The following is a 58,212-nucleotide window of genomic DNA, read 5'->3' on the forward strand; positions in this document are numbered from 1 at the left end:
ATAACAGAGCATGGCATAGGGACAGGTCCTTCGGCCCACAATATCTGCTTCGACCATGATGCCAAATTAGAATTATATCTGCCTGCCTGTGGTCTATACCTCTCCCTTCTCTGCCTGTTCACGTGGCTGTACAAATGCCTGTTAAATATTGCTATCAATTCTGCTTCTACCATATCCTCTAGCAGCACGCTCCAGGCACCTATCACTCTCTGTAAAAACACATTCCTCGTAAATCCCCTTTAAACTTCTCCCCTCTCATCTTAAAGCTATGCCATTCTGCATTTGATATTTCCAACCTTTGATAAATACTCTGGCTATCCATCCTGTCTATGCTTCTCATAATTTTATATACTTCTGTCAGGTCACCCCTCAACCACTGACCTTCTAGAGAAAACATACTAAATGTGTCCAAACTCTCCTTTTAGCTACTACCCTCGTCTAATCCAAGCCACATCTTGATGAACCTCTTCAAGGTGCAAGGCAACCAAATTCAAGTACAGTTTCTTGCCACTTCAAGCAGGGTGCAAGGCCATCACATTCAGGTGCAGTTTCATACCATTTCAAGCAGGGTGCAAGGCCACTAAAGACAGCGAGTCGTGACCTCTCCCTCCTCCATCTTGCAGAGACCGAGCCATGCCCACACTTCTGGGTTTTATAGTCCCTCCCCCTCCCACCAGAAGGGGCGTGGCCTTCATGGCATGATTGACAGGAGAGAGAATCTCAACGTTTTTTAAACACTAATAACTCTTTTATTTTTCATCGATGGGAAAAATCCTTGGCACCTATTGAGAGGAGGGGAACTCCGAGTAGGATGGCCAAAAATCTCAGTCGTACAAGGTAGCGTTTTTTCTAAAATCAATGCAAAGCGCAAACAGGAAGTGGTCAAGATTAGACGTAGAAACATAGAAACATAGAAAATAGGTGCAGGAGTAGGCCATTCGGCCCTTTGAGCCTGCACCGCCATTCAATATGATCATGGCTGATCATCCAACTCAGTATCCTGTACCTGCCTTCTCTCCATACCCCCTGATCCCTTTAGCCACAAGGGCCACATCTAACTCCCTCTTAAATATAGCCAATGAACTGGCCTCAACTACCTTCTGTGGCAGAGAATTCCAGAGATTCACCACTCTCTGTGTGAAAAATGTTTTCCTCATCTCGGTCCTAAAATATTTCCCCCTTATCCTTAAACTGTGACCCCTTGTTCTGGACTTCCCCAACATCGGGAACAATCTTTCTGCATCTAGCCTGTCCAACCCCTTAAGAATTTTGTAAGTTTCTATAAGATCCCCCCTCAATCTTCTAAATTCTAGCGAGTCCAAGCCGAGTTTATCCAGTCTTTCTTCATATGAAAGGCCTGACATCCCAGGAATCACTGGTATTAGACTTTGAATTATATAGAGGGCAAGGCAACTTTAATTAGGCAAGGCAACTTTAATTAGGTAAGGCAACTTTATTTAGTCAAGGCAACTTTAATTAGGCAACACAGCTTTAGCATTTCCAAACCAAAGGCAACACAGCTTTAGCATTTCCAAACCAAAGGCAACACAGCTTTAGCATTTCCAAACCAAAGGCAACACAGCTTTATTATTTACTATAAACTATATTTTCAAACCACATTAAGGGCACTGACAGGTCAGTAAAACCACTCACAGATTAGTATACATGTGTTCAGTGTTATTCACAGCTCTGACTGAGAGACGTGACCCTCTCGCTCCCCCATCTTACAGGGACTGACTGAGGCACTCAATACTTCCCGGTTTTATAGTCCCTCTGGAAGGGGCGTGGCCCTCAGGAGAGAGAATCTCAACATTTTTTAAACACTAATAACTCTTTTATTTTTTATCGATGGGAAAAATCCTCTTGTCCTGCGCAGCAGAAGGGGACTCTGAGTAAGATGGCCAAAAATCACAGCTGTAAGTGGCAGTGTTTTTTCTAAACTCAATATACAGAACAACAGGAAGTGGTCAAGATCACACTTTTAGTAATATAGATATTATGACTAATGACAAATGAAATAATTAATACCCATGTAGTAGATAATAGTTGGAGGAAAACATATAGCCAAGGACGAAGTCTATTTTCGTAGTTGTATCCAACAAAAAATAAAAGTTGTTTACTGCACAGTATAACTGTCGGCTAATTCTGCTGTAAAGTCAGAGAACTGATGAGCAGTTAACAGCCGCCATCTCTCCATGATATCATGCTCTTGAAGCAAACCTCAAAGTCTCAATTTTTCCTTTAATTTCCCTCTAAGTCAATTTCCTTCACATGCACACATACGTGCCCATAAAAAAAATTAATGATAGTGCAATAATAACTAATAGTCTATGAGTTTCAGAGCTTAATGGAGGTTGTAGTGTTTAATATCATGTCATGTCATTAAAACCTCCTTCTTTCATCTCCGCAACATCACCAAACTCAGACCATCTCTCCCACCGCCCGCTGCTGAAAGACTCATCCATGCCTTCATCTCCTCCCGACTGGACTATTGCAACTCACTTCACCTTGGCATCTGCTCCACCTACATCAACCGACTCCAACTGGTCCAGAACGCAGCCGCCCGACTCATCACCCACACCAAATCCTGCATCACATCACTCCAGTCCTCAAACAACTTCACTGGCTTCCCATCTCCCACCGGATCACCTACAAAATCCTGATCCTCACCTACAAAGCCCTCCACCATCTGGCCCCCCCATATTTCACTGACCTCCTCTCCCCCTACCAATCCTCACGGTCCCTCAGATCCACATCAGCCGGTCTCCTCTCCATCCACAAGTCCAACCTCCGCAGTTTTGGGGACAGAGCCTTCTCCAGGGCAGCTCCCAGGCTCTGGAACTCCCTCCCCCAACTGATCCGCAATTCCGTGTCCCTCACCATCTTCCAGTCCCGCCTCAAGACCCATGTCTTCACCTCTGCCTATCCTTGGCCCCACATCCCCCTCCCTTTTCATCTGTGCATTAATTGCCTCATATTGTGTTTTGTATTGAATTCTGTCTTTACTTTGTGTACTAGTCATGTCTCTACTATTTATTTCATTCCCCTTACATGTTTTTCCTCTACCTGCTAAATTTTTGTAAGGTGTCCTTGAGACTCTTGAAAGGCGCCCATAAATAAAATGTATTATTATTATTATTATTAATAGCCTGATGACTGTCGGGAAGAAGCTGTTCTTGAACCTGGACGTTACAGTTTTCAGGCTCCTGTACTTTCTTCCCGATGGCAGGGGTGGAATGTGGCCAATGGTGGTGTGGGTCTCTGATGATGCTGGCTGACTTTTTGAGGCAGCGTCTCCAATAAATCTACTTGTGTTCCCACTTTTAGGGATTATGGACTTGCACCCCGAGATCCATCTGTACATCAAAGGGTCATGTCATTTAAGTGTTTAATTGTCATATGCACTGAAACAATGAAATTCTTCCTTGCAGCAGCAAAACAGCTCTAACTACAGAAGTGAATAATAAAATAAACATTAAAAAGTTAAATTAAAAAAAAATGATTGCATCCCCCAATGAGTTACTGTGGCAGTAGCAGTCTGTAGTTGATCCAGGTTGTTGCTATGAGTTAATGTGCGCCATAACCATCCCCTCAAAGCACTTCATCACCACGGGCGTTAGTGCCACCAGTTGGTGGTCAATGTATACTTTCCTCTCACATTTGACCTCCCAAATAGCAACATCTCACACTTGTCCAGATTAATCTCCATCTGCCATTTCTCTGCCCATATTTACACCTGCTCTATATCATAGAAACATAGAAAATAGGTGCAGGAGGAGGCCATTCGGCCTTTCGAGCCAGCACTGCCATTCATTGTGATCATGGCTGATCGTCCCCTATCAATAACCCGTGCCTGCCTTCTCCCCATATCCCTGGACTCCACTAGCCCCTAGAGCTAATCTAACTCTCTCTTAAATCCATCCAGTGATTTGGCCTCCACTGCCCTCTGTGGCAGGGAATTCCATATATTCACAACTCTCTGGGTGAAAACGTTTTTTCTCACCTCAGTCTTAAATGACCTCCCCTTTATTCTAAGACTGTGGCCCCTGGTTCTGGACTCGCCCAACATTGGGAACATTTTTCCTGCATCTAGCTTGTCCAGTCCTTTTATAATTGTATATGTTTCTATAAGATCCCCCTCATCCTTCTAAACTCCAGTGAATATAAGCCTAGTCTTTTCAATCTTTCTTCCGAGCTCTCTAAAGTCACGCTGAATTATTTGACAACCTTCCTCACCATCAACAACTCTGCCAATTTTTGTGTTGGCTGCAAATTTACAAACCTGAAGAAGGATCCCGACCCGAAACGTCATCTCCATTTACTCCAGAGATGCTGCCTGACCCACTGAGTTACTAGAGCATTTTATATCTATCCTTACTAATCATCCACATCATTCCATCAAGATCCCAGCACTGATCCTTGTGGAACACTGCTGGTCACAGACGTCCACCACAACCCTCTGTCTTCTATGGCCAAGCCAATTTTGAAACCTATCTATCAAGTCTTCACGGATCCCCTGCGCTTTAATCTTCTGCATTAACCTCCCATATTATTCCTCGCTGAAAGCTTTTCTCAGCTTGGATACAGTATCCACTGCCCTATCCTCATCAATTATCTTCATCACCTAAAAAAAATGGATCTACCCCGCATAAAGTCACACGGAATATTCCTAATGTCTATGCTTTTCCAGATACAAGTTGATCCTATCCCAAGAAATATTTGCCAGTAATTTCCCTACCACTGACATTAGGCCTATAATTTCCTACTTGGTCTTTACTGTCCTTACGATACGATAGAATTTTATTTATCCCAGGAGGGAAATTGATCTGCCAACAGTCATAAAACACAAGATACATGAAATTAAAGTGACGAGTGGAAAGGATTGGGGATGTGCAAAGAATGGGGAGGAGGGGAGTCAGTCTACCCAACGACAGAAGACATGTATCTTGTGTTTTATGACTGTTGGCAGATCAAATATTCTATCGTGTCGTATTGTAAGAAGGACAGTAAAGACAAAGTAAGCAATTATAGGCCTTAATGCAGTGGTAGGGAAATTATTGGAGATTTCTTGGGATAGAATCTACTCGCGTCTGGAACAGACTTAAACAGAGGAATAACATTGGCTAAGTGTAGGAAGGAACTGATGATGCTGATTTACACCGAAGATAGGCAGATATTGCTGGAGTAACTCAAGGGGACAGGCAGCATCTCTGGATAGAATTAATGTGCGACCTTTCGGGTCGAGACCCTTCTTAAGAAGTCTCGACCCAAAACATTACCCATTAGGGTGGGCGGCGCGACTCACGTCGCAGTGGCCTCTGCAGTCTGTCTGTCGTTTTTTTTATTTTTTGTCTCATTGTATGTAGTTTTTATTTTTTTTTAAACTGGGTATGTGTGTGGGGGGCGGGGGGGTGGGAGGTGAAACTTTTAAAAATCTTTCCCCTGCACGGAGAACCCGACCTTTTCCCTGTCGGGTCTCCGTTGTCGTTGGGTCCGAGCACCGTGAAGCGGCCTCCAACCGGAACGACCTGGGGCTCCAGTCGCGGAGCCTGCGGACTTACCCACCATCGTGGAGCTGGCCAAGTTCGAAGCGGGTGGAGCTGTGGGGGCGCGCGGCTGCGGCCCGACCCAGGAGATTCGGGGGCTCCAGCCGCCGGCCCAGTGGACGGTGACACCGGGAGCCCGCGGGGTCCCTGCTGGGAGACCGCTTTTCGGGGTTTCCGCAACGGCGACTTCTCCCGCCCGAGTTGCGGGGTTGAGGATGCCCTGGAGCGGGGCCTTACATCGCCCGGCGCGGCTTTAAATGGCCGCGGGACTTGTTAGCGCACGCCGGGGGCTCCAACACCAAGACCCGGAGCGCGGCCTTGCATCACCCGGCGCGGCTTTATAATTGCCGCAGGACTTATTTACCATCGCCCGCCGGGGGCTTTGACTCTGACATCGGGAGGAGAACGAGGAGTGCAGGGGAGAGATAAGACTTTGCCTTCCATCACAGTGAGGAGGAGATTCACTGTGATGGATGTTCGTGTAAATTGTGTTGTCTTGGTTCTTCTTCTTGTTTGTATGACTGCAGAAACCAAATTTTGTTTGAACCTCTGGGTTCAAATGACAACAAATAAATTGTGTTCCTTCTCTCCAGAGATGCTACCTGAACCACTGAGTTGTTCCAGCATTTTGTGTATATCTTCGGTGTAAACCAGCATCTGCAGTTCATTGTGTAGGAAGGAACTAGAGAAGGCACTGAAGGTCTCGACCCGAAACGTCACCTATTCCCTTTCTCCAGAGATGCTGCCTGACCGGCTTTTTGTGTCTATCTGCATTTCCTTCCTACAGATCGATGAGATATACTCATTTAATACTTCCCCGCCTCCTCTGACTCCATATATACTCACTCTTGTGTCCTACTTTCTCCTTCGTTCCTTTCTTCTTAATGTATGTATAAATTGCATTGGGCTTCTCTTTAATCCTATTCACCAAGGACAAACAGTGCACTGGACTTGTTAGCCCTCCTGATTCCCTGTTAAATTCTCTCCTCTGCTTATTTTAACTTTCCTCAAAGTCCCTGTGTGATTTGGTCAGGCTTGTTCATGCAGATATCTTTGTTGGTTGAGGGGGCATTTCTGAGTGCATGGTCCTCCCGACACTGGGAGTGCTGCAGACGCGGCGGATCCTCACTCACCCACCCCAGGCCGGGGCCTCTGGTAGGAGCTTGTGCGGCGGAGAGGCGGCGGGGAGCCGGTAAGGAGCAGCCCCTTGAGCCGGGGCCGCTGCTGTGTGTGTGTGTGGGGTGGGGGTCACCAGCCAGCCGGCCGCAGCCACTGTACAGAGACCTGGGTCACTCCAGCATTGTGTGTGTCTCTCAGACTTCACTACACCATCCCAGCACAGATCCTGGCCGTAACTGCTGTGGTTAACACCACTGGCTGCTGTGGTGTGATTATTAGCAGGGGCTTGCAATCTACTCATTTTCCTACGTTGCATCATTGACAAAACAAGTAATTTGTTGGCTATAACTTGCTTCAGAATATCTGCCGATGTGAAAACAGCTATAAATCTGTCATACAGTACTGGACAGCACAAGAAGAGGCCCTTCGGCCCACAATTTCTGCCTCAAACATGATGCCAAGTTAAACTAATCTCAGGTGTCTGCACATGATCTATTTCCCTGCATGCACAGTCATGTGCCCAGCTAAAGGTCTCTTAAACCACATTATTTTATCTTCATCACCACCTCTGGCAGCGTGTCCTAGTCACCCACCACTCTGGGGAAGAAAAATTTGTCCTGCAAATCTCCTTTAAATATTGCCACTCTTACCTGAAAGCAATGCCCTCTAGTCTTTAACATTTACACCTTGGAAAACAGGTCTGACTGAATACTGTACAGTTGGACAAAATATTTAGGAAGGAACTGCAGATGCTAGTTTAAACCAAAGATAGACGCAAAAAGCTGAAGTAACTCAGCAGGTCAGGCAGCATCTCTGGAGAAAAGGAATAGGCGACGTTTCAGGTTGAGACTTCATGTATAATCTGAAGAAAGGTCTCGACCCAAAACATCACCTATTCCTTTTCTCAAGAGATGCTGTCTGATCCGCTGAGTTACTCCAGCTTTTTGTATCCATCAACAGTTGGAGTTCTAATTACAATTAGAGTAAACATGATTAGTCTTTGTGCAGAATTGTGTGAAAACATCTTGTTTTATGTATACCTTCAATCTACAAGTTAAACTTATTGCCTGAGGATTCATTAATAGCCGATCAGATTTAATCAGCTTTTTCACACAAAGGGTGGTGGGTGTATGGAACAAGCTGCCAGAGGAGGTAGTTGAGGCATGGACTATCCTAAAGTTTAAGAAACAGTTAGACAGGTACATGGATAGGACAGGTTTGGAGGGATAAGGACCAAATGCGGGCAGATGGGACTAGTGTAGCTGGGACATGTTGGCAGGTGTGGGCGTTGGGCTGAAGGGCCCGTTTCCACACTACCACTCTGTGACATTGTTTTTTAATTTGTTTATGAGATTATAGAGCATGCTTTGTCCTCAATTCTCTAGTTGCTCTATGTTACATTAAATAGGCAGGATATTACCAAGTTCATGGAGAATAAACACATTTTTGTCATTTAGTGACAACATTTTAGATATTGCAAAGCTTTATCTGTTCTAAAGTAAAGTGCCAATTAATTGATACCTCAGTAACTATTGGTGTCATGAAATAAAACATGTTTCCTTTTGCACAGAAATGGAGCAACCACATGTCCGCCTTTGGGTAAAATATGAAACCTTTGTGATTGGAGTCTTGCAAATCCCACCTCCCTCAAAATTCAGCATGCACTACCTTCGAAAGATGGCGACTTACGTTCGAACAAAGGGAGATGGTGGCTATCCCTGCCTTTCCTGGCCTATGTGGAGACATATTGCCTGTGGAAAGTTGCAGCTAGCTGAAAATCTGGCGTGGCTGTATTTTGAAACATTTGACATTCTTCTTGAGAGAACTGCAGAGGAGAGGTTGCAATGGGCTGAAGAGGTATCTCACTGCAAATCTGAAGAAGAAATCGACAAACTGAAAAACAAGGCACGGGTATTTTGTTTGTGATTTCCTAATATTTATTTGGTAGTAGAAATTATAGTCTTGCATTTTTCATCAAAACATAGAACTTTCCATCACAGAATTTCTTGATGAATAAGTAGTCGTAATAAATGCATGACCTGTGGCCTGCTTGTGGATTTCACTAACAATCTGTTGGAACGCCACCTTAAGCTGTACATTCTTTTGGAATCAGTTAATGTTTTTAGAAGTGCACTAAGTTAAACATTACAATGTCCTCCAATTTCTACCATTCTGCTAGGTATCTTCATATACTATAGATGGTAGCCCTGTAAACAGTGGCGGACTGGTCAGGGTGTCAGCTTGCCCGATGGCAAGTGGGCCCCTGATGAATTGGGCCCCCTATATCAAGTGGGCCCCTGATGAAGTGGGCCCCCTTTGTCTCCTGGCAACCAATATTTTTAGACCCAGTCTATCACTGCCTGTAAATATACATTATAGAAACATAGAAACATAGAAATTAGGTGCAGGAGTAGGCCATTCGGCCCTTCGAGCCTGCACCGCCATTCAATATGATCATGGCTGATCATCCAACTCAGTATCCCGTACCTGCCTTCTCTCCATACCCTCTGATCCCCTTAGCCACAAGGGCCACATCTAACTCCCTCTTAAATATAGCCAATGAACTGGCCTCGACTACCCTCTGTGGCAGGGAGTTCCAGAGATTCACCACTCTCTGTGTGAAAAAAGTTCTTCTCATCTCGGTTTTAAAGGATTTCCCCCTTATCCTTAAGCTGTGACCCCTTGTCCTGGACTTCCCCAACATCGGGAGCAATCTTCCTGCATCTAGCCTGTCCAACCCCTTAAGAATTTTGTAAGTTTCTATAAGATCCCCTCTCAATCTCCTAAATTCTAGAGAGTATAAACCAAGTCTATCCAGTCTTTCTTCATAAGACAGTCCTGACATCCCAGGAATCAGTCTGGTGAACCTTCTCTGCACTCCCTCTATGGCAATAATGTCCTTCCTCAGATTTGGAGACCAAAACTGTACGCAATACTCCAGGTGTGGTCTCACCAAGACCCTGTACAACTGCAGTAGAACCTCCCTGCTCCTATACTCAAATCCTTTTGCTATGAAAGCTAACATACCATTCGCTTTCTTCACTGCCTGCTGCACCTGCATGCCCACTTTCAATGACTAGTGTACCATGACACCCAGGTCTCGCTGCATCTCCCCTTTTCCTAGTCGGCCACCATTTAGATAATAGTCTGCTTTCCTGTTTTTGCCACCAAAATGGATAACCTCACATTTATCCACATTATACTGCATCTGCCAAACATTTGCCCACTCACCCAGCCTATCCAAGTCACCTTGCAGTCTCCTAGCATCCTCCTCACAGCTAACACTGCCCCCCAGCTTCGTGTCATCCGCAAACTTGGAGATATTGCCTTCAATTCCCTCATCCAGATCATTAATATATATTGTAAATAGCTGGGGTCCCAGCACTGAGCCTTGCGGTACCCCACTAGTCACTGCCTGCCATTGTGAAAAGGACCCGTTTACTCCTACTTTTTGCTTCCTGTTTGCCAGCCAGTTCTCTATCCACATCAATACTGAACCCCCAATGCCGTGTGCTTTAAGTTTGTAAACTAATCTCTTATGTGGGACCTTGTCGAAAGCCTTCTGGAAGTCCAGATACACCACATCCACTGGTTCTCCCCTATCCACGCTACTAGTTACATCCTCGAAAAATTCTATAAGATTCGTCAGACATGATTTACCGTTTGTAAATCCATGCTGACTTTGTCCAATGATCTCACCACTTTCCAAATGTGCTGCTATACCATCTTTAATAACAGACTCTAGCAGTTTCCCCACTACCGATGTTAGACTAACTGGTCTGTAATTCCCCGTTTTCTCTCTCCCTTATCATATCAAGTTTGTTTAAGAAGGAACTGCAGATGCTGGAAAATCGAAGGTAGACAAAAATGCTGGAGTAACTCAACGGGTGAAGAATGGTCTCGACCCGAAACATTGCCTATTTCCTTCGCTCCATAGATGCTGCCTCACCCGCTGAGTTTCTCCAGCGTTTTTGTCTACCTACCATTATCATATCAAGGATTGTGAAGACTTTTTTGAAACCCCAACTTTTTGTGCAGTTTATAGTAAAAATGTTGCAACATCTGTGACGGAGTTTTGACTCCTACTTAAGCAGAGGATAATTTTGTTTGAATCCTAGTCCTCCAAGTTTGTCTCTGGCAAATAAATGAAAATGTTTGGTACAAATTATTCGTGACAGGGTACGGAAATGACTGTCCTAACTGCTTAAAATGCATTATTTTCAAGCCTTTGGGGTGGCACGGTGGCGCAGTGGTAGAGTTGCTGCCTTACAGCTCTTGCAGCACCAGAGACTCGGGTTCGATCCCCACTACAGGTGCTGTCTGTACAGAGTCTGTATGTTCTCCCTGTGACCACGTGGGTTTTCTCTGAGATCTTCGGTTTCCTTCCACACTCCAAAGACGTACATCGTTGTAGGTTAATTGACTTGGTATAAGTGTAAATTGTCCCTAGTGTGTGTAGGATAGCATTAATGTGCGGGGATTGCTGGTCGGTGTGGACTCGGTGGGCCAAAGGGCCTGTTTCGGCACTGTATCTCTAAACTAAACTATGGAGGAATCATTATAAAGGCTGCATTTTTATCAAAGTTTTAAATATCATATATATTTACATCATGCAAAACCTTTTCTTAGTGAAACCTTGATCAGTGGAAATAAATTTTGGTTAGTTCATACTTATTTTAATGATTGTAAAAATACTTTAGCAGCTTTCCCGTGCAAATTGTTGCTCATGAAGACATAGTTCACGGATTATTCATTACAAAAGTGTGAAAACTCTTTCAAATCTTGGAATTGTTGATTGTTAGGAGAACCAAGTTGTTACATGTTGTTTTGTGCACGTGGAAAGTGAGGGAATATAATATTTTTAGGAGAAATTAAGAATTAGTCTAATTTCGTACTGCGATTTTTGAGATAACAGCAAGAAACGTTGGCACAGCTGGTAGAGCTACTGGCTCTCAGCACCAAAAAAACAGGTTCGATCCTGACCATGGGTGCGATCTTTGTGGAGTTTGCATGTTCTCCTTGTGACCACGTGTGTTCCCTCCCACATCCCAAGGACGTGTGGATTTGTAGGTTAATTGATCTCTGTAAATTGTGTCAGGAGTGAATGAGAAAATGGGGTAACGCAAAAGAAGTATGAACAGGTGATCGATGGTTGTCGTGGACTTGGTGGGCCTGTTCCATACTGTACCTCTAAAAGAAATATTATTCAGAAACACTGAATATTACCTATTGTCTTAATTTCCTGTCATTGTTGAGAAGTTTTCAAAGTACATCCTTTCACAGTAATTAAATGGAGATACAGGAGACTGAAGATGTTGGAGTCTTGATCAAAACATTGAAATGACTTTTTGTATAAAAATTCAAAAATTTTGGACTGAGATTTTTGAAATCTTCACAAAATTATTTAAAATAAAATTGATACCAAAAGCAGAATTGATTATCTTTGGAACAATGGAAGGCAGCCCTGAACTCGTTCAAGTGAGTTTATTGTCATGTGTCCATGTATAGGACAATGAAATTCTTGCTTTGCTTCAGCACACAGAACATAGTAGGCATTTTCTACAAAACAGATAAGTGTGTCCATATACCATAATATAAATATATACACACATGAATAAATAAACTGATAAAGTGCAAATAACAGAAAATGGGTTATTAATAATCAAGAGTTTTGTCCGAGCCAGGTTTAATAGCCTGATGGCTGTGGGGAAGTAGCTATTCCTGAACCTGGTTGTTGCAGTCTTCAGGCTCCTGTACCTTCTACCTGAAGGTAGCAGGGAGATGAGTGTGTGGCAAGGATGGTGTGGGTCTTTGATGATACTGCCAGCCTTTTTGAGGCAGCGACTGCGATAAATCCCCTCGAGGGAAGGAAGGTCAGAGCCGATGATGGACTGGGCAGTGTTTACTACATTTTGTAGTCTTTTCCTCTCCAGGGCGCTCAAATTGCCGAATCAAGCCACGATGCAACCGGTCAGCATGCTCTCTACTGTGCACCTGTAGAAGTTAGAGAGAGTCTTCCTTGACAAACCGACTCCGTAATCTTCTCAGGAAGTAGAGGCGCTGATGAGCTTTCTTGATAATTGCATTAGTGTTCTCGGACCAGGAAAGATCTTCAGAGATGCGCACGCCCAGGAATTTGAAGCTCTTGACCCTTTCAACCATCGACCCGTTGATATAAATGGGGCTGTGGGTCCCCCTCCTACTCCTTCCAAAGTCCACAATCAGTTCCTTGGTTTTGCTGGTGTTGAGGGCCAGGTTATTGCGCTGGCATCATATGAACAGTTGCTCGATCTCTCTTCTATACTCTGACTCATTCCCATCAGTGATACGCCCCACAACAGTGGTGTCGTCAGCGAACTTGATGATGGAGTTCTCACTGTGACTGGCTACGCAGTCATGAGTATAGAGTGAGTACAGCAGGGGGCTGAGCATGCAGCCTTGAGGTGCTCCCGTGCTGATTGTTATCGAGGCTGACACATTTCCACCAATACGAACAGACTGTGATCTGTGACTGAGGAAGTCGAGGATCCAATTGCAGAAGGATGTGTTGAGACCCAGTTCTGCGAGTTTGGTAACCAGCTTGGAGGGGATGATTGTGTTAAATGCCGAGCTGTAATCGATGAATAACAGCCTGACATATGAGTTTTTGTTGTCCAAGTGGTCCAGAGCGGAGTGGAGGGCCAGCGAGATCGCATCCACCGTTGATCTGTTGTGGCGGTAAGCGAACTGCAGTGGGTCCAGGTTTTTGTCGAGGTAGGAGTTGATTTGCTCCATGATCAACCTCTCAAAGCACTTCATCACTTTCCAGTTAGTGCCACTGGTCGATAGTCATTGAGGCACGTCACCTTACTCTTCTTGGGCACTGGTATAATTGATGCCCTTTTAAAGCAGGTGGGGACCTCAGAAGTGAGAGATTGAAAATGAACTAACTGTGTTTCAAAATAATCTATTTAATTACGGGTTAATAACGGGAAAAAAGCTTATACTTAAATTCTGGAAAAACGCCCCTATACCAACAATAAATATGTGGATTTCAAATATGATCGAAACATTACACCTGGAAGATATGAGACTCCTTCGTGCAGGCAAATCAGACCACTTCCAAAAGACGTGGTCTGCATTTATCAACTTACTACAAGTATAAGGTGCAACAGTACTTTGAAAAGAAATGGTTTCAGGATCTGGTAAGGCGGGATGAAAAATACAAAGTTGGTATATCCCTTTCTGCTCGGTCTTCATAATAGGGCTTTTGTTTCTTTTTCTCTTTTTTCTTTCTTACGGCCTATTTCTTAACTTTTTTCTCTAACTCTTTCCTTAATGGGTCTTTCTTTTTGATCACTTTTTCACACTATCACGATTCTTTCTCACTTTCTCTACTTCTTTCTCTTTTTAAAGCTTAAAAAATGAAGTGGTACAATAAACGTAATAAGTTATATTTGGCTTGTATTATTGTAATGTACTTTACTTCTAATAAATAAAATTATTTAAAAAAAAAAACATTGAAATGACTGGAAGAAATAGGCAAGGCAAGCAACATTTGTGGAAGGGAAAAGACAAGTCTTGTCTCTTTTCCAGTCCATTTTCTTCCATGGATGCTGCCTGGCCCACTGAGTTCTCCAGTTTGTTTTGTGCTCATTTTACAGCACTAGCTGTGATACGTAGAACATATTTGATTTAGAATGATGTTCTCAATAAATATCGCAGTTAACCAATTTGGAGTAACTTCAACACATTATATGTTTTGTAAAAGGCTGTACGCTTTAAATATTGTATTCTAAATTTGCATGCAATGTTAATCAATTATGTGATTTAAAAAAATACTAATATAAATTGAACTCTTCACACAGTTATCAGTGGACACACTGCAGTTCCTGCTGTTTCTTTATGTTCAGCAGCTAAACAAAGTTTCTCTTCGTACATCATTGATTGGAGAGGAATGGCCAAGTCCCAGGTCACGATCGCCTGATCTGGATGTAAAATCGAATTCTCAGAGCAAGGTAGGCTTATGTGTTACCATTAAAATGCCTTTCACTCCTGCCAAATGAAAAGAAATGTACTAACAATTATTTGTTTAACTTCAATATGTTGGTTGTGAACTTGAACACTGAATTGTGCCTTTTTTATTGATATTGAACAGAAAATCTAACACGGTAGGCAGGAGGCAAATCTGCATTTTCATTTCTCCATGTCAGTAATAGCAGTGGAGATTAGTGAAGCCCACAGCTAACAATGGCCTGTTTCCTTTATCATAGTTATTTATTTGCATATCTTTCATTCATTTGTTCTATATCTCTCTACATCATCGTCTATATCTCTCGTTTCCCTTTCCCCTGACTCTCAGTCTGAAGATAGGTCTCGACCAGAAACGTCACCCATTCCTTCTCTCCAGAAATGCTGCCTGCCCCCGCTGAGTTACTCCAGCATTATGTGTCTATATTAACTGAATTTCAAGCCAGATGTATACTTCAAATATTAACTGCTGTAGTTGATTTTTGGTTGCAGCCTTTCACACTGTCATCATTTTACTTTGCTGGTAAAAACTGTACTTCTGATTACATCAGTTTGCTGTTTATTCTGGTGGAGATAAACTTTGGATCGAACATATTGTGCAGATTAAAATGTATTTCATCAAATAGCATTTAATAATTTATAATTCTATTGTTAATTATATAAATTAAAGTTTTCAAGAGCAGTTTTTATAAAAAAGAGTTAATTATCCAGAATGACATGTCCCCCACAGTATGATTGGCCTGTTTTCCAGCAGTTCTCAAAATCACTTTTGACCTTTGAAAACCTGATCCCCTGGTTAGTCGGTTCCTCACTGTTATACAGCGTGGAAAAAGTTACCCCTCAGATTCCTATTAAATCTTTTCCCCTTCACTTTAAACCTATGTCCTCTGGTCCTTGATTCACCTTCTCTGGGCAAGAGACTGTGTACATCTACCCGATCTATTCCTCTCATGAGAATTTTTAGCCATACACTCTCTGAGAATTTCTAGCCATCCAGGCTGTTTACTTGATTCCTCTGTATCTGTAGATAGGCTTCTCTTTCTGTTTATTTCCATCAACCCTACACACACTACTTTCACATAATTTGTGTCAGGCCATCTTATGTGTCTGAATTAGTTTGCCCATTTGCCTCCAATATCTTCCTTTTCTGAGGTAGTCTGGTACAGTGTTAGTACAAATTAGTACTCAAGGTGCCTGGACTAAAAAATCCTAAAATCAGAGTTCACGTCCCACCTTTATAGCTGTGGAATTTAAATTCTGTGTTATTTCTGTTAACCTTTGATTACTGTAAAAATCCAACTCATTACAGATGTACTATCATGACAGATATCTTTTATTTCTTCCATTAACTTTGGGACCAAATTAATTTCCATTGCAGCCGGTCACACTGACTATATGTGACTCCAGAAGAACAGACTGACCTTATGAAAAGGCCAAGCAAGTAATTCTGTTGTATCATAACCAGTCCTCATTCTAAAGGGCAGTTATGAATGGGTAATAAAATGCCCACATTACAAAAAAGGAAAACATATCTCGGACATCAGGGTGGATTCTGTTGCAATTGTTATTGTAAAGAACCATCACAGATGCAATGGACCAAATGACAACTTCATATTCTGTAATTCCTATGGTTCTCACGAGTTATACTAAGCTGCTTCAAAACTGATTCAAATACTCCTTTAAAAATAAATTAAATCTTACTGTCTTTGAACTACTGTGTTATAATGATCCCAACTGCACAGTCCTAACTTCTTATGAAAAACACACAAAACTTGCTTGTTGTGGAAGCTTTAAAGGATATGTGATCACTGTTGTGAATTTTCCACCCATTATTATCAAACACTCGTGATATATTTTGTGTCCGAATTAAATGTGTCTTTTAAAAACATTTGATATATCTATGCACTTAGATTTGTAATATACTGCCCTCTTTATAAAGCTGGACTTGCAATCAATTTGGTTTCATTAACACACATAACTTGGATAGAGTGGATGTAGAGAGGATGTTTTCACTAGTGGGTGAGTCTAGGACCAGAGGCCATAGCCTCAATAAAAGGATGTACCTTTAGAAAGGAAATGAGGAGAAACTTCTGTGTTTAGAGGGTGGTGAATCTGTGGAATTCATTGCCACAGGCAGCTGTGGAGCCCAAATCAATGGATATTTTTAAGGCAGAGATTGGTAAACATGTCAGGGATTCTGCGGCATAGGCAGGAGAATGGAGTTGAGAGGGAAAGATAGATCAGCCATGATTGAATGGTGGAGTAAACATGATGGGCCGAATGGCCAAATTCTGCTCCTAGAACTTAGGAACTTACGTATTTACTTTGCTCCAGATTTTTGACCAGCAGAGGGAGCGGAGAAATTGATGGAGTACTGCGTAGGTACACAAGGTTAATTCCCGGGAGTGCGAGACTGTCATATGCTGAGAGAATGGAGCAGCTGGGCTTGTATATTCTGGAATTTAGAAGGATGAGGGGATCTCATTGAAACATATAAGATTATTAAGGGTTTGGACATGCTAGAGGCAGGAAACATGTTCCCGATGGTACACAAAAAAGCTGGAGAAATTCAGCGGGTGCAGCAGCATCTATGGAGCGAAGGAAACCTTCGCTCCATAGATGCTGCTGCACCTGCGGAGTTTCTCCAGCTTTTTTGTGTACCTTCGATTTTCCAGCATCTGCAGTTCCTTCTTAAACATGTTCCCGATGTTGCGGGAGTCCATAACCAGGGGCCACAGTTTAAGAATGAGGAGTAAGTCATTTAGAACGGAGATGAGGAAACACTTTTTCACACAGAGAGTTGTGAGTTTGTGGAATTCTCTGCCTCAGAGGGCAGTGGAGGCCGGTTCTCTGGATACTTTCAAGAGAAAGCTGGATAGGGCTCTTAAAAATAGTGGAGTCAGGGGATATGGGGAGAAGGCAGGAACGGGATACTGATTGTGAATGATCAGCCATGATCACATTGAATGGCAGTGCTGGCTCGAAGGGCCGAATGGCCTACTCCTGCACCTATTGTCTATTGGAAGAGGAATATACTACTTGTGGTAGAATCTGATTAGGGAAGCTATTTTAAAACACCCTTTATTTGCTTTCTCACAAATAATTCGATAGCCGTCTATTCATTCCACACAAAGTGATGCAACAGATTTAGTCGCACAATATCTCATGCATAGTAAAATATTTAAATAAAATAACATACTAGCAGTGAAATGTTCATCAGAAGTTTTTTGTTGTTGTTTTTGTACAATGCAGAATATGGATGACCATAACCATCTGGCATTTATTCTGAGCCACTTGTCAGAGTTGTTGGAGCTTCTGCTTGACCCTGGGCAACTCACCATTTCAGCCCACACAACCCATGACAGCATGATATCTGCAGAAGCCGTTAGAGCCCTGAACTTTCTCTTTGAAGGAAGTATCGGACGGAATGAAGCAATTCATCCTGTGCATGAACTGGCTTTTTGGCAACCAATTCTGGCCACAACTGGCTATTCCAAGCTTTCCAAGATGTTCCATTTCCATAAACTGGAAGCCTGGTTGAGAAGTGTGCTCGGACCCAATCCATTCGGCACTGCAGTCTGTTTCCAAAAGGGAAAGAAGCTAGCGTGGGCACAGCAAGGTAATTCTGTCTGCAGACCTGAAACGTCACCCTTTCCTTCTATCCAGAGATGCTACCTGTCCCACTGAGTTACTCCAGCATTTTGTCTACCTTTGGTAATTCATCAAGACTTGATCATGAAAATAAGAATTTTACACTTATTGAAATTTAAATTTGTATTTTGAATCAAAATCAAAAGATAGTAGGTATGTGACAAGATGCTCTATTTAATTTTTTTTAAAGAATGTATGGGACTGTTGGGAGCTGAAGAGGGAACCATATGTTCCGACTTTTGAAACATGGATGATTCTTTGAGCATTTCCACTACCTCACAAAAATGGCTGATGTGTTTGGTAATTATAACAGAAGTCTTAATCTGCACATTCCTGAAAATCCTTCAGTGTTATGTGAAAGTTGCCAGTGATCATTTACCTCTTTCTGCTATGTCAAAGTCCCCATCCCATCTCTCATCACAACGCACTTTCTTATTTGGAACGCGGAAGCTGAAATGCCGTTCTGAACTGTGTGATCTCTGGTTGTGGGGACAATGTGTGGGAAGAGCAGCACCATGACAGAGAAGATTTACGAGGATGTTGCCGGGGCTAGAGGGTCTGAGCTGTAGGAAGGGGTTGAGTAGGCCAGGACTATTCTTTGGAGCGCAGGAGGATGAGGGGTGATCTTATATTGTATAAAATCATGAGAGGAATCGATCGGGTAGATGCACAGAGACTCTTGCCCAGAATAGGTGAATCAAGGACCAAGCTGTTTTTTTTGTCAATTCTTTATTAGGTTTATGATATACATTCCTCGTGTTAGGCCTAATCTAGCCTTTATAATACATTTTCAGGGTGGAAACTCAAGTTTTACTATCAGGATCTGTTATTAGGGTTCATAGTGTGCTAATGGAGAATGGATTTGACAAATAACCAGGTTTCAGAACAAGTTTAAAAGCAATTAATTTTGAATTTAGCTCACAACTACCTTGCTGTCATGCTTAGACACAAAATGCTGGAGTAGAGATAATGTGTAGGAAGGAACTGCAGATGCTAGTTTAAACCGAAGATAGATACAAAAAGCTGCGGTAACTCAGCGGGACAGGCAGCATTTCTGGAGAGGAGGAATAGGTGACGTATTTGAGTCTGCACAAGGGTCTCAACCCGAAACATCACCTACTCATTCGCTCCAGAGATGCTGCCTGTACCGCTGAGTTGCTCCAGCATTTTATGTCTATCTTCGATTTATCCCTTGCATCTGCAGTTGCTTCCTACACACTTGCTGTCATGCTGGTTTGATATGTTTTCACTTGTATGAAACTGATAGAGCAGCAGCAAGGATACCATATGGTTCCTTTTCTGTCTGTAACCTGGATGGTTTGTAAGTTGGAAATGATTAGAAATGTCCGTGACAGGAGAGCAAGCAAACGCGGGAAGGCCTCACTCACTCGATGAATCAGCAAGTGAACATGCCTGCTCAGCTCGAAGATTGACACAAAATGCTGGAGTATCTCAGCTTGATCTAGTATCTATAGGGGGAGGGTGTTGGGGAGAAAGGCACGCTGAATGCTCTGCTCCCAACTAGCAGAAGATGCCTGGTGCCCACAGCAGCGGGCAAATCCATCCTGCCCGTCTCTCAAACGCTTGCTCGTATGTACGAGCTGTTCATAACTCGGGTATTTGAAATCTAGGAGAATCTGTACAATTTATTTTTAATTTAAATGAGGAGAAAGCTTCCCAAGTGATCATTGGACCATTTTTTATTAAATAAGATCATACTAGTGAGGAAATTTCCATATTTGATCTAGGAATTACTTTATTGCAGGCAATGAATTGAATGAATTGAAATTTCCTAATTATATCTTCCAGTGTATAATATAGCACCATAGGAAAAGGGGAGATGCAACGAGACCTGGGTGTCATGGTACACCAGTCATTGAAATTAGGCATGCAGGTGCAGCAGGCAGTGAAGAAAGTGAATGGTATGTTAGCATTCATAGCAAAAGGATTTGAGTATAGGAGCGGGGAGGTTCTACTGCAGTTGTACATGGCCTTGGTGAGACCACACCTGGAGTATTGTGTACAGTTTTGGTCTCCTAATCTGAGGAAAGACATTCTTGCCATAGAGGGAGTACAGAGAAGGTTCACCAGACTGATTCCTGGGATGGCAGGACTTTCATACGAAGAAAGACTGGATAGACTCGGCTTGTACTCGCTAGAATTTAGAAGATTGAGGGGGGATCTTATAGAAACTTACAAAATTCTTAAGCAGTTGGACAGGCTAGATGCAGGAAGATTGCACCCGATGTTGGAGAAGTCCAGAACAAAGGGTCACAGTTTAAGGATAAGGGGGAAGTCTTTTAGGACCGAGATGAGAAAAACATTTTTCACACAGAGAGTGGTGAATCTGTGGAATTCTCTGCCACAGAAGGTAGTTGAGGCCAGTTCATTGGCTATATTTAAGAGGAAGTTAGATGTGGCACTTGTGGCTAAAGGGATTAGGGGGTATGGAGAGAAGGCAGGTACAGGATACTGAGTTGGATGATCAGCCATGATCATATTGAATGGCGGTGCAGGCTCGAAGGGCCAAATGGCCTACTCCTGCACCTATTTTCTATGTTTCTATAATGATATATTGGTGTGCAACTTTATTCTGTTCCAAAAACATAATCGTCTGGAGAAACTCAGCTGGTCAGGTAGCATTGGTGGAGGAAAATTGACAGACATCTTTATTCTTTTGTTCTGTTGCTCATCAATTAAGAGTTTATTGCAGTCATATTTCTGAACCATATTTTCATAGGTATTCAATTTGCTATTGATTTAATTGACACCTATTTACAGGTCAGATTGACATCTTAAATGGTGCAGTCAACTTTGTCATCTCATGGAGTTAACGTGGGTTTACTACGGCCATCCGATCGCTAACTTGCAACATCCAGACCTTCTGACTGTCTATATGATACTGAGCTACTTTCTCTCTTTCTAAGTTGAAGGTACGACCAAGCGGGCCAAGATTGCATGCAATACGTACACAGCACCTAAAGGCCACAAGGTGGTGATAATGACACAAGTATACAAGCAAACCCTGGCCAAGAGCTCAGAGCAGCTAGTTGGAGCCCATGTTAAAATACATCGCTGCAATGACTGCTTCATATATCTCTTATCTCCTTTAAGGTGAGATTAGTGATGACGAAGTAAAAAGTTTAAGGAACTGACATTTTTTGGAAGCTTTAAAAGGCTGATTCAATTGTTTTTATAAAAAGCAAATACTTGAATGAGATTAGTCTTCAGCCAAACCTATCGCTGCTTAAATGTAGGGAGCTTTATACTTCATATTGTTGAAAAATGTGTGTATTAATATTAAGAACATCTGTACACTCAATACAAAGCATGCAATGTATTTTGAATGTGCTGCCTTGCACAAAAAAACGATGCACTAGAATGTTGCATCATGATGTAGTAAAATTTAGCTCAAGCCAGTTTAAAAAAAAACCTTTGTCCAAATAGTGAGTTACTGCTGATAAGTGATGGCAGGACAAAGCAACATCTGTACATTTCCCCACTGGCACGCACACAAAGAAAGTTTGGACTATTTCCAAGATGGCAGCATTGGCTCTGAACTTGGAGCAAGTTGCTTGCTCGGAATATGGTGCTTGGCAGAAGAGGATTCTGTTCTTTAGTACAGTATAGCCACCAGAAAATGTAGATTGGAATAAGGTGTATAGTTGTGAAGATTTGTTTCTAGTTTTATATATTTCATATGTATATCGATTTCTCGTTGCAGGTCTGTCAGTATTGAGAAGTGCAGAAACACGACTTTTGTTTTTGGCCCTGTCCAAACTACTGTCCACATCCATGGCTGTGACGATGTCAAAGTGATAGTCATCTGCCGCAGGCTTTCAGTCTCGTCGTCATCTTCGTGTACTTTCTACTGTCTCGCAACTACGCGCCCTCTTATAATGTCTGGGAACTCGAGCTTAACATTTGCCCCATACCATACCTATTATCCATTGTTGGAGGACCACATGGCTAGAACAGGCATTGCTACAATTCCCAATTACTGGAATAAGCCAATGTGTGTTGGTGTGGACAACAATGAAATGCCTGTTTATCAGCTGCTGCCTCCGAAGGACTTTTATGTGTTTGTAACTCCATTTGAAATGCAGGGGGACTCGGTGGAGATCCCTGGAGGACTACCACTGCCATATGAAAAGGCTATTAAACATCGGGAGCAGAAAATCCAGAATTGGCAGAAGATTGTTAAGGAAGCAGGACTCAGCAAGTTAGTACATATACTGAAAATATATAATAATAATAATAATAATAAACTTTATTTCGGACTCAAGGTCCAGACAAGGGACAACATTACATTAAAATACATTGCATATTAAAAACATCATAAAGTACATATAACATCTTAGTATATCACTTATAAAAGCATCATAAATTATATATTTTTTTAAAAACAATACATGAATTAAAATCCAGAATAAAAAGAATGTCCTACAATGACAACGATACCAGTGTCTCCACAGCTGGGATTCATATCGTGGAGTGCTAAACCTTATGTTTGACAAGGCCACAATAATTACATTTTTAGAGTCATTTATCCTGCAAATGAATTTATACATATGATTTCTTAGGATGGCTTCTAAAGTACTAACTCCTGCAGCCACAAAGCACTACACCATCTAGGTTTCCTTAGTAGTGTTCTCATGGCATCATTATATGACACCTTTAATCTCTGCAAACTTGCCTTTCCATAGTTCGACCACAGGTGCACAGTGCAGTGTGCAATATGCTCTAAACAGCGACAGCGATATGATTAGTTCCAGAATGAGATAAAAAATAACTCCCATTCCTATTGAAAGCAGTGATTTTCTGAAAACTATATTATGTATCACAGTAGTACTCAAATAAGTTGCCTAAGGTCCATTAAAAAAAATCTAGATAACTCTAAGGACTGTGTTTGCAGAGGCATCAAAAATGGCTAGCATCATGTAGAATTCGACAATCCTCTGATTTATTTTTGTAAATCTCTTTGTAACATTAATGCCAAAATTAAAATTAAACAATTGAGCTGATCCTGATCTGGAAGCAATATCAATGAAGCTCTGTAATTTCAGGCACTCTCCCAGTTTCACTCGCAACTTTTTTTTGTCGCCGCTGGATTGTGAAATGTTCAAAATCATTTGGCGACACTGATATGACGCCGGCAGTCGCCGAAAAAATCGGCAAGTGGGACAGGCCCTTTAGATAGACTCAAATAGCTGGAGTAACTCAGCGGGACAAACAGCATCTCTGGAGAGAAGGAATGGGCAACGTTTCTGGTCGAGATCCTTCTTCAGACTGAGAGTCAGGGGAAAGTGAATGAAAGATATGCAAAAAAGTAACGATGATTAAGGAAACTGGCCATTGTTAGGTGAAATCGAGAAGCTAGTGCAATTTGGGTGGGGGAGGGATAGAGAGAGGGAATTCCGGGGTTACCTGAAGTTAGAGAAATCAATATTCATACCACTGGGCTGCAAGCTGCCCATGTGAAATATGCGATCGGTTCCTCCAATTTGCGTTTGGCCCCACTCTGACAGTGGATGAGACCTAGGACAGAAAGGTCAGTGTGGGAATGGGAAAAATAATTTGTGTTTAGCAACCGGAAGATCAGGTCGGTTCAAGCGGGCTGAGCGAAGGTGTTCAGCGAATCGATCGCCAAGTCTGCATTTGGTCTCGCCGATGTATAAGAGTCCACATCTTGAACAATGGATGTTGTTCACTGGAATAGTGGAATATTCATACCACTGGGTAAGCTACGCAAGTGAAATATAAAATGCTATTAGATTCATGACGAATGTTATTCTCAGATAATTTCTATGTTTTGTGTTAAATTATCTGAAATCTAGTGGTGATTTTGAGTGGTAATATCAGAGCATTGATTCCTATTGCACTGTGTTATAGTGGCAGTAGATACTGTGTATTGTTGAGACCAGTCTGAAGAAGGGTCTCGACCCAAAACGTCACCTATCCGCGTTCTCCAGAGATGCTGCCTAACCTGCTGAGTTGCTTCAGCACTTTGTGTCCTATTGTGTATTAACCGGCACCTGCAGTTCTTTGTTTCTACTACTGAGATGGTTTCTTTTGTTATAGTAATTTCATCCCCACATGGTTATGGAAAAGTAGTGTAGCAAGGAAGTGCAGATGCTGGTTTAAACCGAAGATAGACACAAAAAGCTGGAGTAACTCAGCGGGTTAGACAGCATCTCTGGAGAAAAGGAGTGGATGACGTTTCAGGTCGAGACCCTTCTTCAGACTGAAGATGGTCTAAAGAAGGGTCTCGACCAAAACGTCACCACTTCCTTTTCTCCAGAGATGCTGTCTAACCCGCTGAGTTACTCCAGCTTTTTGTGTCTACCTTCGCGAAGAAAAAGTACATTGAATTCAAGAGTATAGACAGCTATATCCTATCAAGTGTGGCTCATTTGTGGAACCTTTTGTTATTAAGATTTCCCGGGTTGAAAATTCAGAACATTATCACATCTTATATTTTCTCTTATTTTCCAGGGAGCAGCGCAGGTTATTTCAGAACCTGGTGGAGCAGGAATTTTGTGAATGGTTAGATCAGACAGGACATCGTCAGCAGCTGGACAGTCTTATTCCAGCGCCTTCCCCAAAACAGATGGCGTCTTGATTATCCCTGGAATATTGGCTATTACTGAATTAAATCTGCTGTATTACTGTTGTTTCAAACTACATTGTATGTGTTGTGGCTTGGAAATGCATAATTCAGGTATAGTTGAGTTCTGATGCGTGTTCTTGATAAATTGGTTAATTATTAAGGGAAATTAAGCGCACATTTCAGAAACCAGTGCTGTTAACTGTATTTTGAATAGATTATATTAAACTTGTAATTTTTTTTCAATTATGGTATTTAAGATTTTATTGGTTGCAGCATCATGATTTTTGTCATAATTTAATTTATGTTTTCAACAACATTTGTGTTTAGTGTCATCGTTAATATAATGGCACTATTTCCCAAAGCTTTATTTTTTTATTAATGCTTAGGACTAATTGAAATTCACTTCACATTTGAGGAGCTTTGGGAAACAAAAATCCTCTGTACTGTGGACACAGCTTTGGATATAAGGGAAAAAAACATTTATTGAACATGACAACTTGAGTATTTGTATTAGTCTTGTTGAAATATACATATCAATTTTTTCCCTGATCCTTGGTCAGTTTTAGTATTGAAGTCGAGATGGATTGCCTGAAACAGTCTACTTTAAGAGACATTTCCTTCAAAACTCTAGGGTAATATGATGAATCAATATCATTTCTGTCGGGTTGATTTTCGTATTTAAACTAAAATAATTAAAGTTTCCTTCATAATGTGTTTTCACTGTGGCCCTGCTTCTGGCCGTGACGTGAATGGACCTTTGAATCCTCAATAAACTATTTTATAAACAGGAGAGGTGGCCATCTTTTGCATCCCTGCCTGTGTATGTTCACATTTCTGCTGACATTATACTTTGATTTTTCAGGTATTTAAGATCATTTTAATTCTGGTTTCTTCCCCTCACTTGTTTTTCTCTGCCCTCCTCTTAAGTGATCTTTCACAAGTCAACAGGTGTCTATTGACAATGCATTGGCAAACCGGTTGATTCAGTTGAAGCTCAGCGTATTCTTCAACTGACTTCTTCAAGTACTTGTTTGCAACACAGTGGGCGGCACGTGATCAGATGCAGAAGTTGGTGATGATTTAATGAGGGGCTGCTGATACCAATTGTATTGTTTCTGTTGCTGGGATTGGAACTTGGTGCTTGCAAGGTCCACTGAGTTAGCTGACCACATTCTGAACTGTCTCTTCCAAGTAACTTTTTTAATCAGTTTGAAAATCAGAGTTCCTCAACATTTACCTCAAACAAAGCTTGTAACTATTATTTGCAACTGCCTTAAACTGCATTTCTGGCGTTGGTAATGTTTAATAATTATTATTTTTGAGAATGTTTGCTTTGTACTGTACATGTTCAATAACATTCTAGAATGCAAACAAAAGCTAACTAAATGTTTCAGTATTGAACTTAAAGATTTACTTTCTCGATTATTTCAACAAAATGAAAGATATGAACTCTAAACTGTGATGGCGATACTCGCTTTTATCTAACACACAACTGTGTGTTAGATAAAGCAAAGTGTTAGATAAAGCAAACACTTATGAAGGAGGGAGTGTGATTGATGAGAACCAAGTGAAGAAAAGTCCCTGCAGAGACGATTGACAACCCTAAGTAACAATTGCCTTTAGTTTAGTACAATTTAGTTTAGAGATACAGCATGGAAACAGGCTCATCGGCCCACCAGCTCGGCGCCAACCAGCGATCCCCGCACATTAACGCAATCCTACACACTCTAGGGACAATTTTACATTTATACCAAGTCAATTAACCTACAAACCTGTACGTCTTTGGAGCGTGGGAGGAAATTGAGGATCTCGGAGAAAACCAACGGTCAAGGGGAGAACGTACAAACTGCGTACAGACTCTACCACTCTACCGCTACGCCACCGTGCTGTCCTTTATGCAAAGTGTGACTTCGATCAGTGTAAAGTTTTTCCCGAACTTCCATGGACAATTTTATTAATGCTCCCTGAAGCCACACTTAACCCAATGTTGCGCAACATCAGGGTAATCACCTTCCCTTTCAAATGTAGCTCTTTTGACAATTTGGACCAAAGTCCAATGAAAACAGGAGACAAGTCAATAGAAATAACTGCAATTTTAGCAAAGGAACAAGATTAAAGTTTAGAATGATCTTTATATTCATAACAAATGATACTGCAATATGTAGGAAACAAAGGTTTGGATTTTGTGGTCACAATGACTGAACTAAAACTGCCAGCGAGTTCTAAAGCATGTGGGCTTGGTTAATGGAAATCCACAAAATAGACACAAAAAACTGGAGTAACTCAGCGGGACAGGCAGCATCTCTGGCGAGAAAGAATGGGTGACGTTTTGGTTCAAGACTTCCTGTCTTGTAATAAGGGCACATTAATTTCAAGCCTTCTCTGGTAAAAATGGACAAAAATGCCAATATTTATAATGGTCTGAAAAGAGTCATGCTTTGCTGCATGATATCTCCCTATGTTTTTAATGACGGGTGGTAACTATTGCTTAGCAAACTCTCCAACCCTAAAACAAAACTAATCTCAATAGTAGGCAGACATAAAAGGCTGGAGTAACTCAGCGGGTCAGGCAGCGTCGCTGGAGAAAAGGAATATGTGTTTCTGGCCAAGACCCTTCTTCAGACCCGAAATGTCACCCATTCCTTCTCTCTAGAGATGCTGCCTGTCCCGCTGAGTTACTCCAGCATTTCGTGTCTATCTTCGGTTTAAAAAAGCATCTGCAGTTCCTTCCTTCATATGTCCCAGATAGAATAAAAAAATTTTTACTTGTGGCAGCACAACAGAATGTGTAAACACAGTACACTGTAAACAATATAATAAACGAGAAAAAATGTTCAGTGTGTGTATATACACATACTCACAAGTACACTATTGTTTGTTTTGTGTGTGTGCGTGTGTATAGTGTGTGTGTATATATATATATATATATATATATACACACGCATGTACACATACGTACACACAAAAAACAAACAATAGTAGTGTAATAATAATAATAATAGTCTATTGTAGTTCAGAGCGTATTTGTTGTTGTGTTTAATAGCCTGATGGCAGTAGGGAAGAAACTGTTCTTGAACCTGAACGTTACAGTTTTCAGGCTCCTGTACCTTCTTCCCGATGGAAGGGGTAAAATGCGTGTGTGGCCAGGATGGTGTGGGTTTCTGAGGATGCCTTTTTGAGGCAGCGACTCCAATAAATCCCTTCGACGGTGGGGATGACAGAACCCGTAATGGACTGGGCAGTGTTCACAACTTTTTGCAGTCTTTTTCACTCCTGGGCGAATCTAATCTAATCTCAATAGTGATAGTTCAAAATATAAAGGACTTAATAATTAATATTTTACCTGTTATAAAGGTTATGCTATATCAATTTATATTATTATATTGTTATATGGTTATATCGCAGGTATATGGGACTAGGGGAGACTATGTGTTCGGCACGGACTAGAGGGGTCGAGATGGCCTGTTTCCGTGCTGTAATTGTTATATGGTTATATGGTTATTAACCTCGAGCAAGTTACAGCCTTTATTCTGATTCCTTTGAAATTATATAATTTTAAAAAGTAATAAAGCATGTCAAACACAAATTGGAGGAACAGCATCTCACATTTTGTTTGGGCAGCTTACAACCGAGCAGTATGAATATTGATATCTCTAACTGAATGCAACCCCTGCAACCCCCTCTCCCATCCAGCTTGAACGTCGCCTTGTTGAGTCTCATTGTCTGCAACTCATTTTCACCTAGCCCACAGCTAACATTGGCCTGTTTCCTTTATCATTGTTACTTTTTTGTATATCTTTTATTCATTTGTTGTATATATCTCTACATCACCTTCTATATCTCTCGTTTCCCTTTCCCCTGACTGTCAGTCTGAAGAAAGGCCTTGACCCGAAACGCCACCTATTCCTTTTTTTCAGAGATGCTGCCTGTCCCGCTGAGTTGCTCCAGCATTTTGTGTCTATCTTTGGTTTAAACCAACATCTGCAGTTCCTTCCTACACTACTGCATCTTACTTCCTGTTTTTTTCTCTTGAGAATCCTTCAATTTGATTGTTAGGTCATCCGGCTTGTAGACATCATGAGATGGGACTGAACTGAAGTGAAGAATTCCATTGAACTGAAATCTGGCTACAAATGATGTCGGAAAGATAACCTCCAAGGTGCTGTGTGAGTACATTTCTACAAGGTCAGTGACAGGCACATTATCTTCACCAGTGATGTCAATATCAGCACATGTCTTAGTCAATTTTGGTCCCTACTAGAGTCAATCTTCTGCCCTCTTTCCATTTGATGCGTCTCTTTAAGAAAACCTTAGTTACTCCTTTCTCCCTTTAATAAAAAAAGTAAAACAGTTTTGTCTAAATTCTCAGCAATAGTGAGAGGAATTGGGTGATCATTCAAGTTTACGGTGGCGCAGTGGTAGAGATGCTGCCCTACAGCGCCAGCGACCTGGGTCCGGTCCCGGCTACGGGTGCTGTCTGTACGTAGTTTATTAATTCTCCCTGTGACCGCGTGGGTTTTCTCTGGGTGCTCCGGTTTCCTCCGACACTCCAAAGACATACAGGTTTGTAGGTTATTTGACTTTTGTAAGTTGTCCCTCCTGGATAGAAATAGTGGACGGGTGATTGTTGGTCAGCATGGACTCGGTGGGCCGAAGGGCCTGTTTCTAACGCTGTATCTCTAAGCTAAGTTCATGGGTAGCTGAATGGAGAGAGAGAGTTAGGTTATATTTGTTTCAGGCTCAGTCTGGATGTTTAAGAAAAACAATTTCTGAGCACCTACTGAAATTTAAGTTCCCTCGGTAGTATAAATTTTATGCAGAAACAACAAACGAGGGACCGCCTCATGCTTCTTGATGAACTTGGTTAGTGACAAAATATACCTTTTACAGAACGTGTCCAATTTTTCTAAATTCTTTCATGTATTGCGATTTTATTCTATACTTTAATAATTATTTTTCTAGTGACATCTAACATTGATCTTGTACCCCCCTCCCCCCCCCCCTCCCCTCACACACACACACACACACACACACACACGTGAGGCTTCCATCAGGAACTGATTGCAGCAACTGTATATAGGCATATAATTCAGCGGGTCAGGCAGCATCTCTGGAGAGAAGGAGTGGATGATGTTTTGGGCCGAGACCCTTCTGCAGGCTGAGAGTCAGGGTGTTAAACCTGGCTAAATTGGGGCAGCCATGGCATTAACATTGAGTAATGGCTTATGTGCTGCTAGGCCACTTTGGTCAAGTTAAATGTGCCTCTGCAGAACTGAGACAAGCTGCTGAATGCTGCCCACATATTTGTGGCCCAGATAAGTGCTGCAGATGTCTCATTCTTTCTCTGTATTGTATTGCATTGTATTGCATTGTATTCATTTTTTGTTGTTGTCTGTTATGAGATAATGACAATAAATTGAATACAATACAATACAGTGAAAGAATGAGACATCTGCAGAAGTCTTACAATGAAGTGTGAAATGCACAGAGGGATAGAGGGATGAATTGCATAGCGGGATAGGAGCCATTAAACTTGATTAATAACTTGTTGCAAAGTTGTTGTGCCTCCAGGACAGTGTCACCTGCAACATACCACTATCTGGGGAGTGAGGTAACAGAGTATGTGGACCCTTAGGAACGGGCAGAAGACACAGCTCAGGTAGGATGTGTCGCCATTATCTCCATCCAGGTATCTCCCAAGAGACAAGGACCAACAACAAAGAATAAGTGAGACTGTCCAATCCCTTTAATATACTATCTGGGAGAGGCCAAGAAACAAAGGAGGCTGCTCCTCGGTATTCCTACTCCTTTGGAACTAACATTGAGAAAGAAGAAGAAGATACCTACCCTAGTGCCCAACTTTAGCATAACATAACATTTGACACCAGTGAAGGGAAAAGAAAAGAACATGCAACATCCAACGCTTTCTAAAGAAATACAGACAACCTCTGAAGACTATTGGGGCAAGCTCCGATTGAAGAATTGAATTTAGAAATTTGAAAATGAATATTCCTCTGTGGTTCAGGGGCGGGACACCTACTTTGCACCTAAATTTTAGTTATTAAAAATAAATTGATTTAAAAAATGGCTCATGGGATATAGTTTGAAGTTAATTAGAAAATTGATTGTTGACTTGGCACCCTTCTCTTGTCTCACCCATAAGAGGATAATCGAAGATGGGACGGGACTGTTTAGTGACTATCAAGAAAGGGACAGACCCTAGCGGATACCAGAAGTTAAATACCCTGGGAAAGCAAGGTGGTGGTGTGGAATGATGAGATAGACTGAAAGTTTAAATAACGAATTCCCCTCGGAAGGTCAATACTAACCATCCACGAAGTTACTCAGTGGTAAGAGGAGACTAGTTATAAGGAAGAATCCCTATGGTCTGTAATTATGATTCACGCACTAAGTAAAGGACTTGGGGAATGGGTACTTGTGTCAGAGTCAATGTATTTGACTGGTGAATCTAAATTTGTCCAATCCTTGATAGCAAAGCCGCCCCTATTATCAAGGTGTAAAGAAATTGTCCCTAGATTCAGCATTCTTAATTCGATTTATAATAATCTACAACATATGGAAATTAATTCATTCAATTTGAACAGCTGGGAATTCCACGGCAATGGAATGGAATTGTGTTATCGACCACAAGCTGTGGAATGAAAAGGGTGAGATGGACCCCATGACTTATAATATTAAATTGAAGGCTGAGACTGAATTTGGTTGAATTGAAGCATTCACCATGGTTTGCCTTGAATAAGAGTCATGCCTGTAGGGAAATCTGGACTGAACCCAACTGATATTTATAAGAGAAATCATCATCAGATATACATTGAAGAACATCGTGTGAATACAGAGAGAACTGGCTATATATTAGTGTTGATCCTAGTATGGGACAGTATAGATATAGAAAGAGGGCTTGTGACTGACAGAATAGTGATGGTACAGTGGATGAATGTATGGGAAAGCATCAGTGCATGAATGGTAACTTACTTCATCTCAAGTTCTTTTACGAATTATAGGTTCAACTACGGATCAAGTATGAAATGATTAATAACTACGGATCAAATATGGAAGGATGGAAGATGGAGGGGATTCGTGCCCAGGAAAACTCGGGTGAAGACTCATCAGATGGAAATCGTGAAGCTACGCCCACGAAAACTCGGGAAGCTTGATGAGATTCTGGCAAGAGACATCATCATCTTGTTGTTGTTGATGTGATTGATAATGTAATAGTCACCCATGTATATCTGATTATCATAAATGATGGTTTATCATATATGATAAAAGGGAATGTTAATCCTGGCTAAATTGGAGCAGCCATGGCATTAAAATTGAGTAAAGGGCCTGTCCCACTTGGCCGCCATTTGCGCGCCATTTATGCGACCTCCAAAAATGTGGTTGTCGCGTTGTGACGCACGGGTAGCGTGAGGGTAGCGCGGGACGGGCGCATAGAGAGGCGTGGAGGAGTATGCAGTTGCACGTGATATTGCGCGGCGTTCCAGGATTTCGTGCTGCACGAAATCTTCACGCGCCACCGGCGTGGCGTATTGCTTACGCACGCGGATGTACTGCGGTCGCACGCTGACGTCCTGACCTCGTACGTGTAGTGTGTGTGATGCATGATTACATCACTGTGCGTAACCATGCGCCGCCGCGCGCCACCCACACACGGTCGGCCACAATGAGAAAATAATTACGCAGGATGTTTCAAAAGTTAACATCCAGGTAAGGATTGCAGATTATATATCCTAAATTCCCTCCCCCTCCCCCCCACTATTTAGTTTAAACCCACACGTGTAGCACTAGCAAACCTGCCTGCCAGAATGTCGGTCCCCCTCCAGTTAAGGTGTAACCCGTCCTTTTTGATCAGGTCACCCCTACCCCAGAAGAGATCCCAGTGGTCTATAAATCTAAATCCTTGCTCCCTGCACCAGCCCCTCAGCCACACATTCAGATCCCCTATCTCCCTGTTCCTGTCCTCACGGTAGTGGCCATTTGGCCTGTTTTGCATGTCATTGATGATGGCATGTGCCTTTAAATTTTAGACTGCCCGTTTTATTGTGGGTGGGAATTATGACGTGTTTTTGGGCGCGTTTGGAGCTTAGATGCTTGCGCAGAAGTTTCGTTTTTAGATTAGTTCAGAGAGCCATGGGGAAGGTTAACCCTTCTACCATGTAAGAGCCACATGTAAGAACATGTAGAAACATAGAAACATAGAAATTAGGTGCAGGAGTAGGCCATTCGGCCCTTCGAGCCTGCATCGCCATTCAATATGATCATGGCTGATCATCCAACTCAGTATCCCGTACCTGCCTTCTCTCCATACCCCCTGATCCCCTTAGCCACAAGGGCCACATCTAACTCCCTCTTAAATATAGCCAATGAACTGGCCTCGACTACCCTCTGTGGCAGGGAGTTCCAGAGATTCACCACTCTCTGTGTGAAAAAAGTTCTTCTCATCTCGGTTTTAAAGGATTTCCCCCTTATCCTTAAGCTGTGACCCCTTGTCCTGGACTTCCCCAACATCGGGAGCAATCTTCCTGCATCTAGCCTGTACAACCCCTTAAGAATTTTGTAAGTTTCTATAAGATCCCCTCTCAATCTCCTAAATTCTAGAGAGTATAAACCAAGTCTATCCAGTCTTTCTTCATAAGACAGTCCTGACATCCCAGGAATCAGTCTAGTGAACCTTCTCTGCACTCCCTCTATGGCAATAATGTCCTTCCTCAGATTTGGAGACCAAAACTGTACGCAATACTCCAGGTGTGGTCTCACCAAGACCCTGTACAACTGCAGTAGAACCTCCCTGCTCCTATACTCAAATCCTTTTGCTATGAAAGCTAACATACCATTCGCTTTCTTCACTGCCTGCTGCACCTGCATGCCCACTTTCAATGACTGGTGTACCATGACACCCAGGTCTCGCTGCATCTCCCCTTTTCCTAGTCGGCCACCATTTAGATAATAGTCTGCTTTCCTGTTTTTGCCACCAAAATGGATAACCTCACATTTATCCACATTATACTGCATCTGCCAAACATTTGCCCACTCACCCATCCTATCCAAGTCACCTTGCAGTCTCCTAGCATCCTCCTCACAGCTAACACTGCCCCCCAGCTTAGTGTCATCCGCAAACTTGGAGATATTGCCTTCAATTCCCTCATCCAGATCATTAATATATATTGTAAATAGCTGGGGTCCCAGCACTGAGCCTTGCGGTACCCCACTAGTCACTGCCTGCCATTGTGAAAAGGACCCGTTTACTCCTACTCTTTGCTTCCTGTTTGCCAGCCAGTTCACTATCCACATCAATACTGAACCCCCAATGCCGTGTGCTTTAAATTTGTAAACTAATCTCTTATGTGGGACCTTGTCGAAAGCCTTCTGGAAGTCCAGATACACCACATCCACTGGTTCTCCCCTATCCACGCTACTAGTTACATCCTCGAAGAATTCTATAAGATTCGTCAGACATGATTTACCTTTTGTAAATCCATGCTGACTTTGTCCAATGATTTCACCACTTTCCAAATGTGCTGCTATCCCATCTTTAATAACTGACTCTAGCAGTTTCCCCACTACCGATGTTAGACTAACTGGTCTGTAATTCCCCGTTTTCTCTCTCCCTCCCTTCTTAAAAAGTGGGGTTACGTTTGCTACCCGCCAATCCTCAGGAACTCCAGAATCTAAAGAGTTTTGAAAGATTATTACTAATGCATCCACTATTTCTGGAGCTACTTCCTTAAGTACTCTGGGATGCAGCCTATCTGGCCCTGGGGATTTATCGGCCTTTAATCCATTTAATTTACCCAACACCACTTCCCGGCTAACCTGGATTTCACTCAATTCCTCCAACTCCTTTGACCCGCGGTCCCCTGCTATTTCCGGCAGATTATTTATGTCTTCCTTAGTGAAGACGGAACCAAAGTAGTTATTCAATTGGTCCGCCATATCCTTGTTCCCCATGATCAACTCACCTGTTTCTGACTGCAAGGGACCTACATTTGTTTTAACTAATCTCTTTCTTTTCACATATCTATAAAAACTTTTGCAGTCAGTTTTTATGTTCCCTGACAGTTTTCTTTCATAATCTATTTTTCCTTTCCTAATTAAGCCCTTTGTCCTCCTCTGCTGGTCTCTGAATTTCTCCCAGTCCTCCGGTATGCTGCTTTTTCTGGCTAATTTGTACGCATCATCCTTCGCTTTGATACTATCCCTGATTTCCCTTGTTATCCACGGATGCACTACCTTCCCTGATTTATTCTTTTGCCAAACTGGGATGAACAATTTTTGTAGTTCATCCATGCAGTCTTTAAATGTCTTCCATTGCAGATCATTACATGTAAGAACATGTAAGATCATGCGGGCCATGCGGAGTCTATGGGAGATCTAAAGGAGATCATGCCAGATCTTGCCAGTGTTACGGACACACGAGGAGTTTACTAAAGTCTAAAGTAATAAGCTGGAGTTCGAAGAAGATTGTAGTAACAAGCCGGAAGAAACTTGGATGTATCTTACTGTTTTCTAGCAACAATAAAGCATTTATTCATCAAAAGACTGTTTTTAAGTCATATCTGAGAAGAAGCTCTGAAGGTCTCTGTGAGTGAGCTTGCATGGGTTTAGAAGACACCCCCTTCAACCATGCTCATCCAAAGCGGCTAGGGTGCTAATTACCTGAAAGATATGAAAATCTGCCACTACAATAAGTAGAACGATACCTCCAGCAGGGGGCTTAAATACCAGTCCCAGAGAGTGGGACAGAAGATTGAATCAAAGCGAAGAAGGCTAAGACATCGGAGAGGCACAGCCAGACAAGGACGACAAGGCTAAGATCTCGGAGAGGCATAGCCAGAGAAGACTGGTTCCAGTCGTGGAACTGAAGAAGAAATACAGTCCCAGAGAAGAGGACAAGAGATTGGCTAAAATCCTCTGATAGGTTTTAGCCAGAAGAAAGTGGTTCCAGGAAGAAAAAGATCTCGGCCAAGAAATGCCTTGAGGTCTATCGACAGCATTGAGACGTATCTGAAGACGTATCACTGGATTTGTGAGTACAAATTGATTATTACTCTTTGAATTAAAATCACGGCTTTAATTAAAGGACTTCTGTAACAGAACTCAGAAAGTGTTTTCTCCAGTTTGTCTGGGGAAAGCAGACCGACCTTGGATTGTTTTGAGTTGCTCCTGATAAGTGCATTCCATTAAATTAGTGCCACATTTTGCACCTGGTGTTAGAGAGATGTTCTCTACATTATCAGTATGTTTAAGTTTTGGAAGAAATTGTTGATAAAAACAAAGCTACAGCTACTAGCAGAGACTTGTTCGATTAATTTAAAGACTTGGCAATCTGCCAAGACCTCTTTAAAATCATGAATTTAGAAGATGATGGCAGAGCTATGCCAGATGAACCACGTGGTGGTGAAGAAGGACACATACAACTTGAAGGAACAGATATTTCACATGCTGCCTATTTGTGGGAAACCGAGAAAGAGAGAAATGAACTATGGTTGCAGGTGACTAGATTAATTGATACACAGAAAAAACTAATGGAATCAGAACAGAACGTGATCATGGTGAAATCTAATATGAGCCAACTATGGAACCTCATCCAGGAGGTTGGCAAGAAACAGAATGTACTGCTGTGTTCAGTGCTGTCTTGGGAAGAACGCAGAAGACATACCCAGTGGGATGAAGACACGTAGAAGATATTCAATGGTTTCAAGAAAAAGGCAGAGAAGTGGTTATCTGAAATTATGTCACAAGTGACGAGCTTAGTAGCTGGAAGTGCGAAGCAACAAGGTGCCAGAATGGAAGATGAATTTATACAACGAGATAGTATCTCGAATGTATCTTCACGAAGATCTGGTTGCTTAGCCAGTTCGGTTTCGAGAGCTTCTGCTCAATTGGGAGCAAAAGATGAGTTAGCAGCGCTCTCAATAGAAGCGGATGCATGAAGAAATAACATGAGATCGAGCGAGAGATGAGGCGACGTCAAGAAGAGATGGCGTTACAGCTAGAAGTGCCAAAACATGAGATGACGCGACAACAAGAAGAGATGGCGTTACAGCGAGAAGAGCCAAAACATGAGATGAAGCGACAACAAAATGAGATGAGGCGATGTCAAGAAGAGAAGGCGCGAGAGATAAATCAACAAGAGGAACAGATGATGCGACAGCAGGAACTACTGGAATTAGCCACAAAGATGGCGGTGGCCAAAGCCAGGAAGGACATACTGGAAAGTGAAGGGTCAAGATGCAGCTCTAGATCGTCGAGGACGATGAGCTCTGGACCAAGAAGAAAAACTGCTCGAAATGAATTGGCAGTTGGATCAATTCCACAATCGAGGTCCACCGGATATCTAGGCTTTGAAAACCCATTGGGACAGAGGATGATGGGTAAAACTTCATCTCAGCAAATGAGTACTAGATCGAAACCAATTACTATTTGTCAAACCAATAGCGGACCATGCTTTTTCGAGGCCTGGTGCACAGGCTCGAGCAAGCCAGTTTGAATCACAAAGGTCTGTTTATCAACAGGTGGAGCCAAGACTGAGTTTTCAGGATGGATTATTGGCACTGTTGAATATGCAATCTGAATTCAACGAGATCATAGCTCGACAAAATACCTCTCTCATTCTACCACCAGTAGAAATCCCTATGTATGGTGGAGATCCTTTGTAGGTTGGAACTTTCGTAAGGGCATTAGAGGAGGTGTTAGAGACGAAAGTTAAGGATGAAAAAGAGCGCTTACGATTTCTGGTGAAGTACACAAGTGGAAGTGTGAAGGTACTTGTAGAAAGTTGCCAGATGGAGCCAGGCAACCAGGGCTATAACAAGGCGAGAAGATTACTAAAAGAACGTTTTGGTGATGAACAGAGGATCGCGAACGCATACATTGAAAAGGCCCATGCCTGGAAAGAAATCAAGCCAGAAGATGTGGAAAAATTGAGTGATTATGCAATATTTCTGAGAGATTGTTGCAGCTCGCTGAAAAATCTTGGCTACATGGAGGAAATGAATCATGCAAGTAATATGAGAATCATCTTTAGCAAGTTGCCCAGAAGTATGAGAGAAAAGTCGAGAGATAAGGCAGGCCAAATACGAGATCAAAGTCAAAGTCAAAGTATCCTTTAACCTTTCAGTCTGAACTAAATGTTGTTGCCTTGCAGTCATACATATAATAAAATAACAAAACACCCAATAAACACAAATTTAACATCCACCACAGTGAGTTCACCAGACAACTCCTCACTGTGGTGGAAGGTTAAAGTCTTTGTCTCTTCCCTCCTTGCTCTCCTTGGTTTCGATCTAGCACTCATTTGCTGAGATAAGGGCAAACAAGTAGCCAGGCTACCAGACCTGGTGGAATTCTTGGACAAAGAAGTACGGTACATGTCAGACTCATACAACGGAACTATTGAAGATCGCAGACCGATGGCAACTAACAAAGGTTCTACCGTTACCAAAACTGAAGAAAGATCTGAATCTAAGAGAAGTAGTTTTCCTATCACAACCGTATCTGTGGAAAAGACAGATGAAAGAAAAAGAGAGGTGTCTACTTGCAAGCAAATAGTATTTTGTTTGTTATGCGATTAAGTTGGTCGTAGATTCAAGACGAAAGAATATGAAAAATATGAAGATTTCTTGAAAGCCAAAGGAATCTGTTTTGGATGTTTGAAAAAGGGACATATGGTGAGAGACTGTAAGAGTCCTATAATTTGTTATGAATGCAATCAATATCATCCTGAAGCACTTCACATTGAAGAAGAGCTGCCAGAGCACCGGGAAGAAGAAGAAGAAGAACTGGAACAAACGGATGATGAAATACCAGAGCAAATAGAAGAAGAAGAACCGGAACAAAGAGAAGAGGGCGAGAAGCCAACTACTAGAAATGCTAACACCTCGCCTCAAGTATCTGCTCATATTGGGGCCGGGGTTGAAGCTCGTAATTTTTCTATCTTACCAGTGCAAGTAAGGAACAGCAAGACGAATGCAGTGTTGCAAACATATGCTTTTCTGGATCATGGAAGTTCGACTACCTTTTGCACAGAAAGCCTGACGAGAAGACTGAATATCAGACTAAGAGTTGATTACGTACCATGAATAAAGATAAAGAGAGCATGAGTCATTGCATTACGAGTATGGAGATATCCAGTTTGGATGGAGATAATTTCATACCGGTATCTGAAGTGTTTACGCATGGAACTATGCCTGTTGGTCGTCAACATATACCAAGACATGAAGAATTAAAACAATGGCCTTACCTGAAGGATGTCAAGATATCTGAAATAGATTCTAGTGTTGATTTACTGATCGGAATGAATGTTTTGAAGGCTTTGGAACCTGTACAGATTGTTAGCAGCCAAGGCGATGGACCGTATGCTACGAAAACCCGACTTGGATGGGTTATCTATGGCTCCTTGAAAGGGAACCACACAATCGGAAATCAGAAGAACTGTGCTGCCATTGCTGTTAATCAAATGTCCAATGATGAATTAGATAAGCCGGTGATGAAGCCATACAATCATGACTCTAAGGAAAGTACTAGCAAACCATCTGAAGAGATGTTGAAAGAAGAATTGAAGTTCATGGATGTTATGAACTACTCAGTGAAAACTGATGGACACTGTTGTGAGGACTTGCCTTTCAGGCAAGAAAGTGTTGATCTGCCAATGAATCGCAAGTTTGGCGAGAAGAGTAAATTTCATGAAAGAAATACTTCTGCAAGGATGATTGCTTAAAATCTAGGTCTACTGAGCAGGAAGCAATTCTACCAGTAGAACATCTGACACCCTTTGCAATAAGGGAGGATTTATACTTTCGAAGTGGAACAGAGACAATTGTGAAAGCATTTCACTAGATGACAGAGTCAAAGAAACCAGAGAGTTGGATTTGGACAGAGACGATCTGCCAATGGAGAGAGCATTGTGAGTTACTAATGTGGTGCAACTGAAATACGTTGACGCAGAAGAAAATTATGTGAATGAAGTTTTCAGAGAACTGACACTGAACTGTTTCTTAAGCGAGAAGAAATGGATCAATGAACTAAAATAGTAAGATTAAATGAGAACTTACCAGTTTGAAGTTTGATCTTGATTTTATGAGGAGTTACGATGAGCGATTACGTGAAAAAGGGCCGTCCGTCTGCGTGCGCGTCAATCTTCAAAGCAGCGGTGTAAAATCACAGATAAAAAGAAGACCTAAGAATAGTAAGATTGTGAAGAAAGTAGAACTTCCATATGACCTTGATAGTATGAGGGTGGGAGCGGTGGGCACGTAATCGCTCATCGTAACTCCTCATAAAATCAAGATCAAACTGGTAAGTTCTCATTTAATCTTACTATTTTACTTCGGAGTCACGTGAGTGACTACGTGAAGATTTCAAAGCTCTGTGATTTCACGCCGGTTATGAATCCAGGCGTCACACACTGAATGGATTGACCGTGGATGAGTATAGTTCTTAAAGCATTCAGACATAACGTAGTTAAGTAATGACACTGATGCTTTAAAATGAAAAGAATATTTTTTAATAGTTACCCCTCCCAACCTGGGGGGAACTAGGAAACAGAACTTAAAACGGTACATGCAAACACCCCCGGTCCGGTTGTAGGTTTATTGTAAAACCGGTGGAACATCCATTCATTCGCCCATCCTGCAGCCGCTAGGATGTCGTCGAGGGGCACGTCCATTGCTCTTGCTGCCGACGTAGATGCAGCCCTGGTGGAGTGAGATTTAAAAATGTCAATGTTCACTCCCGCTTCCGCCATTACCTCCTTTAACCATATGGAGATGGTTTGTGTTGATACCTTCTGATGAGGTTTTTTATGACTGATCAGGACCGATTGCTCAGAGCCTCTGAGGTTCTTCGTAACTCTCAGATAATGATGTAAGTGTGTTACCACACACAACCGTGGGTCCTCAGGATATGCCAAGAGCTCTATTTTTATCGCTGGCATTCCTGGCCTGCTCTGTTTTATCAGGTCCCTGATGACAAAAGTTATCTTGTTGATATTGGTGGTCACGTAGTCCAGTCGCAACTTCTGCAGTGTCTGGACTCTTTGTGCTGTTACCAGTGCCATCAGCATGACCACCTTCAGGGTGAGTTTTGATAATGGTAAGGCCATCGGCGTTACCCACTGTCGAAGTAGGGTTAGCACCACGCTCACATCCCAGGTGTCCGTTTACCTTGACCTTGAAGGTATAGAATTGTAATACCCTTCATAAATTTGATTATGAGAGGGTGCGTTCCTATCGACCCGTGCCCTGCCTCCAGCATGAAATTGGAGGATAGTGCGCTTCTGGCACTATAGCTTAATTTATGGTCATAGTACAGGGTGGATAGGAACTCTAGTACATCCGTGATCCGAACTGTGTCGTATGAAACTTTGTTGGCATTGCAGAACATTTTCCACTTCTTTATATGTGAGACGTACTGTTTTTTAGTACTGTCCCTCCATGCCGCTGTGATCACATCCACAGTTCGTTCGTTCCAAGACCTTGGTATAGCCTCCTCAGAATCTTCATACCAATAAATTAATTTGGTCATGTAGTGGATGATTGCTCCCTGTAACTGGGTGCAACAGGAGGTCCCTGCTCTTGGGTACAGCCATTAATGGCTTGGTTATGATTCCCAAGATTTTCGGGAACCAGGCTTCTGTAAGCAAATCTGGCACTACCAAAATGCCTGTGGCTTTGTCTTGCTTGATTTTTGTCAAGCATCGGTTGATGAGACAAAATGGAGGAAATGCATACATAAACATTCCTGCCCAATTGAGGGAGAAAGCATCCACTGCCACTGCTCCTGGATCCGGCTCCCAGGACACATATCTGGGTAACTGATGGTTTACTCTGGATCAATACCTGGAATGCCATTCCATATTTCGTTAAATACTGCAAGATTCAACATCCAATCTGTGTTGTCATTAAATATCCGTGACCTGGCATCTGCCACTGTGTTATATCTACCTGGTAGATAGACAGCCGTGATCCAAATATCTCTCTCGATACACCAGTGCCAAATGATATTTGACAATTTGTCACAAGATTTAACACCACCCATGTGATTGATATATGCCACCGCTGTAGTGTTATCTATCTGAATCTGAACATGCACATGTTGCATGTTCCTACAGAAAGCCATGAGCCCATAATGTGCCCCCAACAATTCCAGGTAATTGATTCCATGTTGTTGAAGAATTACAGACCCCTGCTCATTCCATCTGCCCCCATAGCTCTTGACTGTGTCAGTAGCTCCCCATCCTAAACCGCTTGCATCGGTTTATAGGACCATCGATGGGGTTTCGAGCAAGATTTCCCTTGAGCTATGACATATGTTCGTCATCCACCATTGTAATTCAAAAATGGCCTCAGCTGGCAATCGCATAGGTTTACCGAATTGACCCGAGTGGGATCTGAGTGCTCGTTCCTTTGCTCGTTGTAAATTTTGATAATGCAAAGGCCCGTAACGTACTGCTGGAAATGCAGGTACTAATTTGCCAATCACACTCGCTGGCTGCCTGATAGACGGTTTATATTTGATTATAAGGTCATTGCAGGCTTTTGTTAGATCTAGTTGTTTGCCCCTGGGCAACGTCACCAACATATGAACTGTGTTAATTGTAAACCCCAGGTAATCAATAACCCTGGTAGGTGTCAATTTTGATTTAACTGGATGGATGAGGAAACCAAGTCTCTCAAACATGGTTTTAGTTGCTATGACTGATGATTCTGCCAATTCTTTGGTGACTCCAAAAATAAAAATGTCATCCAAATACGCCATGACTATGTGATTCTGAGACCGTAATAGACCCAGAATTGGTTTCAGTAGTTTTGTGAATAGTCTGGGGGCTGACGTCAGCCCATTTGGCAGTGCCTTGTATTGCCATTATTGACCCATCCAGTTAAACTTCAAATATCTCCTGTACTCTTTGTGGATAGACGCCGAATAGTATGCATCCTTAAGGTCGATGCTTGCCATGTAACCATTTTTGGAAACCAACTGAATAGCTGTTCCAAAATTATCCATTTTGAAATGTTTATATTGCACATATGTATTGAGTTCCGTAAGATCTAAAATGATACGACACCCTCCATCTTTCTTCTCTTTTGAGAAAATATTGGATATGAATTGGTGAGGTTCTGTATGTGACCTCTCAATTACATTTTTGTCAGATAATGTTTCAATTTTTTTCTGTATATCCATGGTTTGAGAGAAAACATATGTGCGATTAGATGAATGTTGTGTGGGTGGTAATGAATCCAAATTGAACTCAATTTTGAACCCTTGTATACTGTGCAGTATAAACGGATCCGTCGTGACCCAACACCATTCATTCAAGAAGTATTTCAACCTTCCTCCCACCGGTACGTGAGGCCTGTCTGTAATGTTCCCCAAGGAACTGGTTTGACTTACCTCTGACGTTACTGGCGGTATGGCGCTGGTTTCTGCTTGTGAGGTTTGGAGGGTTGAGTTTAGTTTTTAGATTAGTTCAGAGAGCCATGGGGAAGGTTAACCATTCTACCATGTAAGAGCCACATGTAAGAACGTAAGAACATGTAAGATCATGCGGGCCATGCGGGGTCCATGGGAGATCTAAAGGAGATCATGCCAGATCTTGCCAGTGTTACGGAGACATGAGGAGTTTACTAATGTCTAAAGTAATAAGCAGGAGTTCGAAGAAGATTGTAGTAACGAGTCGGAAGAAACTTGGATGTATCTTACTGTTTTCTAGCAACAATAAAGCATTTATTCATCAAAAGACCGTGTTTTGAAGTCATATCTGAGAAGAAGCTCTGAAGGTCTCTGTGAGTGAACTTGCATGTGTTTAGAAGATGAGCCATGCTCATCCAAATAGCGGCTAGGGTGCTAATTACCTGAAAGATATGAAAATCTGCCACTACACTCACTAGCACGAGGTACTGGAAGCAATCCAGAGATAACCACCCTAGAAGTCCGGCATTTCAGTCTTCTTCCTAGCTCTCTAAACTCACGTTGCAGAACTTCCTTCCTGATGTCGTTTGTGCCCACGTGCACAACTACTGCCGGCTGCTCACCTTCCCTCTCGAGGATGTTCTGAATTTGGTTTGTTACATCTTGAACCCTGACACCAGGGAGGCAACACACCATCCTCGAGTCTCACCTGCTGCCACAGAATCTCCAGTCTGCACCTTGGACAATGGAGTAACCCACCACTATGGCTCTGCCCAACGTTGGTCTCACCAGTCGAGTCTCATCACTAGGTTTGGAGCCACCGACCTGTCCGCCGCTCGGACTGGAAGTGTCGTCTACCCCGACAGCTAATAAAAGGGTGTACCTGTTTTCATTTGGCACAGCCACTGGGGTCTCCTGCACTCTTCCTGTATCCTTGGCATGACAACCTCATTGTAGGTCCTGTCCACAAAACTCTTGTTTTTCCGGATGGCCCTGAGGTCATCCAGCTGCTTCTCCAGTTCCCTAACACGTTCGTTCAGGAGCTGGACCGGGACACAATTTCTGCAGGTGTGGTTTCCAGAAGCACCAGCGGTGTCCCTGACTTCCCACATCCTGCAGGAAACACACTGCTCCAACATGCCTGCCTTTTTTTCAGAAGATAAAAGTCACAATATCAAACAAGTGTAGCCTCCTTGCCTCAGCCTCCTCGCCGTAGACCCTTGAGCCAAAGACTCACACTTACCTCGACAAGGCACTTTTCCCGACTGGCCGCTCCCCGACTGAAAAGGAATGGTGAAAAGGAACATTAAAAACAAAGCCCGGGGTGCAACCTCGACCATAGTGCGGAGGCCCCTCTGGAGACAGTCAGACAATTCAGACAAGAAAATAACTATCCTTTCATTATTTATTATAAATTAAGAACCCGGGGTTAATCTATAAATTAACTAAGGATTGGACAAGTGGAGGACAAATGTTTTTTTAGATAAAGACAACAGTTTCCCTGCCTGATCTGTCAGCGTGTGATAACACTTGGTTTTCATTTCCCTGTTATCGGGTTCTTGGTTCTTGGTTCTTGGTTACTTGGTCCTCCAAAATATTCCAACTGGAATTTAAACTGGAGGTGGTGAAGGGTTAAGTTTTGAGTTTCTATTTCTGGGTCTGACGCTGCAAATAACAAGGTAACATCAACTTCTGGAACTCGAAAAACAACTATTGTCAGGCCAGGCAGCAACTGCAACAAGAGAAACTGCGTTGACTGTTCAGAAGGATTTTTGTCAAAAGTGGCCGATGGTGAAAATAAGTTTTAAGTGAGGACACAAGGGACTGGAGGTGCTGCCTATTTACAGAAACAGATGCAAAAGGGCTGGAGTAACACAGCGGGTTGGGCAGGGCGCCTTGTTTCAGTGAAGACAAGTTAGTTTTAAGTAGCAGACTGGAAGCTGGAAAGGGTGCAGAGAAGGTTTACGAGGATGTTGCCAGGGCTTGGGGTCCTGAGCTATAGGGAGAGGTTGGGCAGGCTAGGACTGTATTCCTTGCAGCGCAGGAGGATGATGGGTGATCTTACAGAGGTGTATAGAACCATGAATACAAATAGTGCTTACACAGAGTCTTCTACCCAGAGTAAGGGAATCAAGAACCAGGGGATATTGGTTTAAGATTAGAGGGGAAAGATTTAATAGGAACCTGAGGGGGGAATGTTTTCACAGAGGGTGGTGGGTGTATGGAACGAGCTGCCAGAGGAGGTAGTTGAGGCTGGGACTATCGCAATGTTTAAGAAACATTTGGACACACATACACGCACTATCTATGAGTCTATGTCTTCTTCAGTAATTGTAGCTTCGCCCCAGCTGTTGTCAAGTCAAGTCAATTCAAGATTATTCGTCACATACACATACGAGATGTGCAGTGAAATGAAAAGTGGCAATGCTTGCAGATTGTGCAAAAAAACTACAAAACAGAATGGAACAGAATCACATATTACATATTCGTGGGAGGGAAAAAAAAAGAAAAAACAGCAATTTAAAAAAAACACCACACAACAGTAAATTGGTACAGTAATTTAGTCCCTGGTGAGATAGGAGTTTACAGTCCTAATGGCCTCTGGGAAGGCACTCCTTCTCATCATTTCTGTTTACACAGCATGGCAACGGAGGCGTTTGCCTGACCGTAGCAGCTGGAACAGTCTGTTGCTGGGGTGGAAGGGGTCCCCCATGATTTTGTTGGCTCTGGATTTGCACCTTCTGATGTATAGTTCTTGCAACGGGGCGAGTGAAGTTCCCATAGTGCGTTCGGCCATATTTTGATGTTTCTGGACAAGATGCTTTCCACAGCCGTTGCGTAGAAGCACTGGAGGATCCTCGGAGACACTCTGAATTTCCTCAATTGCCTGAGGTGGTAAAGGCGCTGCCTTGCCTTACTCACAAGTGCCGCGGCGTGTGATGTCCTTGTCAGATCCACTGAGATGTGGACTTCCAGGTATTTAAAGCAGCTCACCCTATCCACAGGATCCCCATTTATCTTCAATGGTGTGTACGTCCTCGGATGTTGGCCCTCCAAAAGTCCACGATCAGCTCCTTAGTTTTTTTGACATTCAAGAAGAGGCTGTTATCCTGACACCAGAGTGCCAGATCAGCCACCTCCTCCCGGTAGGCCTTCTCGTCGTTGTCTGAGATCAGGCCCACCACCACAGTGTCATCAGCAAACTTGATTATTGAGTTGGAGCTGTACCTAGCCACACAGTCATGTGTGTACAGGGAGTACAATAGGGGGCTGAGGACGCAACCCTGGGGCGATCCTGTGCTAAGGGTGAGGGACTTCGACGTATTTCCTCCCATTTTGACCAAAGATCTTAGAGCAGAGCAAGATGGGTTACTCTCACGCAAACGCGTAGTACGCTCATGAGCAGATTCATGGGTGATTATAGGACCCATTTTAGCAACCAGTCCCCGCCATCTTGCTTCCGGCCAAAGATCGGATCTTTGTTTCCGCAGCGGGGAGAGGGAGTGAGCGGCCCGGGGCAGCGGGGAGAGGGAGTGTGCGGCCCGGGGAGAGGGAGTGTGGGGCCCGGGGAGAGGGAGTGTGGGGCCCGGGGCAGCGGGGAGAGGGAGTGTGGGGCCCGGGGCAGCGGGGAGAGGGAGTGTGCGGCCCGGGGAGAGGGAGTGTGGGGCCCGGGGCAGCGGGAGAGGAAGTGTGGGGCCCGGGGCAGCGGGGAGAGGGAGTGTGGGGCCCGGGGCAGCGGGAGAGGGAGTGTGGGCCTGGGGCAGCGGGGAGAGGGAGTGTGGGGCCCGGGGCAGCGGGGAGAGGGAGTGTGGGGCCCGGGGCAGCGGGGAGAGGGAGTGTGGGGCCCGGGGAGAGGGAGTGTGGGGCCCGGGGAGAGGGAGTGTGGGGCCCGGGGCAGCGGGGAGAGGGAGTGTGGGGCCCGGGGCAGCAGGGAGAGGGGCATAGGAGGGGGGGAGACATTGTAGTGTGGGGGCAGGCGAGGGAGTGCCGGGGGGGGGGGGGGGGGAGAGTTGAGGGGGGGGATAAGGTCTAGTGTGTGTGAAGTTGCGGGGAGGTTTACAATGTTTCTTATTTAATGTCCCTTGTCTAGACTGAAATAAAGTTCATCATTGGATCAGAAGAAATATAATTGTGTGTGTTATATGATTATATACATTTATATCACATTCATGTATGTGTGTTTATAAACATTTTATTCTTTAACAAGAATTAACAGAATTATGAACTAACAGAATTATGAATCTAACCCTATATCACACACAAAAACTGTTCCCCCGCAATGTCAATTACCCTGCGAGTCGGGTCAGGTCGGGTCGGTTCCGGATACTACAAAATCAACTCAAACCCTGCTTGTGAGCCATTTAAAAAGAAATGATTTAAAAAACATTAAAAAAGACAATTACTAGAGTCAAATTTTATTCTTGACAAGAAGTATGAACTGACAGAATTATGAATCTAACCCTATATCACACATACAAACCGTTGCCCCGCAACATTGATTACACTGCGTCGGGTCGGGTCAGGTAGATCTCCGGTTACTAAAATGGGCGGGGAAAAATGCCCAGGATCCCCTCCGTAGCGTACTACACGTCAGCCCATTGTATTTCGCAGGAGTGGCCTATCTTGCTCTGCTCTAAGATCTTTGATTTTGACTACCTGGGGCCTAGTGGAGCGAAAGTCCAGGGCCCAGGCACACAGGGGAGTGTTAAGCCCCAATTCCATCAGCTTCTCATCAAGTCTGGTGGGGACTATGGTGTTGAAGGCTGAACTGAAGTCTATGAACAGCATCCTCACGTAGCCCCCCTTCTGGCTGTCAAGATGAGAGAGAGCGGTGTGTAGAACCTGGGAGACACAACGCCCGTGGATCTGTTCGGACGGTATGCGAACTGCAACGGGTCCATGTTCCGAGGGAGGAAGGAGCAGATGTGTTTCTTGACCAGCCTCTCAAAGCATTTCATGACTACCGAGGTAAGGTCCACCGGACGGTAGTCATTCAGACAGGCTGGGGAGGCATTTTTAGGTACAGGCACAATGATGGATCTTTTGAAGCAGGCAGGGACCACGGACTTGTCCAGGGAGAGGTTGAATATTGTAGTGAGCACCGGAACTAGCTGCGTAGCACAAGACTTAAGTACTCGCCCCGAGATGCCATCTGGGCCTACAGATTTCCTCGTGTTCACCCGTGTCAGGGCCCTCCTCACGTCGTGCTCGGACAACGAGAATGTGTGCACATCCCCAGCGATGGACCAGCACACTTCGATAGCCAGCACACTGGCGGTGTTGTCGTTAGCCGGCAGTCCTGGTTCCCTCTGTCTGAAGAAGGGTCTCGTCCTGAAATGTCACCTATTCCTTTCTCCAGAGATGCTGCCTGTCCTGCTGAGTTACTCCAGCATTGTGTGTTTATCTTGGGTTCAAACCAGCATCTGCAGTTGCTTCCTACGCAGATCTCTCACCCGTGTCTCCTCTGACTCCCATTCATCTGCTCTTGCTCCCCCTCCCCTAGATGGAACAAGATGGACTGACTTCCCCTGGTCCTCACCAGCCTCCACATCCAGTTAGTTAGTTAGTTAATTGTCATGTTTACCGAGGAACCGGGAAAAGCTATTTTGTTGTATGTTATCCAGTCAGCAGAAACATTATAGATGAAAACAATCAAGCTGTCCACAGTATACAGATACAGGATGAAGGGAATAATATTTAGTGCAAGACAAAGTCCAGTGAAGTCCAATTATAGATAGAGTCTCCAATGAGATAGATGATAGGTCATGGCCCACAGTTGGTGGTAGGATGCTTCAGTTGCCTGATAACAGCTGGGGGAAAACTGTCCCTGAATCTGGAGGTGTGCGTTTTCACACTTCTGTACCTCTTGCCTGATGGGAGAGGGGAGAAGAGGGAGTGACCGGGGTGAGACTCATCCTTGATGATGCTGCTGGCCTTGCCGAGGCAGGGTGAAGTGTATCAGTGGACCCGATGGGACAAAGGGCCTGTTTCTACACTGTATTTCTAAAGGCCAAACTCTAATCCGGCCCGGCCCGAAATCCTTACCCGCAGGCGTAATGTTTTTCAATTAGTTTTTGTGACCTGGGAACTGCAGCCAGTCCAGGGGCACGCAGGGACCTGGGAACCACAACCTAGTCCCGGGTCATGCAGGGACCTGAGAACCACAACCTAGTCCCGGGTCATGCAGGTGACCTGGGAACCACATCTAGTCCCGGGTCACGCAGGGACCTGAGAACCACATCTAGTCCCGGGTCACGCAGGGACCTGGGAACCACATCTAGTCCCGGGTCACGCAGGGACCTGAGAACCACATCTAGTCCCGGGTCACGCAGGGACCTGGGAACCACATCTAGTCCCGGGTCACGCAGGGACCTGGGAACCACATCTAGTCCCGGGTCACGCAGGGACCTGGGAACTGCAGCCAGTCCAACGGCACGCAGGTGACCTGGGAACTACAGCTCGACCCGGGGCACGCAGGTAGAATCTAAAACAGGAATCCCCCATGTTCTGTTTGATATTAACAATAGACAATAGACAATAGGTGCAGGAGTAGCTCATTCGGCACTTCGAGCCAGCACCGCCATTCACTGTGATCATGGCTGATCATCCACAATCAGTACCCTGTTCCTGCCTTCTCCCCATATCCCGTAACTCCGCTATCCTTTAGTGCTCTGTCTAACTCTCTCATGAAAGCATCCAGAGAACTGGCCTCCACCGCCCGCTGAAGCAGAGAATTCTACATACTCACAACTCTCTGTGTGAAAAGGTTTTTCCTCATTTTCGTTCTAAATGGCTTACCCCTTATTCTTAAACTATAGCCCCTGGTCTGGACTCACCGAACATTGGGAACATATTTCCTGCCTCTAGTGTGTCCAAACCCTTAATAATCTTATATGTTTCAATAAGGTACCCTCTCATCCTTCTAAATTCCGGAGAATACAAGCCCAGCCGCTCCATTCTCTCAGCATATGACAGCCCCGCCATCCCAGGAATTAACCTTGTGAACCTACGCTGCACTCCCTCAATAGCAAGAATGTCCTTCCTCAAGTTTGGAGACCAAAACTGCAAACAATGCTCCAGGTGTGGTCTCACCAGTGCCCTGTACAACGGCAGAAGGATCTCTTTGTTCCAATACTCAACTTCTCTTGTTATGAAGGCCAACATGCCATTCTTCACTGCTTGCTGTACCTGCATGCTTCCTTTCATAGACTGATGTACAAGGACCCCCAGATCCTGTTATACTTCCCCTTTTCCCACTTGACACTATTTAGATAATAATCTGCCTTCCTGTTTTTGCCACCAAAGTGGATAACCTCACATTTATCCACATTAAACTGCATCTGCCATGCATCAGCCCACTCACCCAACCTGTCCAAGTCACCCTGCATTCTCATAGCATCCTCCTCACAGTTCACACTGCCACCCAGCTTTGTCTCATCTGCAAATTTGCTAATGTTACTTTGAATCCCTTCGTCTAAATCATTGATGTATATTGTAAATATCTGCGGTCCCAGCACCGAGCCTTGCAGTACCCCACTAGTCACTGCCTGCCATTCTGAAAGGGACCCGTTAATCCTTACTCTTTGATTCCTGTCTGCCAACCAATTTTCTATCCATGTCAGCACTCTACTCCCAATACCATGTGCTCTAATTTTACCCACTAATCTCCTACGTGGGACCTTATCTAATGCTTTCTGAAAGTCCAGGTACACTACATCCACTAGCTCTCCCTTGTCCATTTTCCTGGTTACATCCTCAGAAGATTAGTCAAGCATGATTTCCCCTTCGTAAATTCATGCTGACTCGGACCGATCCTGTTACTGCTATCCAAATATGCCACTATTTCATCTTTTATCATTGACTCCAGCAGCTTCCCCACCACCGATGTCAGGCTAACTGATCTATAATTCCCTGTTTTCTCTCTGCCGCCTTTCTTAAAAAGTCGGATAACATTAGCTACCCTCCAATCCACAGGAACTGATCCTGAATCTATAGAACATTTGAAAATTATCACCAATGCGTCCACAATTTCTAGAGCCACTTCCTTAAGTATCCTGGGATGCAGACCATCAGGCCCTGGGGATTTATCAGCCTTCAGTCCCATCAGTTTACCCAACATCACTTCCTGCCTAATATGGATTTCTTTCAGTACCTCCGCCACCCCAGATCCTCTGGCCACTACTATATCAGGAAGATTGTTTGTGTCCTCCTTAGTGAAGACAGATCCAAAGTACCTGTTCAACTCATCTGCCATTTCCTTGTTCCCCATAATATATTCACCCTTTTCAGTCTTCAAGGGTCCAACTATGGCCTTAACTAATTGTTTTCCTCTTCACATACCTAAAGAAGCTTTTACTATCCTGCTTTATATTCTTGGCCAGCTTACCTTTGTCCCTCATCTTTTCTCCCCATTTTTAGTTATCTTCTGTTGCTCTTGAAAAGTTACCCAATCCGCTCATCTTTGCTATGTTGTACTTCTTCTCTTTTATTTTTCTACTGTCCCTGACTTCCCTTGTCAGCCACGGTCGCCCCTTACTCCCCTTGGAATCTTTCTTCTACTTTGGAATGAACTGATCCTGCACCTTCTGTATTATTCCCAGTAATTCCAATTGTAATACCGACACCTCCGATTTACCCTTCTCCCTCTCAAATTGTAGATTAAAACTTATCGTATTATGGTCACTACCTCCTAATGGCTCCTTTACCTCGGGTTCCCTTATCAAATCCGGTTCATTACACAACACTAAATCCAGAATTGCCTTCTCCCTGGTAGGCTCCAGCACAAGCTGCTCTAAGAATTCATCACGGAGGCACTCCACAAAGTCCCTTTCTTGGGGCCCAGTTCCAACCTGATTTTTCCAGTCTACCTGCATGTTGAAATCTCCCATAACAACAGTAGCATTACCTGTACGGCATGCCAATTTTAACTCCTGATGCAACTTGCACCCTATGTCCAGGCTACTGTTTGGGGGCCTGTAGATAAGTCCCATTAGGGTCTTTTTACCCTTACATTTCCTCAGTTCTATCCATACTGACTCTACATCTCCTGTTTCAATGTCACCCCTCGCAAGGGACTGAATTTCATTCCTCACCAACAGAGCTACCCCACCCCCTCTGCCCACCTGTCTGTCTTTTCTATAGGAGGTATACCCTTGAATATTCAGTTCCCAGACCTGATCCTCTTGCAGCCATGTCTCTGTAATTCCCACAACATCATACTTGCCAATTTCTAACTGAGCCTCAAGCTCGTCCACTTTATTTCTTATACTTTGCACATTCATATACAATACTTTAACCGGTATTCACCTCCCCTCTCACACCGCTCACAATTGGCCCTGACCTTACTCTCTATCCCTTCTTGAACTTTCCTTCCCATTAATTCGGGTCTTTTGTAACTTTTCCTGTACTCACTTCCCCTTTAACTCCATCTTTATACCCCAATTTGTCAACCCCTCCCCCCCCCCCACTATTTAGTTTAAACCCACACATGTAGCACTAGCAAACCTGCCTGCCAGAACGTTGATCCCCCTCCAGTTAAGGTGTGACCCGTCCCTATTGTACAGGTCACCCCTACCCCAGAAGAGATCCCAGTGGTCTATAAATCTAAATCCTTGCTCCCTGCATCAGCCCCCCAGCCACACATTCAGATCCCCCATCTCCCTGTTCCTGTCCTCACTAGCACGAGGTACTGGAAGCAATCCAGAGATAACCACCCTAGAAGTCCTGCTTTTCAGTCTTCTTCCTAACTCTCTAAACTCACTTTGGAGAACATCTTTCCATTCCTTCTCGATGTCGTTTGTGCCCACGTGCACAACTACTTCCAGCTGTTCACCTTCCCTCTCGAGGATGTTCTGAATTTGGTTTGTTACATCTTGAACCCTGACACCAGGGAGGCAACGCACCATCCTCAAGTCTCACCTGCTGCCACAGAATCTCCAGTCTGCACCTTGGACAATGGATTAACCCACCACTATGGCTCTGCCCGACGTTGGTCTCACCAGTCGAGTCTCATCACTAGGTTTGGAGCCACCGACCTGTCCGCCGCTCGGACTGGAAGTGTCGTCTACCCCGACAGCTAATAAAAGGGTGTACCTGTTTTCATTTGGCACAGCCACTGGGGTCTCCTGCACTCTTCCTGTATCCTTGGCGTGACAACCTCATTGTAGGTCCTGTCCACAAAACTCTTGTTTTCCTGGATGGCCCTGAGGTCATCCAGCTGCTTCTCCAGTTCCCTAACACGTTCGTTCAGGAGCTGGACCTGGACACAATTTCTGCAGGTGTGGTTTCCAGAAGCACCAGCGGTGTCCCTGACATCCCACATCCTGCAGGAAACACACTGCTCCAACATGCCTTCCTTTTTTTCAGAAGATAAAAGTCACAATATCAAACAAGTGTAGCCTCCTTGCCTCAGCCTCCTCGCCGTAGACCCTTGAGCCAAAAACTCACACTTACCTCGACAAGGCACTTTCCCCGACTGGCCGCTCCCCGACATGTAAAGGAACGGTGAAAAGGAACATTAAAAACAAATCCCGGGGTGCAACCTCGACCATAGTGCGGAGGCCCCTCTGTAGACAGTCAGACAATTCAGACAAGAAAATAACTATCCTTTCATCTATATTACTAAATCTCTGATCTTAACCGCTTTTGGCCGACTGTGCTGCGATTTCCGAGAGAACGCCGCCACCTATGGCCGTCATTTTTGGCCACCTTGCTCAGAGCCCCCCTCCACCATATTAGTGCGGAGGATTTTTCCGTCGATTAAAAATGAGAGAGATATTAATGTTTTTACAAAATTCCCCATTCTCTCTGCTGCCCCCGCTGGCGGCAGGGGGAGGGACTATAAAACCAGGAAGTGTCGTGCCTCACTCAGTCTCTGCCAGATCAGGAAGCGAGAGGGTCACGGCTCTCTGAGCTGCGAATAACCTTGAACGCACGTCTACTCCACGGTGAGTCCCCTTGATGCGGCTGTAAAGTGGCTGCAGCCCTTTTTAACAAGTTTGTGTTCACAAAATGAATTTTGGTTGTCGGGTGTCTGCAGCCCAATTGTTTGCCTCACCTTTTTTAACAAGTTTGTGTTCACAAAATGAATTTTGGTTGTCGGGTGGCTGCAGCCCAATTGTTTGCCTTGGCTTGGCTTTTAAAATCGTTGCAACAGTTGGATGCCTGCCCAAGCATCCATACGGCCCACAATGCCTATACTAGCCCTCTGGAAACCAGTATCTTCAGCCCGCAACACCCATACAAGCGCAACAGACAGCCCCCCCCACTGGCGAGCAGTATTGGAATTGATGGAGAGGTGGAATGTTGCGTTGGTGACCAGCCCTCCCGTGTGATGCTGGGACCCAACGGGTCCCACTTAGTCTAGTTATTTATTATAAATTAAGAACCTGGGGTTAATCTATAAATGAACTAAGGTTCGGACAAGTGTAGGACAAACGTTTTTTTAGATAAAGTCAACAGTTTCCCTGCCTGATCTGCCAGCGTGTGATAACACTTAGTTTCCATTTCCCCGTTATCGGGTTAAGTTTCGAGTTTCTATTTCTGGGTCTGACGCTGCAAATAACAAGTCAACATCACCTTCAGGAACTCAAAAAACAACTATTGTCAGGCCAGGTGGCAACTGCAACAAGAGAAACTGCGTTGACTGTTCAGAAGGATTTTTGTCAAAACTGGCCGGTGGTGAAAATAAGTTTTAAGTGAGGACACAAGGGACTGGAGGTGCTGCCTATTTACAGAAACAGATGCAAAAGGGCTGGAGTAACGCAGCGGGTTGGGCAGGGCGCCTTGTTTCAGTGAAGACAAGTTAGTTTTAAGTAGCAGACTGGAAGCTCGAAAGGGTGCAGAGAAGGTTTACGAGGATGTTGCCAGGGCTTGGGGTCCTGAGCTATAGGGAGAGGTTGGGCAGGCTAGGACTGTATTCCTTGCAGCGCAGGAGGATGATGGGTGATCTTACAGAGGTGTATAGAACCATGAATGCAAATAGTGCTTACACAGAGTCTTCTACCCAGAGTTGGGGAATCAAGAAACAGGGGATATTGGTTTAAGATAAGAGGGGAAAGATTTGATAGGAACCTGAGGGGGGAAAGTTTTCACAGAGGGTGGTGGGTGTATGGAACAAGCTGCCGGAGGAGGTAGTTGAGGCTGGGACTATCGCAATGTTTAAGAAACATTTGGACAGGTACACACATACACGCTCTATCTATGACTCTATGTCTTCTTCAGTAAGTGTAGCTTCGCCCCAGCTGTTGTAGATGAATCCCTCTGTCTGAAGAAGGGTCTCGTCCCGAAACGTCACCTATTCCTTTCTCCAGAGATGCTGCCTGTCCCGCTGAGTTACTCCAGCATTGTGTGTCTATCTTGGGTTCAAACCAGCATCTGCAGTTGCTTCCTTCACAGATCTCTCGCCCGTGTCTCCTCTGACTCCCATTCATCTGCTCTTGCTCCCCCTCCCCTAGATGGAACAAGATGGACTGACTTCCCCTGGTCCTCACCAGCCTCCACATCCAGTTAGTTAGTTAGTTAATTGTCATGTTTACCGAAGAACCGGGAAAAGCTTTTTTGTTGTATGTTATCCAGTCAGCAGAAACATTATAGATGAAAACAATCAAACTGTCCACAGTATATAGATACAGGATGAAGGGAATAATATTTAGTGCAAGACAAAGTCCAGTGAAGTCCAATTATAGATAGAGTCTCCAATGAGATAGATGATAGGTCATGGCCCACAGTTGGTGATGGGATGGTTCAGTTGCCTGATAACAGCTGGGGAAAAACTGTCCCTGAATCTGGAGGTGTGTGTTTTCACACTTCTGTACCTCTTGCCTGATGGGAGAGGGGAGAAGAGGGAGTGACCGGGTTGAGACTGGTCCTTGATGATGCTGCTGGTCTTGCCGAGGCAGCGTGAAGTGTAAATGTGGTCAATGGAAGGGAGGTTAGTTCGCGTGACGGTCTGGGCCATCGTGGCATTACCCGTCCTTGGTCATCTATTAACGGCCCTGATTTATTCTGGCCTCATCCTACCCCCATCCCCCCACCCGTCTACTTTCAGGCTGAAGAAGAGTCCTGACCCGAAACTTCACTCATCCTTTAACTCCAGAGATGCTGCCTGGCCCGCTGAGTTACTCCAGCATTTTGTGTCTGACATCTAGTTAATGTTTGGTCAATCAAGTCTACTCCACCATTCAATCATGGCTGATCTATCTTTCCCTTTCAACCCCATTTTCCTGTCTTTTCCCCATAACTCCTGACACCCGTACTTTGCAATGTTACAAAATTTTGAGATTTTAAAAATCAAGTCTGCAATTTATCCCATAAGATAATGCATAACAATAAGTTTAATTTGACACCTAATTCACTTTCATATCTTCAGTATTAAAAAAGTTATGTCCATTTTCATACTCGGAAATTAGCATCTTCTTCCCTATTGCTTTTCCATTGACTTAACACAAAAGCTGTGATCAAGGACAGTCAAAAGCCCATAACTTTCTTAAAAATTAAGAGAACTGAAATAAATGTTCAGTTATTATAGATTGAAGCATTCTGAAACAAATATGAAACAATCTTACTCGGATGACCTGAAATTAAATCATATAATTAGTTACTTACCCAATTGTAGCTAATTACAAAATTCAATTACTAGATCTAAACATCTATCCATTTCTTAAGAAAAGATTAACATTTTTAAATTGCCTAAGTGTCCAAATAACATTCTCACAAGAATTCACAATATAACATGATTTTTAAATCTCATTGTCATGAATTTATAGGCCAAATGGAAGGAATTTAGTGTATAATTCCTGTAAATTAATGGCCATTTAAATCATTTTGCGAGTGGTTTTTTTCTGGAACACGATCAATTGGAACGTTGCAGTTGCAGTGAATTTAAACCCCATATCGGCAGGAAAAATACTGCCGGTTCGTATGGGTCCTAAATCACCGTTTCTCAACATAAAATGTGGATTAAAGGCATCCTAAGAAGCACATTTATATGTAAAATAAACGGCTTTCCTTTACCTGTCGCGTACGTGAAATCTCTCCCCATTGTCAGCGTTGACGGCTTTAGAAGCTTATTTTTAAATTACTCCATTGCGGAAATTGTCGGATGATTAAAAAAAAAAATTCACAGAATGGCCGTCGGAACAATTCTTCACCAATTTATCACCAATGCGTCCACAATTTCTAGAGCCACTTCCTTAAGTATCCTGGGATGCAGACCATCAGGCCCTGGGGATTTATCAGCCTTCAGTCCCATCAGTTTACCCAACATCACTTCCTGCCTAATATGGATTTCTTTCAGTACCTCCGCCACCCCAGATCCTCTGGCCACTACTATATCAGGAAGATTGTTTGTGTCCTCCTTAGTGAAGACAGATCCAAAGTACCTGTTCAACTCATCTGCCATTTCCTTGTTCCCCATAATATATTCACCCTTTTCAGTCTTCAAGGGTCCAACTATGGCCTTAACTAATTGTTTTCCTCTTCACATACCTAAAGAAGCTTTTACTATCCTGCTTTATATTCTTGGCCAGCTTACCTTTGTCCCTCATCTTTTCTCCCCATTTTTAGTTATCTTCTGTTGCTCTTGAAAAGTTACCCAATCCGCTCATCTTTGCTATGTTGTACTTCTTCTCTTTTATTTTTCTACTGTCCCTGACTTCCCTTGTCAGCCACGGTCGCCCCTTACTCCCCTTGGAATCTTTCTTCTACTTTGGAATGAACTGATCCTGCACCTTCTGTATTATTCCCAGTAATTCCAATTGTAATACCGACACCTCCGATTTACCCTTCTCCCTCTCAAATTGTAGATTAAAACTTATCGTATTATGGTCACTACCTCCTAATGGCTCC

At 43.4% G+C, this 58,212-nt stretch overlaps 1 protein-coding gene across 1 annotated transcript; it reads left to right on the top strand.

Moving 5' to 3' along the window:
- Nucleotides 1–6,635: 6,635 nt before the first annotated feature.
- On the top strand, nt 6,636–26,333 carry tbccd1 (TBCC domain containing 1). The gene is made up of 7 exons (XM_033023561.1): nt 6,636–6,738; nt 8,236–8,570; nt 14,513–14,662; nt 17,928–18,294; nt 21,254–21,440; nt 22,051–22,548; nt 24,822–26,333. Exons 2-7 carry the CDS (start codon nt 8,238–8,240, stop codon nt 24,946–24,948), a joined length of 1,662 nt encoding a protein of 553 aa, XP_032879452.1. The 5' UTR covers nt 6,636–6,738; nt 8,236–8,237; the 3' UTR covers nt 24,949–26,333.
- Nucleotides 26,334–58,212: the final 31,879 nt, after the last annotated feature.

Source organism: Amblyraja radiata, chromosome 7, assembly GCF_010909765.2.
Source record: "Amblyraja radiata isolate CabotCenter1 chromosome 7, sAmbRad1.1.pri, whole genome shotgun sequence".
NCBI lineage: Eukaryota > Metazoa > Chordata > Chondrichthyes > Rajiformes > Rajidae > Amblyraja > Amblyraja radiata.

Bases quoted from the DNA above. Each gene is read 5' to 3' on its own strand.
- tbccd1 (XM_033023561.1), top strand. From the start codon at position 8,238: ATGGAGCAACCACATGTCCGCCTTTGGGTAAAATATGAAACCTTTGTG. The intron at 14,663-17,927 runs GTAGGCTTATGT...TGTACAATGCAG, and splicing joins AATCGAATTCTCAGAGCAAG to AATATGGATGACCATAACCA. The intron at 22,549-24,821 runs GTTAGTACATAT...CTTATTTTCCAG, and splicing joins AAGGAAGCAGGACTCAGCAA to GGAGCAGCGCAGGTTATTTC.